The following is a 72,089-nucleotide window of genomic DNA, read 5'->3' as shown; positions in this document are numbered from 1 at the left end:
TGGATAAAAACTAAAATGACAAATTCATTTGATTTGGCGATGGGTGCCAGGGATTCTGCAGAGGCATCAGATCTTGTGGGATTATTCATTCTATATACCCTCACAAGCATATTTGATACTACAGATATCGGCCTATATAGAGATGACGGACTAGTTATAATAAAAGACTCTAACAAAGTCAAGGGAGATAACTTTAAGAAAACCATAGACAAGGAAATGAAAAAATTAGGCCTAAAAGCAGACGTATCAGCTAACATAAAAATAACAAACTTCCTCAACGTCACGTTAAATTTAAATAAAAACACATATGAACCCTACTTAAAAGATAATACTATTCCAATATATGTAAACCCTAAGTCCAATCACCCACAATCAATTATAAAACAGATTCCTAACTCGATCGTAAGTAGATTCAGCAATAACTCAAGCGATGAAAAGGCATTTAACAGGTCAACCAATATCTATGAAATAGCCCTAAAAAATAGGGGATACAAAAATATCGATATCAAATATAAGCAACAAAACACCAATAACTATAATAAAATTAAAAATAGAAGAAAAAGAACTATAATTTGGTATACGGCCCCATACAATCAAATGTTAAAAACAAAACTTGGCAAGAAATTTCTAGATCTTATTGAAAAACACTTTCCCGCAACCAACCCCTTTACACAAAATTTTCAATAAAAATACCTTAAAGTTATCCTACATCTGCTGCGAAAATTTACAAATGATAATTAAAGCACATAATATCAAAATATTAAATAAAAACAATGTAAACAACAATAAAATAAACAATAAAAAGTAGAATCATGACAAAAATAAAACTAATACTAGTTGAAATAATAATAATAATAATAATAATAATAATAATAATAATAATAATAATAATAATAATAATAATAAACCAACCCCGGACAAGAACAACCATACTATAAATAAAAATATCAATAAGGAATAAGATAAATGCAACTGTAGACACTGTACACTTTGCCCACTTCAAAATAAATGACTAACCAAAAGCGTAGTTTACCAGGCCACAATATTTGCGAAAGAAAACCGGAATAACAAGAAATATTATGTAGGTATGACTTCCTTAGATTTCAAAACTCGATATTATGACCACAAAAGTACATTCAACAATAAAAAAACACTGTATCAAAACAATGCTAGCAAATAAATACTGGGAACTCAAGGAAAGCGGACATCCGCCTGTAGTCGAATGGAAAATAATAAGACAAGCTACCACATGTACAGACCTAGACGACCCATGTAGATTATGCGTTCATGGAAAATTTGCTATCCTGTACTTTAAAGAACCCCAACATCTATTAAACTGTAGAAGAGAAATAGTGAACAACTGTGTTCACAAGATAAAATTTACTCTAGGATAGCGATACAAAATAATTTTAAAACTAACAAAAACAATATAAAATAAACAAATAAATAAATTAAATAAACATGAATATACATAAACTATCACACATATATGTATGTATATGTATATATATATATGTATGTACATATATATATATGTATATATATATATATATATATATATATATATATATATAAACTAACATAAAAAAATCTAACCTAGATTTAAAACAGGTCAAGAAACTAGATATCCAGGCGAAATAGAGCACACACAAAGGAACAGGTCAACCAGAGGTCAAATACGCCTTTGTCCGGTAAGTGCATGTTCATTGGCTGATAGGAAGGGCGCGGTGGATACTAGAAAGCTGATTCGCTAACTAAAATCTCAATATAAAAACGACAGACAATCACAAAATTCGCGCATAAGCCTGAAGAGTCCTAGAGTGGATGAAACGCGTAATATTCAGTGTAGCTTAATCACCATATATATATATATATATATATATATATATATATAGAGAGAGAGAGAGAGAGAGAGAGAGAGAAAGAGAGAGAGAGAGAGAGAGACACACACACACACAAAAGTATTGGATACATTACATTTTTCTTCATAACTGTAATTAGGGTTCAAGATTTTACCTAAAATTTGGTCATCGTTTGCACAAATGAAAAATATAGCTGTTTTCGCCATTTTTTTTTTTTTTTTTACTAGTTCTCAAGTGTTTACTATTCTTGCATTTTACAATATATATTCTGCTTACAAGGTTCCTTTAGTATACAGCATAATCACATCGACACACTGATTCTCATTAGATCTGCGAAGTTGATCAACGTTGAGCCTGGTCAGTACTAAAATGGGTGACTATTTGGGTATTCCACATGTTGCATGTTTTCTCTGCTTATCTCGGCATTGTTTTCAGTTGTCTTGAACTTCTACTTGCCACTGAACTCAATCAGTGCCAAGAGAGGTGTAATTGGAGATTGCGCAACACTTGCCTCGCAATTACACATGCAGCTACCCTTACAGAGGGTATCAATTGTCTTTCGAGACTGAACAAAGACATCAAGGCTCCTTTATCTTTTGTTGCCGATCTCTACGTACTGTCCAAATAACGCACGTAATACCTTTTGGGATTTATGTGTTAGTTTAATTTCCCTGGGCATACATTGCCTATGTTCATTTTTTTTTTTTTTACAAAGGAATCATCACTTATCAAGGCCTGGAGGCCACTCGAGGATAAGGATTATTGAGTGTATAGTAGCCAATGGGATAATATCGTAGTAATCGTTAGTAATGGAAATTTGGTAAATTGGATTACTTAAGGGGACGGTTCATCAAGAATTTGTTTACGTTGGACTTGAAGACTACCAAATTGCAGTCAGCTGAAAAACAAGCAAACAGAAGAGAGTTCCACAGGCGGGCCGTTCTAGGAAAGAAGCTTTGTTTATAAAATCTACGTTTAGGTTTAGGCACAGATAAAGAGTGGGGGAAATCATTGACAGTGGTTTCAGCTAGACGAGTGTTTTTCGTGAAAGTTTGGCGAGGGGTGGCCAGAGATTGGAGCTCAGACGAATATGATAGAATATGAATATTCGATATTCTCCCAATGTTATGCTTTATTTGCATCTTTTATAACTATCAAAAACTTTGATGTTCATTTAATAAAAAAAAAACTGCCGAATAGGAATACTACTACTACTACTACTACTACTACTACTACTCACTCAATAATGCCACTGTTTACAAGCGTGTGGAGATTATTACCAAATCGGGTTGTTATTTATTGATATTCCATTGTCCCATTTAGTTTTCATTAAGAAGTTTTCTTTCCCGCTGAGAGGCCACTTGATTCGATTGGGTTGTTTATTTTGTCTCGTTCGTTCAATTAGGTTTCATTTCATTTGGTCAGTCTTAATGACCAGCAGATGGTAGAACCAAATTGCATGCTACATCTGACACAGGATCGGCATCCCCAAATCCAGGGAATTAATTAACACGTCGAACGGATTCGCACCTCATAATTTAATTCGCTATATATATATATATATATATATATATATATATATATATATATATATATATATATATATATATATGTGTGTGTGTGTGTGTATGTATGTATATATATATATATATATATATATATATATATATATATATATATATATATATATATATATATTACACGATGGACGTGGGCCAAGAGCAACTTGAATGACCTAGAAGAAAAAGAATCGTTATTTTTTAAGGGTCTAAAAATCTATACAGCGATTTATTGAACGACCGAAATATCCTGAACAATACATTTACTCCGAACCAATAAGGCGATTTTAAGCGGCTTTTGTGATTCGTGTCATTGATAATAACTATGGCATTGTCACGTTGCAAGAAACGTTACTGTTTAATCCTTGCTTTGTTCTATTCTGTATTATATTATATTCGAGACTAGCGAGGATGAGGCTCCCGGGCTTGCCGGGTCGTAAAATACGCTTAAATATATTTTAATTCATGCAGATTTCGTATTACAGAGACAATTCTCTATTGAATATTATACATATATATGTACACATGTGTGTGTAATATATATATATATATATATATATATATATATATATATATATATATATATATATACTAGCTGGACGCCTGGTATTGCCTGGTCATACAATACGCTCAAACATGATATTTTTATTTATGCAGATTGCGTATGTATTATTATAGAATCAATCCGCTATTGATTATTATATATTACAAGGAATAATTTGCCCAGAGGACTAATTCGCAATATTTTTTTTTTTTTAATTTTTAAAATGGCGTAATGGAAACATATTATAAGTTATTTACAGCTTCTTTTCCAATTTTCGGATTTTAATCATGTGAAAACGCACTTTATTTCCTTTTGACGGATTGAGTGTTGCTATTTCTTCTGATTAGTTAAGGTCGAAATAGATTCACTAGTTGATATAATAATTTAGTGATTGATTTTGCGCTACGAAACAGATACTGTCAAGAGATGTAAATATCAACTGAATTAAATGAATAAATTATAAGATGGTCAACATCATGAACTTGGAATATAGACTTTTGTCATTCATTTACTATATTGCTCTGTAATTACATTGAGCTTCTTAAATAAGGATTAGTATATATTATAAGGAAATAAAATATTTTTCCACATAAGTATGTATGTATGTATGTATATATATATATATATATATAGATAGATAGATAGATAGATAGATAGATAGATAGATAGATAGGTAGATAGGTAGATAGATAGATAGATACAGATATATATATATATGTTACTAAGGATGGGACGATTCCAATACTTTTCCCGATTCTAATGCAATTACTGATTTCATACCAAATTCATGATTCAAATACAATTACTAAGTCCGATTTCGATACTTTATAAATCTCTAAATATTTAACTATACAATTCTTATTTCCCCCCAATTACCGTAAAAACACACTTGTAGGGATGATCTTAAGCTTTTAGCTTCTTTGGTAGTTTAAAATAAATAAATGGTTATTATTTTATAATTACTACCAGCAGTGGAAGATTTTGCTTAAAATAAAACAGAAAATAAAAGGAATCGTTTATGGCATTGGAAAGTAGGCACACAGTTTTCCGATTATAATGCCCCAAAAAGTTCCAACTTGTTCGATTCCCGATTCCGATTTAAATTTCGATTTATCACCCCAACACTAATATATATATATATATATATATATATATATATATATATATATATATATATATATATATATATATATATATATATAGTGAACAACTGTTTTCCCAAGATAAAATTTAGTCTAACATAGCGATACAAAATAATGTTTAAACTAACAAAAACAATAGAAAATAAACAAATAAATAAATTAAATAAACATGAATATACATAAACTATCACACATATATGTATGTATATATATATATGTGTGTGTACATATATATATGTGTACATATATATATATACATATATATATATATATATATATATATAAACTAATATAATTTTTTTTTTTAAAACCCTAACCTAGATTTAAAACAGGTCAAGAAACTAAATATCCAGGCGAAATAGAGCACACACAAAGGAACAGGTCAACCAGAGGTCAAATAGGCTTTTGTCCGGTAAGTGCATGTTCATTGGCTGATAGGAAGGGCGCGGTGGATACTAGAAAGCTGATTGGCTAACTAAAATCTCAATAGAAGGTGCGTGTATAAAAACGACAGACAACCACAAAATTTGCGCATAAGCCTGAAGAGTTCTAGAGTGGATGAAACGCGTAATATTCAGTGTAGCTTAATCGCCATATATATTTCATAATTTACTATATATATATATATATATATATATATATATATATATATATATATATATATTTGTGTGTGTGTGTGTGTGTGTCCCAATTCACAAAAGTTTATGTGTAAGAAACAGCTAATGGAATTAAGAAAATAAATAGTTAGTCTTCAATCTATTTCCATAATGAAACGTTTTCTGTCATTTGTTTCTTTCTTCTTTTTATATCGATTCATGCGTTTTTTTCTTGTTTTTTTTTATGTTAAATTTTCCGAGTGTGAAACGTTTTCTTTCTCTTTTTCTGTATTCTTTTATTATTCAGATGTGATTTTATATGAATATAAATATTAGCGCGTCCACTCCACTGGTGAAGAATAATTTTTGTCATTTATTATGTAGGGTATACATGCTTTTTTCTTCTCCTCCTCCTCCTCCTCCTCCTCCACATCATCATAATCATCATCATTATCATCATCATTATTATCATCCTTCCGTTTAACATTTAACATCCATTTTGCCTAGTGTCATGTGTTAGAATACTTTCAGAAACTGACTTCCAAACTAAATCATCTCTGGCTAGGTTATTATTTAGCCCTCTTTCTCTCAAGGCCATTCTTGTCACTTCTTATCGCGTGTTCCTTGGCCCTCCCGTGTAAACTGAACCTGCTATCTCAACTGTTCTACATGTAACTCACACACTCTTTAAAAAAGGATCACACGATCGAAGTCCCCTGTTATACACACATTTCCTTATACTGACCCGAATTAATCTACTTTTGAGCCTATCAGACGTAAGCCTATCTTTAAAACTCACAATATCTATCATATCATTCTCATATCATGTATCTCTATGCAGCCCTCACTTCCATACATTGTCACATTGCGTCAACATGCCTGATAGACTTTTTCCTTGGTCAACAGTCGTAATGCTTTGCTGGTCAGTAATGGCAGAATTTCTCTGAACTTATTTCATCCGCTCCTCGTAAATATCTAACGTAGATGTAAATGTATAAACTGAATAATCTTATTCTAAAATTTATTCAAACGTAGGTCTGTAACGCTGAAGTTTCAGATGGCATTTTCCTCATTGAAACTGATGATTAAATCGAGCTATTTTAAAAATATGTGCTCTTGTTTTTCTCTAATTGTAAATTAATTTGGCAAATGGGATTTTCGCCAAAACAGAAAAAGAATCAATTAGAAGCAATTTTTTTGATTATTCGTTTATTAAAGTGTGATCACCAAATCTGCAATTGATTAATAATTGATTGATAACGAAGATCGATTCCAAAACAAACAAAGCCGATCTTGCTGTTTATTTCTTTGTCCACTGATTCAGTTTTGTTTCTGAACATTTGAAACAAAAAGAAAGAAAGAAAGAAAGAAAGAAAAAAAACTAGAACGGAATATGTAAAACTACTTGAGATACCGGCTCAAATACGAATTCATAATAGTCAGATGTTAATTAAGTGCAAGCTGTTCAGACTAAAAAATTACAAAAACAAAAAAACAACACTGTTTCTTTTGACAAACGTGTAAAAATAATGCTGAAATTCGAGGCTTGTTTTAAATTTGAGCGGGTAAACCACTATTACAGAATCTTAAAAGGGTCGAAATTAGATCACCTTTTTTTTTTTTTTTTTTTTTTTTAATTACATTTTCACCCCAAACAAGGCAAATTGCCACTTTGGTGTAGGGGGCTACTGTCAGGGGCAACAACTACTGGGGTACTATGTAGGGATTTGGGCAGCAAGGTGTCGGTTCACGTTACACTTGAACTTCTGCACGTCAGTACTGTTGGGGAAGCAGGGACCTGGAATGGAATTCCAGAGTCTAGCGGTTCTGGGGAATAAACTATTGGAGTAAAAAGATCTTTTACATCTAGGGATCTCTACAGTGTGGGGGTGGGATTTAGCAGCCTGTCGGGTTTGTCGAGGGTGCTCACGTCGTGGGGGCACAAGTGATTGCAGTTCGTCAGAGCATTCACCACTAAAATACTTGTAGAAAAGGCAGAGGGATGCAACATTTCGTCTTTATAACGTAAAAGCAGTTCGCTGCAAGGATTATGCCAGCATGTTGCCATGGTTACAAAAACTTTTTTTCTGATTTTTACTTCATTCACATTCAAATCTTACAACCAATTACTTAACGTGTCGGACATTTCAATAATTTCTTTAAATAGATATCATACTTGAAATTAGTGGCACCAGTCGCAGGAGAAGTCTTTTCAAGTATTACCACCTCTAATCGGATGAGGAAATACGTCTATTGTGTGCCACTTAAAATATTCTACTCTATGACAGGTCCGAGCACGATATTTTAGGGCAAGATTAATTTTTATTGGTTTCCTAGATTATAAATTGACTTTTCACGCTTCGGTGTGATCATTGTGTGCACTTGCTTTCATCTTTTTTTATCTTCTATTGCCATCCACACTTAAGGTTACTAGTAAAATACAATAAAATAACGCGTTTTATGAGATTTTCAGTTCAACACAACTGGCAAAGGTAACGGGAGGTCATACTAGCACACATAATCCGTTTCTTTTAAAAAGAGAATGTATTTTTGCCTGTCGTCTGTAGGACTCTCATTTATGAGGTTGATCAAAAATGAGATCTTATGTGAAATTGACTCTTATCTATTCCCTAAACTTTTAATTTAATTCTGTTACGCCCACTGCATGTAAACAATTATCTTTTTCTTTGTTTTCCCTTTTTTTACTTAGGGGTCACCACTTATCAAGGCTCCAATATCACTCAAGGATAAGAGTTAATGAATGTAAGGTGATAATGAAGTAATCGTTAATGATGTAAATTGCGTAGAATTTGATTATTTATGAGGACAACTTAACAGGAACTTGTTTACATTAGATTTGAAGGCTACCATGTTGTATTTAGCTGGGAAGCATGCTAGCGGAACAGTGTTCCAAAGGCGAGTAGTTCTGGGGAAAAAAGCTTTGTTCATGGAATCTGCATTTATATTTAGGCACATGTAGAGAGTGGGGAAAATCATATATAGTGGTTTTAGCTAGTCGAGTGTTCTTTGTGAAAGTTTTGCAAAGGGGACCAGAGATTGGAGCTCAGACGAGCACTTACTATGAAAATAGCGATAGAGTGGAGTAGGCTCACAACGTCTCTTCTGTGTGAAAGAGGTTGCAGGAAAGAAAGAAGGGCATCACCTACTAGGTTTCGAAGCCGATTTTGATTTTCAAGGCAGGATAATGCATGCTGAGCAGCTCCTGCCCAGATATGGCAAAAGTATTCCATTGTAGGGCGCATCTGGTTCTTATACAAATAGAGGATCGCATTGGTAGTGAGATACCTACTGGAGCGGTAGAATGATCCAACCATCTTTCCAGCGATCTTGGCAACCGATTTGATGTGTGTGTTTCATTTCAGATCAGGAGTGAAGGTCAGTCCCAAAAGCTTGTCAATGTTACAAGAAATCATGTTACAAGAAATCATGTCAATGTTACAAGAAATCATGTTACAAGAAATCATGTTACGAAAAATCATGAGAGTACCTCGCCTCATCATCTATCTTGTTTGAATGGACTAGCCATTCAACATTGTGAACATCGAAGTCTTTGCAGGCGTGAATATGGTCATTTTTTCAGAGATACTTTCAATGATAGTAACTCTGCTGTTATGGGCAGCAAATATGAATGCTGTGCTGTGAACAAGTGCTACTCTGAAGCACATATAGGGCAAATTAGGATTTTGTCTGGAGATGTCCCTACCACATGGAAAGTCATCTCTAATATCTAATATAGGCACATATTCAATGCCCATGACGATTTTGAGGGTCAGATTTTGATGTCAAATTTGATTATTCGGTAATTACGAACTCATCTAGGGAAATGGTCAATTCAATGCCAGTTTTGCACAGGAACAATAAGTTTGGTTTGGTCTCTTGTAACTGGATTTCAACCTCCAGAAGGTTGGAACGTAAACCCCTGATATTAGAGAAGTAGTGTGAGTTGGAGTTCTGGGTTTAATCATGTTTTTTTTTTCTTGTGATTTTTCATTTCTGAGGGTTGAGAAGTGTGGAGAAAGTCAACAGTTGTTTGAGCAGAGCAGAAAAAAAAGGATGAAAATGATTTTTGCAACCGTGATAAGATAAAGCCATAATAATACATAATACATAATAATACCTACAAATATGGCATCGAGAGGCTCCACAAGAAGCTACTGCATGGTCCAGAATACATTCACCAAATAGCAATACAGAAGCCCCAGTATTTTGCATAGGACAGCCTCCTTGGAGGTTAACCCAAGTTTTGGGTCCCTGGCTACTAGATGGATAACGTCAGCCCAGGTAAAACGTTTACCTCCAGCACCTTTATTAGTAATATGGCCACAAAGATTGAAGTAGGAAGAGAAAATAAGTATATCTCAAGCGACTGTTCAGAAAAAAAAAACACTGCCAGCCCAGCGTACAGCCATTTTCTCCTCCCTTTGTCAGAAACATCGCTTATTATAAATAAGGACTGAGTGACAAAATAGAAGAAGCAAGAGCTATGGAGCTACTGAAAACGCATCCACAATGCGCTTTCTACTCGCCATTACAAAGAAAACAAAAAACTAAGTATTGTACTTAGTATAAGTTCAAAACAAGCTTTTCTTTTGTATTTAAGGAAGGAATATTGATAACTTCTTTCACTACGGTTTTTTTTAAGGTAAAAAGACACAAGCAAGAAATAAAAGACAAACAAAACAGTGGAAATGCCCCTGGAATTAAGAAACAATTTTCATACAAGAATCTGCAAAAACAGTCACACTAAAACAAAAACAAAAAAAAAAAAAAAAACAATATAAAAAAAACACCATTCTTACAACTGATAACGAGTAACATTCACTTGATTATATTTTGTTTTCAAGACATAATTTTTGGAAAGAACCATTTTTGAGATTAGTCAGACAACTTTGCAGACTATGAAATGGGGTGCACAAACTAGAGAGAAAGGGGTGAGAGAGGGTGAGAAAGAGAAAGACAGGGTAAGCTACTACATTTGAGTTGAGGTCACGTACTGGATAATTTCGCCTACCTTATTTGAGTGGTCTGAACAAAACGCTAGCATTTATATGGGAAAGAATGGTAGTTTTTTTGGTGGGGGAACCAGCATAGGAATATACAGAACATTGGTTAGATTTACAGTGAGAATAAAAACAAGCAAATGGTATTAAAAAAAGGAAAAAGGTTAGTGTTAGGATATTAAAAAACACAGTACTTATGTGTTATTTAGAAGTCATCACTGTTGCTATGCTAATGGGAGCCCATCCTTTCAAGAAAGGGATTATTGCCTATTGTTTGATATGCTCTCATCCGTAAGAAAGTATTGATGGGATCATCAGTATATTTTTGGGTGACTTTTAATAGCCTCTTAGACTATAAAATGAATTTAGAGGTAGGTACATGGATTAAATTTCTGTAGAGAGATGTCGATGTCTTCCTACATACAACATCTGGGATTCCCAAATAGTCACTCATCCGATACTGATCAGGCGCAATGTCACTTTTTCTCAGACACTATATGATCTGGCTGAAATTTTGCATGGGTCTTTGTTATGATAAGGTGCAGCGAACTAAGTATATGTTTGATTCACAGTCAGAGATTAATACGAATATATTCAATGCAAAAATAAACACGGATTTAACCATATTCCACTGTAAATTTGGCATAAAGCATTCATTGTAAGTCAAAGTCGATAACTTTTCTTGTTTTTAACGGCCTAAAACACCTTGGTATATATATATATATATATATATATATATATATATATATATATATAATCAGAGAGAGAGAGGGAGAGAGAGAAAGTTAACTTGAAAATATTTTTTTCAGAGAAAATGCTAACCTATCTGGATAGAAAAAACTCGACCCGATTGAGATATATAAAATCGATGTTATCTATTTTACTTATACTTTTGTATAATGCTAATTTTTGTCTTTCTTCTGATGAGAAACATTTAGCTTTGAAATGCCATGGTCTAAATTGGTTTTCCCATCTCTTCCCTTTAACTTATTGTGATCTTCTTCTGTTGCATAGGGGATTTCATATAGGGGAGACGGCGCTGATGAGGGGGAGATGGAAGAGAGAAGTGACATTTATATCATTTTACAGTCTATGGTTTCTTATTACATATATTGTAGAGAGGAGGGAGGGTGATCAGCTCTTTTAATACAAGAGAGAACAGTCATTACTTAAATGAGTAATTCAAAGTTCATTAAAGATGTGTGGGAACAAAGTTCATATAAGATGATTTCACATTACCTTCAATTTGGTAGAATGATAACACTAAGATGGCAGTTACAAAAATATGAGATGTTCTTTTATTATCGATCAACCGGTCGAAATGATGATGACATCCAGGAATTCAAAGTCGACTACATGATTAAAGGTTTTCCCTTCGCTTCCAAAGGGACCCTCCTCATGTCAGTTCTGTCTCCTATCTCCGTCTACAACTCTGTCTGTCCGTCTCTCGTCCGTCTGTCCAATCTCACTAAAACTAGCAAACTATATTGAGAATTCATTTTCTGCTATGACGTCATGTATGGCTCCAAAACGTGCCACACACACATGTGGAAACTCACGTAGCCTAAACATGCGTGGTTCGCACATGTCCAAACCATTTCTGCTGACAAATAATTCTTACTAACCTATTTTTCGACCTAACTTATTTTTCAATATGTTTTTAATTTGCTATTGTTCGTTCTTCTCGATGACCTTATTTTAATACAGTTTTCATAAAAAAAATTGAACAATTAAAATTCCTTTTACAACAATATATCTAACTACTTTATATTAAACTGAACAATGCGAATTCCTTTTTGAATCTATTTCCGAACCTTGCTCAGTCTACCTAATGTTTTTCTTACTTACAAGAAAAGGGCTCTTCTTCTTGTAACACTTTAACCTTATTGACCTGATAATGTAATAAAGTTCTAATGTAACTTTAATCTTTGTCTCCTTCATATATATATATATATATATATATATATATATGGCATTAACACACCGCTTTTCATCAGATCACCAAAGTTAAGCAACGTTGAGCCTGGCTAGTACCAGATGGGCGACCATTTTGGAATTCTAGGCACTGTATGTGCTCTCCGCTTATCGCAGCATTTGTTTCCAGTTGTCCTGAACATACACTTCACTTGCCACTGGTATTTAACAATGTCGACTCAGGAGAGGTTTGGTTGGAGATTGTGCACCTCCTGCCAAAAGAATTTTATGTGCAGACACCCCTTCGTGGGTATCTGTAGTCTGTCAAAGACTGAGCCTGTGTGTGTGTGTGTGTGTGTGTGTGTGTGTGTGTGTGTGTGTGTGTGTGTGTGTGTGTGTGAGCGCACATGTGCATATGTGTGTTTTGGCAAAATGTTTTTTCAATTATATTTCACTCTTTATGTATACCAATCCTTTTTGCTTAGAAGCTCAAAGTATGTTAAATATAACAACAGAGTATACGTAAAATAATAACAGTATATCACAATAACGGTATAGTTAGATTTCAAAACGATAAACTAAACAACATACTTAAAACAACAAAAATAATAAAAAGCAAACGCCAACCCCAAAACTTAAAAAACATCCTAACCTCCTCTAAACTCGTTCAACACACTATAAAAGGAGTCACAAAATGCAATAAACAGTGATGTGGAGTTTGTGACATAATAACAGAAGGAAACACATACACATTCAAAAATCCAACACAAACATTCACAATAAAAAAGGACCTAAACTGCACATCCAGAAATTTAGTGTATGCACTAAGATGCACAGCATGCGACAAATCTTACATAGGCACCACCAAAAATCTCAGCAATAGAGTGGCCTTACATAAGAGCAACATTAAAATCGCAGATAACAGACACCTCTATGTTTCAAAACACGTGCATACATACAGTGGAAAAAGCTTCATAATAATTCCAATCTTCCAAACAGACAATTACTATTTATTTTCTTACACAGGAAAAAAATTTCATAACAAGATTCCCAAATTGAACAGACAAACAAATGAAATGCAAAGCACACTTGCACGCACGTACATATACATGTACACCCCCACACATGAATCAGAACCGATACACTAAAACACACACACACACACACACACACACACACACACACACACACACAGGCACAACATCCCTATCTCTAGTATAACAACCATAGAGACGTCGAATCTCTACGGTCCCAGATGAGAATTGTATGAAGATAACAGTTTCAATCTTACCCAAAGCCGGCCAGTGGCTTACTTGGCCAAAAACGTGGTGAGACGACAACAACTATGGATGGCAGTGATTGCTGAAAATGCAGTTAGGAGATTCAAAGTTCCTATCCATCGTGGTTACCACCTGACGAAGGCCAGTGAAACAACAACTAAAAAAGATGAGGATAATAGTCTGCAATAAATAAATTAATAAGAAATGATTTGTTGAAATTTTATTATCTTCCTTGCCCGTGTAACATAAACTATTCTTGTTTAAAAATTCTTCGTTTATCTACAAGAGAGAAAAGGTAAGATTTTTTCGATTTTATCAGATGAATTTGTGTATAAAACATATCTATGAACACTGCCAGGCATATAAATTAGCTTAGTGTGAAATTCTCAAAAGATAAGCTCAGCTGTTTCAGAACCTATGAGGAAGGATCTCACACACACACACACACACACACACACACACACACAGTGACTTTTATATAATAGATAGATAGATAGATTGATATTAACTCTCGAATGAATTAATTTTACATAAATTCATTTATATTTTCCAAGAAATCAAGATAAAAATAACCAAGAATCGTTTCAGAGACGACATCATGTTTATTCAGGTATAATCTCCTCATTATCACAATGAAAGTGTGAGTGACACAAAAATAGCAGTTAATAGGCGGTATGGGCGGGAGCATCAAATCTATGGGTAACTTTTTTTTATCCATGTCTCGAAGATATAATTAAACTGTCGAAGAATGAGATGCATGTATTTGCAGACTACAGCTGGAGGACGATCGGAACTGAAATTGATGAGTTAAAATCGTTTGTAATAGTGGCCAACGCCTAAGAAGAGGAGACAACTGATCCAAACCTCGGCATAAAAAATGTTGTGGAACTGCTAAAAAAAAAAAAGCAGGCGTTTCTCGCGTCCTCCTTGGACTGTCTGACTCATTAATTGACACTTTGTGAAAATTAATTAAGATTTTTTTTAGTAGAAAACTGACAACCAGGATTGATTCTAGTTGCTTTGCGCACCACCTGGCTCTCCAATTAACTGACTTTCTTTGGTTTGTTATAGTGCAAAGGATTAGGTTGGTGCAAAAATAATATCTTTTTTTATATAAGTTGACCGCCAAAAAACAACATTATTTTTGCACCAACATAATAGTCTGAGATGAAGAATTTAAAAACAGTTTTGGTAAGTTAAAAATATACAGATCAGTAGAAAATTAACTATTTTGCCTTTTGTTTTTAGTTGTATTTTTTGTTCAAATTTCGATTTTGAAAAAAAAAAAAAGGTAGATACGTCCACAATAATTTAAACTTGCATAATCAGCCTTGTAACGCTACCGCTTTAAATCATTTAAAACGAATAAAACTACTTGATCAATTTACGTAATTTTTGGAATATGACGCATGGGTACATCTTAAAGATTGTTCTGTGTTTTTTTTTAATTAGGTGGAATTCTAAAGAAGAACCATATATGTTTAATAGGGTGATAATTTTAAGACCTTAAAATTACCAATCACCAACTTGATCTATCGCCCTTTTTTGCCTTGTTTATAAAGCTGGCTTAGTGTTTCATGTTATTTTTCATTAAAACATGTTCTAATACGTTTAATTCATGTTTTAGTAGATAAAATAAAATATAATAAAAAATAAAATAAAATGGCTAAAGATTGCTCAATTAAAAGAATAAATTCTAATTTAAGTTATCAAAAACAAAAAGTCTAACATAGGGGAAGGTGGGGTAAGTTGAGCAGAGGGGTAAGTTGAAGCACCCCCTATCAACCACAATTAACTAAGCCAATCCAAGTTTGTATGCAATATATAAACAACTGATCACGTGACTTTAACCTCCACCATTTTGTTTTGCTGAACCAAAATCAGAGGTTGATGCAGTAAAAGAAAATCAGATTTCGTGCCAAAAAGTAACATAAAGCGTTTCAGAGGTGAGTGCATGTTTCTTGTGTGTAGTAATAGTTTGATTAGATATAATATGTGGTAGTTGTTTGTTCAATTACTTGCCTTCATACTTGTAAAAGCTTTTTACATTCACCACACATGGGATGCATGCATTTGAACAGATAAGTCAATGAGGTCAGACTGGGGTAAGTTGAGCCAATGCTATTGGGGTAAGTTGTGCCACTGGCTCAACTTGCCCCATCTGTCTTTTTACACGTTTTCAAGAAGCAGATGAATGTGCAACCACATCAGTAGGCCTGTTATAGAGTGAATTCAAAATGTATGTTGTGTAAGTTACATGCTCTACTTGTATGAGAATTAGATCTATGGGTTACCTGGTAAATGTTTAAGATTTGTAAGATGTGTTTGGCTAAGAATTTGCATGCTGTACAGGCGCTTTGTTATTCTAATAATAATTATTATTACTATTACTACTATTATTATTATTTTTAACATTATTATTATTATTATTATATTTGATAATTAAAATGAGAATTACCGGATTTATTGTGTTAACTTCATTTTTCTTTTTTGTGTGTTTCACAAAAAAAAAAAGCCCACCAGACATGCACAACTACATGCGAAAGACAAATCATGGACAAACTCGTACAGACGTTATGGTACGGGCTGCTGCCGCTGTTACTGGAGGACAGAGTGTGAGGAGTGCTGCAAAGGACTTTAACATTGATCGAATGACACTCAAGCGGTACATGGACAAACAAGGCAGTCAACCAGCAGGGACTGGTTACACACCTGTTTCCTTACAGCAATTAGTTTTTAGTCCTGAAATAGAAAGGGATTTGGCTGACCACGTGAAACAATTGTCAAACATGGTTTGTCATTGAGAAGATGTCGCACACTGGCATATGATTTTGTTACAAAAAACTGTCTCAATGTGTCATCAAGTTGGGATCGTGTAAAAAAAGCAGGACATGATTGGTGGTTAGGCTTCAAGAAGCGCCAGAACCTCGCAATTAGAGTGACAGAAGCAACATCTTTTGGGCATGCCACAGCATTCAACCACCCAGTTGTTGATAAATTTTTCAACAACTTGAGTCAGATAATGGACAAGTGCAAGTTCTCACCAAGTGACATTTACAACGCTGATAAGACTGGATGCACCACCGTTCAAAACCCTGGAGCCGTTGTCACAGAAAAAGGAAAGAAAGAAGTTGGTTCAATTACCTCCGCTGAACATGGGAAATTGGTAACGGTGGTGTACACTGTGAGTGCAATTGGATTAGTCGTGTCTCCTCTGTTCATATTTCCCAGAGTCCACTACAGAGATCACTTCATTAGAGGTGGACTGACACAGTTCATAGGGAGGACAACACGAAGTGGCTGGATGAATGAAGAGGTGTTTGTGGAATATTTAAATCACATCATCAAGCACACCAGATGCTCACCAGGAAAGAAAATACTCTTAATCCTCGACAACCATGACACACACATTTCTTTGAATATTGTGAACTCAGCAAGATCTCATGGCGTTGTCTTACTGGCCATTCCACCACACACTTCCCATCGTCTCCAGCCGCTCGACCGGTCAGTGTATGGACCCTTCAAAACAGCATACAACAGAGCCATAGATGGATGGCTACGATCCAATCCAGGGAAAACAGTAACTATATATGAAATCCCAGCTCTGGTGAACCAAGCCCAGATGATTGCCATGACACCATTGAACATTGCTGCTGGATTCCAAGCCTCGTACATTCATCCATTTAACTGGGACATTTTTAGTGAAATTAACTTTTCCCCTTCTCTTCCAACTGACCGTGAGCAAAATGTGGCTGCCGAAAGCCTTGAGGCAAATTCTACTGTGGAAGATGCAGGACCATCAGGTGAGGTTCCTAGAGCAGTGTGCCCAGTGACGATGTCCAGCCACAAAAACAGCAAGCAGATGATCTTATGCAACCATCCACATCTGGGTCTTGTGTTTCATCTAGCTCACATGATGTCATGCATCGTCCATACATTTCACCATCTGCAATTCAGCCATTTCCGAAAGCAGTACCAAGAAAGGCAAGAAGAGGTGGTCGCAAAAAGGGCAGCTCAAAGATTTTGACTGACACCCCTGAACGACAGGAGCTGATAGCCCTCTCTGAAAATAGAAAGAGGAGCCTATTAACCAAAACAAAGCAGTGTTTGTTCAATGCTGGTGGGAAAAGTCATGTCCCCTGAGATCTAAAACTCCATGTTCAAGTGACACTGATGATTCAGATTTTGAATTTGATGATGTGTCATCAGATAGTGATGGTGATATTGATCTGGATATCCCAATAATCGAAGGTGACTTTGTGGTTGTCAAATGTGCTGGCAAATCACGAACTGTGAACTACATTGCTCTAATTGACACTCTCAAGGGGAGGACTGAGTTCGAAGGTGTTTTCCTCCAAAAAGTTGCTGGGAAGGTAGGAACGGAGAAGCCTGCATTTGTTCCAAACCCAAAGGACGAAGTGGGTTTCAATGCAGAAGATGTTGTTTACAAGCTGCCACAGCCAAATAGTGTTGGCAGTTCTGTCCGTTGTTTTGGCCAGCTTGTGGTCAGCTGTGACTTGTCACAGTGGCAACTTCATTAACTTACTTTCAGCTACATGTTTCAAATTTTGTGCTGGTTCATTTGCTGTAATTAACATTTCTACTTCATGATTATAAATTGTTTTATAACCACAGCAACAATTTTGGGCTTGTTCTTTCGTCATTTGCAACACATTTTTGCGTGGCACAACTTACTCCTGTGTGGCACAACTTACTCCAGAGGTTGGATCAACTTGCCCCATGGTCGGGGCAACTTGAGCCATTTGATATGCATTTTTGTAAAACTCATGGTCGGTTTAGGTCTACTAGCAGAAGACTGCAACTTGTTTCACAATGTTCCCAAATAAAAGAATTGAAAATAACAAACTCATCTTTGCAAAATAATTAGTCGTTTGGGTTCTGAACAGCCAAAATGGAAAATTGGCTCAATTTACCCCGCCTTCCCCTACGGTTATTTTTTTGCTATTTTTTCTTTTTTTTTTTTTTCCAAATCAACAAATAGCCAGGTCGATTCACAGCAATCGTCGTATTACATTTCAACATGACATTTAATAATCTACTTCGTTGTGAGATTATATTTCTGTCAAATATACTGTCTGATTTTGATCTCTATATATACGTGTTTTAATTAGTGTATGAGAATTATGTCAGGATGTTTTATGATTTTTTTTTCATTATAAACTCTGTACAAGGAACCGTGTTTCCTGTCACCTTGAAAACATACAATAATGTGTATGCTTTTTTTCTTCTTTCTGTAACGTTACTCAACACGTTGTTGTCTCAGTCGAAAAGTAGACTTTGCGAAATTGGGAAAGAACTTTTTCCCATTGTCACAACGACACCCATTTCTTCATTCCCCCACCACATGTGACTTCTCGTTATGGTTGTGACGTTTCTCACGTGATCGTTCTCTCTAACGTGCTCACTCTCCGTTTTAAAGTATTTTCCTTACGATGACGTCATATCCCATTTTGTATGCAACTGCATCCGCGCGTCTGCAGTCTGTTACATTTCTAAACTGTAGATATCGTTTTATTTTTGGTAATGTGGCAAATTTCCACCATTTTTTTTTCATTTGTCATTCTGGTAAAATTTGGTTTAGCTCTTATCAGTATTTCTAACTTAACGGTTATTATTACATGACCATATTTGGGCATCGGTATCCTGGATCTATTTAGAAATCATTAGCGAGAGTTTAAATGTTCTTTATCCCCGCCTCACTACTTAATTTCTATTTATTATATAAAATAGAAACAGCCAAATCACCATTTCTTTGATCTTATTATTCTTTAAATATAAGGTAGATATTTAATTTTGTTTCGTTAGTTCAATAAAGGAAATTTTTGTGTGCTCTTCTGTCGGAAACTTATCCTCTTTCAGATAAATTCAACGCGAAACTACTAGTCTGCAGAAAAAAAATAAAAGGATGAAATAAAAAGGGGGATTAAAAAATAAAATAGAAAGCTCTTGTTTTAAAAACGAAGAAGAGATTTTATTTACAATAAATTGCAAATTTTTACGTTTGCTGGCATTAAATAAAAAAACAAAGAACGCCAGGTAACAAAATACAATATAAAAAAAAAATCGCTAGTTCTTATATTGAAAATGTTGTATCAATCTTACGAATACAGTATTAAAAAATTCAAATAGGAGTACTTCCTAATCATTTTCAATAAATACAATAAATTTGAAGGAACGTACTCACAAAGTTGATGGCAGACAGCACATGTGCATTTTTTCTCAATATAAAGTCTTTGAAATTACTCTTCTTCAAAATATGCGTATACCGTTGCCGCGTAAAGAAAGTTTGCAGAAGATCGCTTCGTTGTGACCGGGTATTCTTTTGCCGGGTTATAATTCTTTGAAGGAAAGGCTCGGGGAAATCCTCGTCTATGACAGGCAATGAAACACGTCCAATTTCCTTGCCACTGAAATCCAAAAGAGTCAATTTTCGTGCTGGAACCAATGACGTCATTATCAGGGAGCTAGCATTGCCCTTTTATTCAAATTAAAGGGAGTTTCGTACAAACCCAAGTTCAATAGCAGATACGAAATACAGAACATCAAATATAAGAACCAGAATAAAAATGTAATAAATATGTACAGGGGGATGCACATTTGTTGGTACAAAAAAAATTCCAACACTTCCGGTATCTGATTTACTAAATGGTTTCTAATCAAATATGCAATTTATTGAGTTGTTTAAATTCTAATAAGTGATCTATCCATCAACCATAACTAACTACCCCTAACTAAGAGTTGGGGTTAGTTAGGTTTAGGGTTAATGAGTAGATCACATACCTAAGGTTAGTGTTACAGTTAGGCTTAATACTTAATTAGGGTTAGGATTAATACTCACATACTGAAATGTAAACAATTCGGTAGGTCACATATTAGAAGAATACAAATTTTTTATTTGAGTAAATAAACAAATTATATTTTCGATCGATTTTAATATTTAATCCTGATTATACTTCCTACTACCACTTTTTTTTTTTGCTCAACACACACCTCCAAACACCCAGGCTACGCCGAGCACTTATTCTAGTATATATATATATATATATATATATATATATATATATATATATATATATATATATATATATATTACATGAACATTTAGGTATTGCTACAGTCATGAATGTTTGCTTTTACATAAGCCAAATCCTTAGCCATTAAGGATTTGGATTTTATAAAAGCGATATCGCTTGATAGAGTCTTCAGTTATTTACAACTAGTTGACTGAAACATATTTACAATTGTGTAGCAATACCTAAATGTTTATGTAAAAAATAAATAAAAGATTTATCTTGCTCAACTTTGGTATTAAGCACTTTTCTATAAACCATGTTTAATCATTGGATGTTTCACCTTTGAAAATATTAACTTTGAATATATATATATATATATATATATATATATATATCCATAAAAGTGAACGTGTCTGTGTGTCTGTCTGTGTGTCTGTCTGCGTGTGTGTGTGTGTACATTTCCCTACGCAATAACTCTGTCAATTTTCAGTCTACAGACTCGAAATTTGATATACAGGGTACTGATATTCGGAAAAATCTATGTGATCGGTTTTTGACCAGAAATTCGGCTGTTAAGGGATCAAAGTTCAACGATTTGACCTTTGAGAACTCTACCAAACTTCTCCGACAATTTTGGGTCTAAATACTTGAAATTTTAGATATAGGTGCCTTGGAGATGGATCTAACTTAATAACTTGATTTGAGCCCAAAACAATAAATGTTAAGGGGTCATAATAGGGGTCGAAGTTAAAAAAGTACCTTTTTTTTTTTTTGCTCAGCATACACCTCCAAACACCCGGGAAACGTCGGGCACCCATGTTAGCATATATATATATATATATATATATATATATATATATATATATATATATATATATATATATAAAGAGAGAGAGAGAGAGAGAGAGAGAGAGAGAGATATTAAAAGGCTATCACAATGCAAGAAATGGTAAGTTGTAGTGATTGAAAAGAGAAGACATGTTTACATATATATTTTATTTTTAATATTATTCAATTATTTTAACAATAGTAAATCTTATTTGAAAAGTCAAATCTTCTATACAATGACGTAATGTGTGTGACCATGTTCAATAATATTTTTCGGCAAAAATCCTTTTTGTCAATGGTAAGTTTTTCGTCCTGGAAATTGTGTTTTGGGGTCATATTACAGTGAATAAATATCTCTGCATCGAATGGAATGAAAAATATTTTATTTATCTAATTTATTTATGTTTTTGTAGAGGTGGTTATGAATTTAAATGCTAAGTGTGTTATATATATATATATATATATATATATATATATATATATATATATTTGGTAAAACTGGTAATTAGTAAAAACCTGAAAAGAGTGCTCAATACTATTGCAGAGCAAATATGTGTTTTATTTTTTATTACCGTTTTATCTGTTTGGTTACATATGTTTCGGATGTTGGACCATGTTTACGATCCAACAGCCTCGTCAGACCTAAGGTCTAACGAGGTTGTTGGATCGTAAACATGGTCCAACATCCAATATATATATATATATATATATATATATATATATATATATATATATAAATATATATATATTCAGGCAAACATTAGTAAAAACAACAGAGATACCTAGCTTAATGATTCTTTTTTTCATTTTTTCGATCTTTCGTAAGATTTTTTTAACTTAAAAATGGAAGGTATTTACAAATGTTCCATGGTTCACATGAGCGCTTTCGATTCTTTCTTGAGTCATATAAATAAAATATTAAAAATAGAAGTGAAATATATAGTTACGAATGATAAAAAGAGTCAATGAAAAGTCGATTAAAATATACATTTACGAGTGATAAAAAAACTCAATTAAAAATTAGGATGATAAAAGGCAATGTTAGTAAAACCAGTCGTATTGGTTATGCTAAATATTAATTTTAAGTGGGGGGAATGACGGATGATTGTAGATGTTGTTTATAATTATATCTATGGTTTTCGCTACAGGGACATTTGTAAAAAGACTTTCTACATCAAGGGAAGCGATATTTCTATTTCTTAACTTAAATTCACTTAAAATTAATAAAAATATATTTAAAAAAATATTATTAATCTGCACCACGGAAATACCTTTTTATGATCCTAATGGCAACATATATAATCAAATAGATGGCGTCGCAATGGGATCAGTCCTCGGACCTACCCTGAGTGAATTTTATATGGCAGACTTAGAAAATAAAACATTTAAAAATAATATAAAGCCCCCTATGTATGTACGTTATGTTGACGACATACTCCTCTTAGCTGATAATGACGAACAGATATATAAACTTCAAGATCTTTTTCAAAAAAACTCTGTCCTTAAGTTTACAATAGAATTAAATGATAACAAACATTCACTTTCTGGACCTCCTTATAGACTCATCTAACAATACTTTCGACACAGCTGTATACAAAAAACCAACTATTACAAAATCCAGCCTCTTGAACTTTAAGAGTGAGTGCCCTCAGCGTTATAAAATTGCCATAATCAAAAATTTTTAAACCGTGCTAAGATGATTTCTTCTACGAAAAAAGCACTACTAATAGAAATTAAAATCATCAAACAGGTTCTTATAAATAATTACTTTCCGAATTATATTGTTGATCAACAAATTAAACTATTGTTACAGCCCCCTAAAAACCTTAACAGCAATACTAGTCAATCTTATAACACTAACCCTATAGATATATTTTATAAAAAAACAAATGACACCAAATTTTAGAGTGAAAGAAAAAATAATTAAAAGCATCATACATAGATATACAGCACCTCTAGAGAACAATTCTAAGATTAGATTTATTATATACTATAAGAAGTATCGAACCCAGAACCTCATCGTTAAAAATAACTCCTCAGCGGCGACAAAAATGTTGGAGCAAACCAATATTGTGTACAAATTTCAATGCTCCTTAGGAGAGTGTAACTCCGAAAATAAAAACGCATAGATGGGACATACAAAAACATTATTGTCCTGCCGATTAACGATGCATTTGAACAGTACTAGCTCAATATACCAGCATTTAACAAATTAACATAGCTGTCCCCCGTCTAATCTTAGAAAGCTCCTCGTGGACAACACCAGGATTTTGCAACGAGAAAGTAATTGTAAAAAATTAAAAATACCTGAAGCACTATATATAAAAACCCAGCACCCATCTATAAATAGCATTAATTTTGAAAGTAGCAATAATGTGCTGAAATGTTTAGCATAACCAGTATACGACTGGTTTTACTAACATTGCCTTTTATCATCCTAATTTTTAATTGAGTTTTTTTATCACTCGTAAATGTATATTTTAATCGACTTTTAATTGACTCTTTTTATCATTCGTAACTATATATTTCACTTCTATTTTTAATATTTTATCTCCACGTGATGATGATTCAAGAAAGAATCGAAAGCGCTCATGTGAACCATGGAACATTTGTAAATACCTTCCATCTTGAAGTTAAAAAAATCTTATGAAAGATCAAAAATGAAAAAAAGAATCATTAAGCTAGGTATCTCTGTTGTTTTTAATAATGTTTGCCTGAATGAAGGAATGCTGCCTAAATACACTAATATATATATATATATATATATATATATATATATATATATATATATATATATATATATATATATATATATTCTTTAAAGATATCACATGAATAGAGATAGATACACAAGAATTTATTCATTTTCAAAAAGTTTTTCTCTTATTGGTCACAGCATTGTACAATTGTTTCAACCGCCCCCTCCCGTGTAAACATAAAATAATATAACCATTCATCAAATTTTAATTTGCACAACATTGGGCCTCATCAACGCCTAGAAAAAAAAACAATGTTACAAAAGTTTCAAAGACCACGAATATGCCCTTTCCAGTTAATACAGTGGGTATTCATTTTTATCAACAACGTATATATAAGGGTTCAAAGGAATTCATCTGCAGTTTTTGATTGAACAATGCAATAATCATTCAAATTTCGTAGTAGTTAGTAGCCAGAAACTTATATTTTGATGAATAAAACATTAAGTGAAACTTCAAGTAAGGGCCATCTATTTTTTGATGTTATGAAATCGTTTGAAATGAAAGTGTCCAGTTGAGATTAACATCCATTATCAAATGCTTTTTCTTTTCTTTGTTCGATAAGAGAAGAAAGCTGACGGCATGCTTAGACTTGCATCGTGTAAAAAGCATTATCAAGCATGAAGCTGGTCTATTGCACGCCACTTTGTCAGCGAAAGCATTCATCTACTTTATTTTTTCTAACTGCATAAAAATCTGACCAATGAGAACCCTGGACTCTAGTTCTTCCAGAGAATTATTAAAGATTTATTTTGCCAGGATAATTAGCATTCACATCCGCCATTTTGAGGCCTCTTTGTGTTTTTCTACTTAGTAGTTTCGAAACCTACAAATATTTATAGGTAATGTTGCTAAATAGGGTTTGTGGGTAATGTGAGAAAATTAAGGTATTCAAAATGTTTCTTATCTTAAACATTATTAAATGAGGAGTCATTTTGTGTAAAAAGTTATTTCACCCATCGAAACTCGAGAAATGCACAATTAAAACGTGTAAACATTGAATGAATAAAAATTCAACATGGCTGCCACTTTCAATTTCGTAGACCAAGTAGCAGCCTTGACCTTGTGATCAAAAACCAAGATTGAGTGAAACGGAACAAACGGAAGAGACTTTGGAGAATCTGTTTAGTTCTTATCTTTATGAGTTTATGTGTAGAGAGCGAGTGGATCAAATAAATTCAGTGAAATCCTTTGCTGCATTGCTTGCATTTATTCTGCATAAATTATTTTTCATTTTAAATTGAAACTAAATTTTATTTAGAAATAAAAGTGGCTTAAATGTTGCTTAAATTATTTGTCATTCTAAAGTATAGAAAAAATTAATTTAAAATAAAAGATTCTTTAAAAGTTGTTTAACCGTGTTTTTCGTGTGACATAAGTAAAAATAAAAGTTGCTTAAATTGTCATGTGCTGACTAGTCAGCTTTGCCTCAGTTCGTTCCGTTTCACTCAATCTTGGTTTTTTATCACAAGGTCAAGGCTGCTACTTGGTCTACGAAATTGCAAGTGGATATTTAGCATACAGACAGTGTCGAACATCTTTTAGAAAGGGAGATAAAGAATAAACCCGGATAGTAAGATGCTTTATTTCACACTGTGTGGATCTTCTATCTCCTCTTTTCGACTTGTTATGTAACAAGAAAAAGAAAAACGAACAGATTTCACAACCTAGTGTGGTATTAGCTTTGATCAAACTATGCTGGCTTCCTCCAGAGGAGAAAGTTTACAGGGAATATAAAATTCACAAACGGTCTCCAACTGTATGTATATCCCGGAAATATATCATACAACACTTAGCATTCCTAAATAGTCATCCATCTCGTACTGACCAAGCCCTACATAGCTTAACTTTGGTGATCTCAGAGAAACCGGTGTTTCAATTCAGTTATGCAGAAAACTTGTAATGAAGTGAAAAAAAAAACTTTCAAAAACATCCTTACTTGCACATCCTGTGTTCAGTACTCAGTTTTCACTGGTCATTGATGCATCAGGCGCAGCTGTAGATTCAATGTTATAACAGTAGCACATACAAAAACAGCCATAAACTCCATTCACTTGAGGCTCGTTAATTTACCAATTTAAATTCATTAACGCACTGCATTCTAAGCTGGATAAAAATTCTCCTTGTGAAACTTGGTCTATAACAAATCTCACTCAATTACTGCATATTATTCTCTTAAAAAAGTGCAATTGTGTACGCATTTCACTGTACATTAAAATTTCAGTCACGTACACAATTTCCATTATGCCTACGCACGCTCTGCAAAAAATAAAAACAAAACTGCGTTCTCCATGTGGACGTAGTAGGCCACGTGATCAGAAAACGTGACTTACTGACCAATCAGAGACACAATAAATGAAATATTTTTTTGATCCGATTCAAGCCAAAGACCGATTATAAAAGGAACCCCTCCTTTGACTATAAGGCAGTCTTACCGCCCTTGGGGATCATCTCGGTGTCACCGACACCAGTTTACTGCGAATATCTCAGTCATCGCCGTCACCAACTTACTGCAAATACATCGCCATCATCTCCGACACCAACTTACTGTGAATATCTCACCGTCGTCTCTGAAACCAACTTATTGCGAATATCTCGTCATCGTCGCCGTCGCCTCATTAACTTATCACGAGTAACTCGCCGACATCAACCAGACTTCTTGCTACTGACGACGACGCCTCTACCGCTATAAATCTATTGATTTGGTGAGAATAAAATATATATATTTAATTTTATTCAGTTGTCTGTATTTTTCTTGCAACCATACGCTTGTCTATTACACTGAATATATCTCTAACGAACAGAATACAGCAGCACACCCCCTTGTCTCACTTTCTTATCAATTCTCTGTCATCATCTTCATATATCAAATTATAACAAATGGCTTAAAACTAGCCAGTGTCAATAGTAGGACCACAAATTTTTCCCTATAAGAATGGAAACTCCTGCTGCAGTCATGATTTTAAAAACCTTGTGAGAGTCAGGAAGGAAATATTCAAGAGTGCAGAGGAACAAAAGAAAGATCGCAGAACCAAATGTCAACCCAACACCAAAGGACAAACAAGTGACCCCCAGCAGACAATCACACCTGAACTTCTGATACCCACCACTACTCTAATCCCAGTTGAACTCTCAATGCTCACCTCCACTTCAATTCCCACTGATCTCATAACACCAACTCCAATGCCTACCACATCCCTCTATGCCTTGCTTTGTTCTCAGTCTGTACAGAGAGTTGATGAAATGGAAATGGAGAGGACAGGAAGTCAATCTGTATTCCTCCAAACCCATATGAACTGTGTGAAGCAGAAAACTCCCAAAACTTTGCAGATGCTCCAATAGTGATGTTCTTTCTGATGCTCAAGCAGTGTGAAAAAAAACAAAGTGCCTGTGGCAGATGATAAACAAAGCAATCAATGCTATTCCTGGCATCAAGCTGATAGTTAAAAGGACATCCATTTTATTTTGCTGTCAACTGATGTTCTCTTTGAACATTGAAGGTGGTCAGGTTAAGACCGAACTGCTGACAAGCAACCTGAGGCAGATATGCTGCTCCATCTCTGTTGTTGGTGATAAACACTGAATACTGCTCACGTTAACAAAATTAAACTTGACAAGTCTGAATACTAGAGGCATGAGCTCCCATAGCAATGCGTTTTCAGCATTCAGCAGCCGTTTCTTTGTTAGTGAGTTGTACCCTGTGCACAATATTAAACATTGTATGCACAGATGTAGATGGTAGGCTGGTGTTCTGTTAGCAAAAACAAGTTCCAGATTGTCGCAGTTTATGAGCCCAACACATCGGGTGAGAGTGTTTCCATTTATCAGTGGTTGAAGGTGTTCCTCAAGGGTTCAGAGAGGCTAATTTTAATGGGTGATTGAAATGTCATCCTTCATTCTAAGATAGATAAGGTAGGTGAGACGAGAAGGTCGGAGAAAGAGTAGTCTTTCTAACTTTTTATAGGCTTATGTGATCTTGTTGACAAATTCTGTTTCAATTGCCAAGGACGAAAGTTATGAACTCGGCATACTAATGCCTCTTTCTGCTAAGCACCTACTTGGACAGGATGTTAATTAGAAGAGTTGATGTAGATTTTCTATCTTGTCCCAAGTTCTATTTAACAGGACACTTTGACGTCAAATTAGTTGTAGCCATTTTGATTCTAGAAAAGAGACCTAAAGCAGCTGGGTACTGAAAGTTAAATACCTCCTTGGTGGAGGAGATATGTGACTTTCAACAAAAGCTAACTGTTTTTATCAAGCAAAATTTAGTGTGGCTAGTTACAGGGAAATTAACTTTAAATATAAGGGTAGGAGCATTTGTGTTCAGTATAGCCCGAGCCTTGCCTCAAATAAGATTAAAGAAGAAAAGCATTTAGAAAATGAGTTGGCTGGGGGGGGGATTTCCTAAACATAGCATAAGTCGAGGAACTGAAACATTTGGCCAAAGAGCAATATGAGGGTGAGATAGTCAATGCTAGATTATAGTGTCTAATGAACATGATGTTGACATGAATGAGCATACTGGTTTAGTATATCATGGATCAGATAATTATGTTTAGGAAGTCAAAACCCTGGAAGGTCAATCCATCAATATTGACACAGGAGATCTGTGAGGGTTTTTAGAAGCATTTTGCAGGCCGCTTCACCAAACCACCACCATCAAGAGAGTAGACCGGTAAACATGACAGTGTAACGTCACTTACTGATCAACTTGTAGGTATAGAAAGTTTCTGGTATTCAACCACGTGGTCATTCTAACAGGCATGAAAAATATGGCTAACGATTGTGTTACCAATTGTCCATGTATGTGTTAAAAAAAAAAGAACAATTCTCCATTTGGATAATAATTATTATAATTGCACATTGAGATAATTTTAATCAAAATTTCGTAAGTGAACACATTTTTTAACTTTTATTTCTATCGGAGAAAGTCGAATATTTCATTTTATTTTTTTTACTGCAAAACAAACAATTTTTATATAATATTTTTCAGTCTGTTCTTTTAATAATAAATAAAACTTTTCACTGAGTATTTCCAAATATTTTAAAGTTAGCATTTTTCACGGCAGTTTAAAAAAAATTTTTTTTTTTACCATCAGTGAATTTTCAATATTTTAGCACCGGGCGTAATTTAGTTTTAAAACTTCAAGGTTTTGTTTTTTATAACATTTTAACTGTAAATAATTTACATGATGGGTTTGTTTTACTATACACATAGATTCGAAAAATGTTCAAAAAACAAATATATAACAAATAAATGTTATCAAAGGCAAGATAGTTTATTTTTCTACCAAACTGGATAAATTTTTAGTGTTTTTATTTAATGAAAAGTGTTTATTTAGCTCAAAAAAACATACATTGTTTACCGATGTATTTGAAAAATGCAAATGGCTGTATACTTGCTGTTGCACACCGTAAGTTTGGGAAAACGAGTTTAAGCAAAAAAAATTATACAAAATACTGTTAGAAACTCACTCAATATATGTTACCGTGACATAGGCGGACATATATTCGGTGGGTTTCTAACAGTATTTTGTGTAATTTGTTTGTTTGAACTCATTTTCCCAAACTTACTGAGTTCAATAGTGAGCATGCCGACATTTTTCTTTTAAAAATATGTTGATAAACATTGTATGATTTTCGAAGTGATTACATGTTTTAAAGCGAGTAAAACCACTGAAAACTTTTCCAGATAAGTAGAAGAGTAACGTATCTTGCCTTTGATAACATTTATTTGGTATATATTTGATTTTTGACCACTTTTTCGAATCTATGTGTATAATAATACAAATCTCTAAAAACATATCCAGTTAGGTAGAAAAGTAACTTATCTTGCCCTTGATAACATTTATTTGTTATGTATTTGTTTTTTGTGTACTTTTTGGAATCTATGTGTACGGTAATATAAAACCAAAATTTAATTTAACTTGAAAATAATATTTAAAATACACATGCATACACTGCACAAGCACCCTTATTATTATCATAATAATAGTAATAATAATAAAAACACTGGTGTAGATGACATCGACTGGTGCCACACCACACCAACTAGTTGTGAAGGGTCAGGGAGGTTGGAAAGACTGAGGTGGGAGAGTACTAATGAAATCTCCACTGGAAGTGTGCAGTTCAAATCTGGTACCTTGGGGAGATATTTTGTCACCCAAACTCCAGGAAACACCAATAGCCGATGCCAATGAGAAATCAGTGACAACAGCTGCTGCGATAACATGCAATCATTTGCACAAGTGGTCAAGAGGTGGAGAACACTGGAAATCTGGGGAGACTTGTTGTCACTTGGTCTCCATGGAACACTATAGGTTACTGCCAGTGAGCAATCACTGATGATGGCCTGTGAGACAAATAATACGCTACACATTTTGATGAAAAACATGGAGAAAAATAGACATAAAAGAACAGAAAACCAAAACTTTAAATATAATTTCTGTATTTAAAGTAATAGTTATTTAAATATTTCAACATATAATCTTGTGGTCAAAATCTAGCTTCCCAATAAGGGGCACTCTGGATAGGAACAAAAATAATCTCAATCATGAAAGATTTCTCCTCCACCGACCGAGGACAGAAAAGGTAAAGTTTAGCATAAAAACAGATACTACACTGTGATCTTGTTCCGAAAGCCAAAAAATATGTGTGTTAAATGTTTCTTTAATTGTTTGTTCCCTAAATTCATAATTCAGTTTTATCAGTATTAAATTGTATATTGCTTTAAAATTACTTAATTTTACATAGATAATATTTATATTTTATATTGAATAAAGTTCAGTTTAAGTAGAAAGTGAGTTGTGTTCCTTTTTCTTTTGAAAAATGTTTTATTGCTCTTTTTCAAATGGCCCTCATATAGTACTGACAGTTTTGACAAATCTTACCTACATTGCCTGCAGACATTTTTCAGTTAACAGGCCTTCTTCTTACTCTCGGTGGCCGTGACCAAACTGTCCACATTTTGATTCCAGGAATTTGACGGCTATTTGACCCACCTGAAGAAGACACAAGCGACTGGCTATGATGATCAGGCTATGGAGTGCAAGATCTTGACTGTGTTGAAGTGGGCCAGCTTGAGCAAATTGCTTCAACTTGATGGTTTATGCTACAAATTGTTTTTGAAGCTGTCACACATATTCATTCCTCTTATGAGGTATGTGTTCACCGACTGCTTTGAACAAGGACCTATCCTTTTAAAGTAACAAAGGGAGTGATCATATTATTGAAGAAAAAGAAAGGGCAGAGATGGGAGAGTAGATGATTTTAGGCTCATAACTCTTGCGCGAGCCTTTTCTAGTCTCACACAAAAACACGAGTTCACATCTCAAGCTATATTACTTGTCATATACATACGCACACACAAACATACGCATTCACGTCCACACACGTACATATATTCACGTTCGTGTATATACACTCACATTCACGTGTATACACACACACGCTAACGTACACACATGTACTCACATATACGCGCACACTTATGCACACATGGGCGACATCACTTCCCCTTTCAAAGGAAATCCACACATGTGCAAAAGACCACCGGAAACAATTATAAAAGCAAGAGCAATAAGCAGCATCTTTCTTTTCCAACCCGCCTTCTAAGGTGAGTCGTCGGTGGACCAGCCACTGCTGTTTTGGCAGGCGCGCGCGTACCTCACACCACTTGCTACTATGTGGGAAAAAAGGGCTGACAGACCGTGCATACACTTTATACGCTTTCTCTCTCCATGAACTGGATTGACATTCTCACTCTTTCTCTCTCAATATATACACCTTGTCCCAGAGAACACCACCACGTAGCTGACTTCTAACATGGCACACAGTTAAACTGATGTCAACCCTCTATCCTTTTCTTTGTCTACACGATGGACTGCCATTTCTCGCTCCACTACATTACTCACTTCTTTTCCCACATGCGAACAAACGATAGTGACCCGAACGTGAGATGAACACACATTTCCTTTTTTTTCTACACCACCAGTCCCGCAACAAACGATGGTTACACCCGAACGCGGACATGAACACGTGTTATATCTAAAACATTCATTCTTTCAACAGTAAATAAACGACACGTTTATCTTATCAATCAATTGAGTTTTTATTTCCTTCAATTCCATTCGTTTCATTATTTTCTTTTGTAACGGGATTAGGATTTATATATCCTAGTCCTCTACACTCTGCTAAGCATAGAGTTAAAGATTTTAGTAAAGTTTTTGCAAAACATTTATAGGTTGTTATTGCTGACTTAGTCAAACCTGATCACAACTATGCTAACTATTGTAATCCGTTTCTGATTCACAAAATCAGAGAGGGATTAAAAGACAACACTGAAGCTGTGCTGATCAATTTAAATCAGTCCAAATTTTCGTCAGGATCCACCATAGTTTCTTGGAATCTGTTCTAGAGGCTGCTGGATTTAATATGGACTTTTTCAAAAAGATTTTCATTCTATATCACCAACTGAGGATGTTTAACAGAGCATGGATGTGCATATGGCAGCAGCAGCAATAGCTAACGTATGCAAATGACCAAGCCATGTGTGAGATTATGTCATAGCAAGGAAGAAAGAAGGAAAAATATGATTAAAAAAAAGGAAAATGTGGCTGTGTAGTGACTGTGGTAAATAAAAGTGTTACACACATGGCCCAATAGCGACAGGGAAAGATGTGTCCTCAACGCATCCGGACAAAGACAGAGTACCATGTGTCTGACACAGCAGAGTCTTGTTATGCACATTGGAGTATGAGAAGACTTTTCAACAAGAAACAAGGCATTATTCTGGAAGTACATGTAAATAAATGTTGTTTCAACTGAAAAAAAATGATAGACTTCTTTCCTTGTTTTTGCTTTCTTGCAATTGACTAATGTCACCCCTACTTTATGTTTTTGTGTTGGAGCCTTTCCCTTCTTTTTTATAACAAGAATAACCCGTTTCTTGACTGGGTTGTGACCTGCGATGAAAAGTGGGCTCTTTACAACAACTGTCAATGTGGTTAGACACCGACGAAGCTCCACAACGCTTGCTGAAGCCAGAGTTGCACCAAAAGAAGGTCATGTTAACTGTTTGTTGGTCTGCGACCGGTCTCAGCCATTATAGTTTTTTGAAGCATTACAGTTTTTTGAAGCATTACAGTTTTTTGAAGCATTACAGTTTTTTGAAGCATTATAGCTGACAAGTACTGTCAAGAAATGGATGAAATGCATCAGAAACTTTGACAACAACATGCAGCATTAGTCAACAGAAAAGGGCCGATTCTCCTTCACAACAATGTCTGACTGCACATTGCTACACCGACCCTAAAGAAGTTGAATGAATTGGGCTACGAAACTTATCCTCATCTGCCATACTCTCTAGACATCTCACCTACCAACTACTACTTTTTCAAGCATCTCGACAACTTTCTGTGTGAGTAATGCTTCAAAAACCTAATCGATGTCAAAGCAACTTAATCGCCACCAGAACGCAAAATTTTTGCGTTACTGGCATAAATGCGTTGGCAAAAGTATGTTGATTCTGACGGTGCTTATTTCGATCAATAAATTTTTGTTAGAGCCGAGATATGTTCATTTGAATTTAAAAGTTAAAAACCACAAGAACTTTCTTGTCAACCTGATAGAAAGCCATTCTTAACATGGGGAGGGGAGGATGTTTTGTAACTATTCTGTACTTTAAGCAAACAATTTAATGAAAAAAGATATCGTAAAACTTTAATTTAATTTGAAAATACTATTAAAAAATACAATAAGTTCATAAGCATCCCCTTTTGTAACTACTGCTTTCATTATCCTTTTTTTTTGTGTGTATTTTCGTAAAACATTTACTCCCTCTGCCTCTCTCTCTCACACACACGCAATCTTCCAAAGAACGTTATACCAATGCAAAATAAAGTCCAGTCAGAGTTATCTCCCCATTAGTTAGATCATCGAACGAAGTCTTTCAATCCATTTAGGCGTATTATGTAAGTAAAATATTTTATTTTTCTGTATCAAACACTTAATTTCTTGCGTTATGTGTGTTGTATTCTTTTTAATAGTTAATTGTTTTTAGATTTGAAAGAACCAGCTTTTAATATTTTCAGTTTCTTTTATGATTTAACGCACGCGTTTACTGTTTTTCCTTGTTCAACGGATATAACTTTGTTATTGTTGTTTTGTTTTCTTATGCACTTATTGACCCGCGCTATTTTAAAATAGTATTTTCAAGTTTTACGATATCTTGTTTTAGTAAATTGTTAGGTGAAAGTACAGAATAGTTACAAAACACCCTCCTCTCCCCCTTTCTAAATAATAACGTTATTATTGCAGCACAGTTCAATAAGTGCGTAAGTACCAAATAATTTAAACATTTCGATACGAGAGCACTTATTTATTCGTGCTGAAATAATAACGTTATTATTTAGAAAACCATTCCTCATATGGTGAGGGGAAGGTGTTTTGCAACTACTCTGTACTTTAACCTTAAAATTTAATAAAAACAGATATCATAAAACATTAAAATACTATTTTAAAATATAGCGCGTATCAATAAGTGCACCACTGTGCACCACTGCACCAGCACCCAATATACATAATTTGTTCCGAATATTGTTTTCATTACATAACAAGCATTTTTTATATTTTCATTAGAAATATTAACAAATATTTATTTATTTGGTAAATCGATGCTTGTGCGGATTAACAACGCATTTCGGTACTTGTACAGTTTAGTCAAGACATTAAAAAATTAAAATATCGAAAAAAGGTTATATTGTACGTATCCGTTTTGGACTGAAGATCTCCGAAAAAAAAATAACAGGGTTTGTTTTACTGTACACATAGATTCAAAAAAGTTATCACAAAACAAATATAGAACAAATAAATGTTATCAAAGGCAAGATAAGTTACTTTTCTACCCAACTGAATATGTTTTTAGTGTTTATATCTAATGTAACATGTTTATTCGGCTCGAAAAACATAGTGTTTACCGATGTATTCGAAAAATTCAAAATGGCAGCAGACTCTCTCTCTGAGACGGTAAGTTTGGGAAAAGGATTTATAAATAAAAAAATAGTCAAAATACCGTTAAAACCCCGCCGAATATATGCCAGCCTATGTCACGGTAACATATATTGAGCGAGTTTCTAACAGTATTTTGTCTGTTTTTTTTTTATTTATAACTCATTTTCCCAAACTTAACGCCTCAAAGAGAGAGTCGGCTGCCATTTTAAATTTTCCAATACATCGGTAAAACACTGTATGTTTTTCGAGCTGAATAAACATGTTACATTAAATATTCACACTAAAAACATATCCAGTTGGGTAGAAAAGTAACTTATCCTGCCTTTGATAACATTTATTTGTTATATATTTGTTTTGTGACAACTTTTTCGAATCTGTGTACAGTACCCCCCCCCCCTCAAAAAAAAACATGGCAGACGACCTACGCATACACTGAAAGTAATTAACGCTCCCTCTAACACGTGACCGGAAGTTAGGGGGGGATGTTTTGATTTCACATACATGAATGAACAACGAATTGTTACGTGGTGCGGAAAGAAAAACCAAAACATTTTTATTTTATATATCTACTTACGTTAATAAAAAGAAACTTTGGTCCTTTCTTAAATTTGACAAATGAATTAGGACAAAAACATAATGTTTTGGTACTTGTGTAGTTTTGCCACGAGTGTACGACGACGACGAACCATTCTTTCACCCGAACAATTTAATGAAATATATATATATATATATAAGTTTAAAGTAAATTTCTCGCGTTGGCGAAACTGCACTAGTACCAAATGTCTTTTTGGTTAAGAATAAAAGTATGGTGAAAAAATGTAAACAAATAAATTCCAGTCACGTGTCAGAGGGAGCGTTAATTACTTTCAGTGTCATGTGTAGGTCGTTCGCCATATTTTTTCTTTTTAGCGATTTTTGAAAAGTGGCAAGATTGTTAACCTCCGCCGTTCTTTTTTTTTCTTTTTTTTACAGCGGAAAAAACATGTTCTTATGAGAGCGCGTTGAAGTCAGCCATTATGAAAATTGTTGAACACGACACGGGGAGATAACTCCATGTAAAGCGCCGATACTCCCTCCCCATCTTTAATTCTAGCTTTTCTTCCTAAAAATCGAACCTTTTGCTCGGTATCATAACAAATTGTTTTTCGTTGTAAAAAAAAAAAAAAAAAAAAACTACTTGATGAAATTAAGTGAATTTTTTTTTTCGGAGAACTTTGTTCCATAACACGTGTAATAATATAACCTTTTTTCAATATTTTCATTTTTTTAAATTTTAATTTTAATTTTTTTCAATATTTTCATTTTTTAAAATGTTTTTACTAAACTGTACATTTAAACTGTACATGTGGATTTCAGGTGAAAACATTATTACGTACTCCCGTGTTATGTCGAAATTAGTATGAATTCCAAAAATTACGAAAAATGATCTAGTAGAAAAATAAGTACTAATTCAAATTAGCACCACTGACGGCACTTGAAAATAAAGAAAATACAGAAAAACCTGTATTGATAGACGTACTCGTTACAGAACAAATATGTCATATTCCGTTTCCGTTCTGCTAGATCTACAGCAGATGTGCTTACAGTTATATCTCATAGGATTAGCAAATCTCTCGACGGAGGCAACCTTTCTAGGGCAATTGCTCTTGACATATCTAAGGCCTTTGATAGGGTATGGCATAAAGGTTTACTTCATAAGATCTCTAGCTATGGTATAGCTGGAAATGTCTTCTCAATTATTAAATCATTTCTTTCTGATAGGTTCATAAGAGTAGTAGTTGAGGGGCAAAAATCAGAAGCCCACAGTATTAATGCCGGTGTCCCTCAGGGGTCCATCCTGGGCCCAACTCTTTTCCTGATCTACATTAATGATCTTCCAAATCACATCCTTACATCATTTGTAGACATTTATGCTGACGACACTACCATTTATGGTAGCACATCTAAGACAGTAAACGACCAAGTTCTCTCCAATTCTCTCTCCTCTGATCTTGAGCATGTAGTACAATGGGGAAAGGAGTGGCTGGTTACTTTTAATGCATCTAAAACCAAGCTTCTCTCTTTACATCATCAACATTCTGATCCCCATCTGGCATCAATTGAAATGAATGGCTCTCGTCTTCAGGAGGCCTCAAGTTTTGACAAGCTTCTGGGCTTGACCATTACTCCTGATCTTAAATGGAACACGTATATCAAATCTGTTGCCAAGGCCGCTGGAAAAATGGTGGGATCTTTCTATCGATCCAGTAGATATCTCACTGCTGATGCAATTCTCTATTTATATAAGAGCCAGGTACATCCAAGGATGGAATACTGTTGCCACATCTGGGCAGGAGCTGCTAGAAAGGACTTGTCCTGCCTTGATAGAGTTCAAAATAGACTTCGTAGCCTCGTAGGAGATGTCCTTTTCTCTTCCTTGCAACCTCTATCTCACAGAAGAGATGTTGCGAGTTTGTCTCTGATGTATCGTTATTTTCATAGAAAGTGTTCGACTGAGCTTCAATCTATGGTCCCCCCTCGCAAAACTTTCACAAGAAACACTCGTCTAGCTGTAAACACTATCAATAATTCCCCCCACTCTTTATCTGTGCCTAAACCTAAACGTAGATTCCATGAACAAAGCTTTTTTATTAGAACTGCACGCCTGTGGAATTGTCTTCCGTTTTCCTGCTTTCCGGCTGACTACAATATGGTTGTCTTCAAGTCTAACGTAAATAAGTTCTTGATGAGCCGTTCCATATAAGTTATCAAATTTAACAAATTTTCATTACTAATGATTATTATATTGTCCAATTTCTACTGTACACTCTTTAACCCTTATCCTTGAGTGGCCTATTGGCCTTGATAATGTGGTGATACCTATGAAAAAAAAAAAAGAAAAAGTCCAATGTGAACAAGTTCTAATTGAATCGTCCCCCTAAGTAATCCAAGTTACAAAATTCCCACTGTTTACTATGCTAAAATCACAATGACTAATGTATACCTATTTACCCTTATCCTTGAGTGGCCTCTGGGCCTTGATAAGTGGTGATACCCATGTAAAAAAAAAAAAAAAAAAAATTCAAAAAATTACGTAAATCGATAAAGTTTTTTTTTAATAAGAAAAGCAAAATTTTGGATTTTTAGCGATTTTACTATTAAACTGTATTGAACATAAGGCTGATTTTTCATCACAAAAAAGTTTTGAATTGAGTTGTCTTCCCTTATTTATTCTATCGGATTAAATCATTCCCAACAAAAAACATTACATTTTCTGGAGTAAAAGAAAAATACTTGATCAAATTACGTAACTTTTAAGGTATTGTACAGTTTAATCAAGACATTAAAAAATGAAAATATCGAAAAAAAAAAAAAATTATATTGTACATAGCTGTTTTGGACTGAAGATGTCCAAAAAAAATTTCACTTAATTTGATTGAGTAGATTTTTTTTTTTTTTTTTTAACTAAGAACCCATTTTTTGATATTACTAACTTAAATCAGAAACTTAAAAAATGGTATGTTTATTTTAAATTTGTCTTTTAACGTCATAAATTCTATCATTTTATACTTATTTTTTTTGTGAAACATAGTTATCTCCCCTGTATTCACCTAACCCTAATCCCCTAACCCTAATCCCCTTTAATACAAGCACATTAAGCAAACATTAAAACACAAATTTTAGTGCAAGACAGCGTTCAACTAATTAAAAAAAAAAGACAAAAATATAGAAAAATCTTTATGATCTGCATACCCTAAAACAAAAATCTCAAATTCTAAAACTCACGTAAATTGATCAAGTATTTGTTTATAATTAGAAATTGTTTTTTTTTACGATTTTTAGTAATTTTTATAGTAAATCATAGCCATAAAAATGTGCATCAGTAATTAACCTAAATCAGTACCAAACAGATTTGCATATAGTTTTGTGGACAGAAAGCTACACCGATCACTGAAATAGTGAAAATTTTACTGTATATCTCCACATAAAATATTTTGATTGCAGAAATTCCCCTCAGGACCAAAATACTGTAGGTTTGCAACAACAGATTCCACATACAAATTCAATACATCCACCTGATAGCCACTATCTTATGTAGGTTACGACCACCATTTCTGCCACATTCACTTGTGATAACAAAATGCTACATTACATCCGATGAGCAACACCATCACAATCGTCACATCTACAGAGAAAGAAGTTCCTACTTTCCTCTCAATATTTAGTGCTCCCACCTCTACCAGTTGAAATCGGATCAAATTTTCCTATGATATTGTCCTTGCACCGCCATAAACTAATTTTTAAATACATACATATAACATACTCTTTCCATTTTTTGATTCACAAATAATAAAGTCTCCCCTCCCTTATTCCATCCATTGTGATTGGCTGAGCTCTTTCCATTCTTATATTCGGGATTAACGTATCCACATCATAAGCAAACACTAACCTACAATTTAAATATATATATTTATTTGAGTAGGTGGATCTAATGTAAAAAAAATACCTTAAAACAAAAAAAAATATTAAAAAAGCAGTAGGAAAAAACTTATGAAAAGAAATGTAAATAATCAAAAAGTTATGGATTTATTGTTTTTTTGGTCGTTTTTGTAATGAAATCCGTTCACTTGGTATAGGCCGACAGTTTTCATCGAAAAAAAATAGTAAAAGTTATGAATTAATTAGGGTTTCATGGTTGTTTTTATATACGGCACAATCATGTTGACACACCGGTTCTCGCCAGATCACCGAAGTTAAGCAACATTGAGCCTGGCCAGTACCAGATGAGTAACTATTTGGAAAGGAATGTACTGCAAGATAAAATAGCAGGTTGAGAAACTGGCACGGTTTATCCTTCTCTCGAAGGTAGATGGGATTCTCTTAAGCCGTGATAGGCACCCCATCTAGTGATGGCGTCGCAATAAAAAATACCCTTGATAACCCTGGCGAAGCATCAAGTATTCAGCTACTGACAAGATTTGAATTACACTACAAACTCCTGTAGTAAGTTTAATTTCGGCTGCAGCCATGCTGAATGGATAGATGGATGGATGGATTTGGTTAATGATTTTCATATGCTTGGTATAATCCGACAACTTTCATTGTTCACCAGGCGTCGCCGAGTGAAACTCACGGAGAACTGAGATGTAAACTGCAGAAGATATATTCTTCACAACTCTCTCTCTCTCTCTCTCTCTCTTCCTAAGGATATTTTTTATAATGAAAAAAAAAAAACAGTTTGCCACAATAATTCCTTCTTATAAAAAGTTAAAAAATTTTTTTTCTTTTTTTTTTTTGGTGGAGGTGTCCATTTTAACAAACAGAGCCACAGCAATGTGAAAACAACATTGGTATCGTTGGTTACAAGTCCGAACAAAGATGAGACACCGTTTCTGGAAAAATGGGTATAAACAGAGGCTTAAGAAAGTCTGACCTAGAAGGTTTATCGCCCAAAATATCATTTGAACATAAAACACATTATCGGATTACTATTTCCACTCTTTCTCAAATCCTCCGCATTTCCTTCATGTTTCCACCAACCAACCCTCCTACCTCAACTGTCCTACATCTATTAAACCAAAACTTCTCATCCATTCTTTTAATATGGCCATACCAACAAAGTCTCCTGTTCTGCACACATCTCTTTAGTCCAGTTTAATCTTGCTCTAAAATCATCAGATCTAAGCATGCCTTTAAACTCATATTACTCGTTCATTATATTACTTTTATATCATTTCTCCTTCACCATGCAACACATACCTTCAACCTTTGGTGGGCAGGATTCACTTCCATACATTTTCACACTAGGAACAAATGCCTAACAGACTTCTCCTCTCACCGGCAGTTGCATATTCTCTTTGGTTAGTAATGATAGTGTAGCAACAAGAGCAGATATACTCGCAGCTTAAAATTTTGAATATGTTTACTTTATAATATTATTGCTGATTGCCTGTAGCAATCAACTTCCTTTCTGGCTTGTCCAATCAAAGATCATCTCTCAGGCGAGTTGGCCATGTGACTGAGATTATAAAAGGTTAAACACACTGCAATTCTCTCTCTTTCATCCCTGCTCTTGCCTGATAATTCACTCCTCTGTTGGGGAGCAACTTCACTCAGGTTCTTTGGCCCTGGGTTGATGAGAAGACAAACAAGCCAATATGGCTACCTCCGCACACGGACTTCCATGTGGGACACACATGAACTCTCCTTCTCCCACAGGACTCTGTAAGCTTTTATCCTCATCCATACATGGACGCACGCTCCGACTACTAATTTCAACATGTATTCATGAACTCTCTCTCTTTTTCAACAGGTCTGTCTAATCTTTAATCAACCTCTCTACACAGAAACTCTTTCCAATACTAACTCTTTTCATACAAGTCATACCAATGAAGATAATCAATAAAGTTATTAAATGTTAAAATGAGGCTCTTTTCTTTCTATTATAGAATAAAAACTTCCCAAGTTTACTCTATCCAGTACCAACTATTACAATCACACAAGCACCAGCTACTCCCTGTACGCCAATTGTATCATCAAAAAATGAAACTTTTTTTTTACTCCTGGTTCATCACCTATCAAGGTCTGGGGATTCACTCGAAGATAAAGAAATCGTCAGTTGGACAAGGATTGCCACCAAAAAAGGATTGGAAGAGTGCTTAAGAAGAATTGGCTATACAGCAAAAATACAACAAAAGGGCAGCTCAACAAATATTTGTTCACATTAGACTTGCAGACGACCATGTTGTAGTTCTTGGGGAAGCAGATTTTTATCCTGCTCTACAAATGGGATGTCCCCATAAGTATTCAAACTCTATAATGTTTAACCATGCTTTTGAAGTTTTTCGTTTTTGTTTCCCCAAATATGATATACATACATAATAGAGAATTAGAAAGGTCACTTAAATATGATATACATACATAATAGAGAATTAGAAAGGTCATTTAAATATGATATACATACATGATAGAGAATTAGAAAGGTCACTTAAATATGATATACATACATAATAGAGAATTAGAAAGGTCACTTAAATATGATATGCATACATAATAGAGAATTAGAAAGGTCACTTAAATATGATATACATACATAATAGAGAATTAGAAAGGTCACTTAAATATGATATACATACATAATAGAGAATTAGAAAGGTCACTTAAATATGATATACATACATAATAGAGAATTAGAAAGGTCACTTAAATATGATATACATACATAATAGAGAATTAGAAAGGTCACTTAAATATGATATACATACATAATAGAGAATTAGAAGGTCACTTAAATATGATATACATACATAATAGAGAATTAGAAGGTCACTTAAATATGATATACATACATGATAGAGAATTAGAAAGGTCACTTAAATATGATATGCATACATAATAGAGAATTAGAAGGTCACTTAAATATGATATACATACATGATAGAGAATTAGAAAGGTCACTTAAATATGATATGCATACATAATAGAGAATTAGAAGGTCACTTAAATATGATATACATACATGATAGAGAATTAGAAAGGTCACTTAAATATGATATACATACATAATAGAGAATTAGAAGGTCACTTAAATATGATATACATACATAATAGAGAATTAGAAGGTCACTTAAATATGATATACATACATAATAGAGAATTAGAAGGTCACTTAAAAGGAATTCGTTTTCCAAGAGAGCAGTTCAACAAGTATTTGTTTACATTAGACTTGAAAGCAAACTCGTATCTTATTCCGCAAACGGGATGTTTGAGGAAAAAAACTTTGATAATGGAAGTTCTTTTTAGTTGAGGTATAGAGAGAAAGGAAAGTTTTTTTTTGTTGTAGTTGTAGCTAGATGAGTTCTTTTTGTGAATGTTTTACAGGAAAGGGGGTGGAACCAGTTCAGTCGAGCACCTACCATAAACATATTGCAATAAAAACAGGCTAACAGAATCTCTTGTGTGTGAAAGAGGCTGTAGAGAAGTGATCATCCTCCACTAGCTTGCAAAGTTTATTTTGTACTTTGTCTGTGGGGATCTATGAATAAAATATTAAAACTTTCAATCAGATGTTGACTTGTCGGCTGTTGCATACAAAGTGTACAAACGCGTCTCTGCGCTTTGGCTCCACACACCTTTCTGGTGAGAAAAAGAAAAATAGTAAAAATTAATCTGATCAATGTGAAGCAAGGGTGCCTAAGATGAAGTATGAGCAGCTGGCATGTTGCTGGAATCGGTTAAGAGAGATAAATAGTCGACATCTTGTGAAGAAAGAGATAGAAGAAAGAAAATGGACTAAGAGCAAACAAGAGAGAGAGACACAGCGTCAAGTGAGAAAAAGTTCCGCTTTCAAAGTTAAAACCGACAACGCTTTTTTGCTAAGAATTACTACAAAATCACAAAAAATTGAAGAAAAGCTATTCCCCCGGCAAAACGAACAAGTAATCTTAAAAACATTTGTCTTTCAATTCCTTCCTTTCTCTTTCCTTCCAAGTATAAAACCAAACTTTTTAACACTCAAATTTAGACCAAACTTTTATTGTGCATAAAAGTTTTCCAAAAGTTAAATGTTCCTTGTCGATCTTGTCTTTGTATGGAGTTGTTATTGCATGTTTTAATACATAACAAATCCCATAATTGATGACCCTAATGTAATGCAAAAAAAGTGCTCAGAGCAGCACCTTTCCAGATATGGTGGCAATGCTCTGATATAAGACCTATCTGGCTCTTATACAGGTAGAGAATAGTGTTAGGGGTGAGATGCTTTCTGATCTGACTATTTTTCTAGCAACCTCAGCAACAGAAAGTCAGTACTTGAAACTTATCAAAGAAGGGTCCTTCCTCAAGGAAAGAGCTATTCGTTTCGATGGGGGAAAATTGACTGGGGAGAGTATTAGTGATGAAAAGAAAAAAAAAGTTTCTGAACAACTTCAATAGCTACACCATTAAACTATACTTCCTCTTTATCTGTCTCTATCATTGCCTTAAACTTCTGGCACACAAGCTGGCCATCATCTCTTAACTACCTGCAATTAGACTACATCTCATTTGCACCTAATGCCCACACAAAACCCTAAATTGGTTGGTTTTGTTTGAATTAATTCTTATTTTCTTCATATAGTTTTTAATATATTTCTTGCAAAAACCTGTAGCTTGATGAAGTGTCAAGATGCTTACCTAATTGTGTTCATTTCCTTTATCTAGGTATTATCCTCGGAGCTGCCTCCTTTCCTTAATTTTCTTCCAACAGCAATTTTGTCGGGTTTCCTTATCTTTTTGGACGAGTCGAGGAGAATCATTAGTGTCTAAAGAAGACGCTTTACCAGGTAATATTTCTTTTGTGTACTAATGAGTCGCCACTTACTAAACCACATAGGCCACTTGAGAATAAAAGTTAAAGAGGTTATCAGGGGAATAGTGAGACAAGACTGTGAGACTCGATAATGACAGTGGAGACTGAGAAAATGATTCATCAAGAATTCATTTACATTAAATGTGAAAATATGTGTTGTAGTCGGCTGGGAAGTAGCTCCATGGTATTGTGTTCCACAAGTGGGTAGAACTTGGAAAGAAACTTTTCTCATGGAAGTTCTGTTGATTTGTAGGCAGAGAGGAAGAAAAAAAAATTATTTGCAGTGGTTGTGGCTGGATGAGTTTTTATGTTTTTCATCCTTGGTTAAATAATATTTTAATCTACATATATATGCTAGCTGAAGTACTTATCAACACTGGGTTTCTTAAACTTTTCCTTTCTGCATGCTAGTTCAAATGAAAAAAAAAAAATTTGGATTGCAATAAAATAATTTTAAAAAAATGTCATGTATGTTTATCATGATAATTGATATCACCTAGGATATATATCATAGGAAATGACTGGAAGGTTATAGATTAAAAAAAAAAAGAAGAAAACGATTATCTAGTGTGAGATTCGAACCCTGAATGATGGCATAAAATATTGGAACTGAAGGCAAAAATTTATTCACGCTGTCACTAATCAAATGAGATAATTCACAGAAAATAGCTTCTGAGTAAAAACTGTAACAGAAATAAACAAAGTGGCAAGTGAATGCAGACCTATTTATCATCATCATATCCATTTTCATCAGTATCATTTTCATCATCATATTATCATCATCATCATCATCAGTTTAATCATCATCATTCTTTCAATCATAACCATCATCATTATCATCATCACTTGCATCACTTAAAGGGGTCAACTAAATCAGTCGGACTGTATCGTAATTCAGTAGCAACCTATTTTGATTACAGATGCCATTTCTTGAACTAAATGAAAAATAGTCAACTCAGAAATTCCTGCATTTAGTTGTCTTAAAATTGCTTTCTCATCTGTAATTTTTGTATTTGTAATTTGATTGGCTCAACTCTTTCTTCTCTGCAACCTCCTACCCATGGACGTAATGTTGCTAGTCTCAGTCTTTTCTGTAAGTACTATTATAGCGTGTGTTCTTTTGAACTGTCTGATATATACCCGGCTTTCTTTGTTCCAGCTCGTTTGACTTGGTGGTCTAGTGGTTTTCATCTATTCACTGTTTAATTACCTCGTTATTATACATCTTCCTAATTTAGTAACTTTTTTCCAAGAGCTACAAATTGTTTTGGCCACATTGAAAGAATGGACGAGAGTCTTTGGGTTAATGGATGTATAACAGGTGAGGTGGCAGAGTTAGCATGACACAGCCAAGGAGAAAGTGTGAGAAAGTGATAAGGATTGATTTAAGCGAAAGAGGGATAAATAAGGATGTGGCAGATATGTGGTTGACAAGAAGGTTTTTGCAGTTTTTAACTTTTAAATTCAACAAACAAAATTGATTGAAATAAGTGCCATTAGAATCAACAAATTTTGCCAACGCAAAACAAGTCTATTTATGCCAGTAATGCAAAAATTTTGCATTCTGGTCGCAATGAAGTTGCTGAAGGCGTTTTTGATATCATTTAGGTTTTTGATATCATTTAGGTTTTTGATATCATTTAGGTTTTTGATATCATTTAGGTTTTTGATGCATTTTTCATGCAGAAAGTTGTCGATGTTTGAAAAAGTAGTACTCAATAGGTGAGAGGTCTGAAGAGTATGGCAGATGAGTTTTGTAGCTCAACTTCTGCAGGGTCGGTTTAGCAATGTTGACTAATGTTGGGTGTTGTTATCGAAGTTTCTGATACATTTTATCCATTTGTTGACAGTACTTCACCGCCGTAATGGTTTCACTAAATAGCAAACAACCAAACAATTAGCATGACCTTTTTTTGGTGCAACTCCGGTTTCGGCAAGTGTCACAGAGCTTTGTCAGTGTCTAACCACTGAGCTGAGTGTCATCAGTTGTTGTAAAGAATCAACTTTCCATTGCAAGTCACAACTCAGTCGAGAAAGGAGTCATTCTTGTTGTGTAAAAGAAGGGAAGATAACTGTGTTTCTTTTGGTTGTCATTCAATTGGTAAGGCACCCATTTATCAAGTTTTTTGTCTTTCCAATCTTTTTGAAATGGTTCGAAATCATATATATTACGTCTAATTCAGAAGCAAGTTCTCTGACAGTTGTGCGTGGATTGGTTTCAACTAAGGCTCTTGATTGATTGTTGTGAACATTCAATGGCTGACCACTACGCTCATCATCTTCAAAACTCTCGTCACTGCCACAAAATTTCTTAAACCACCATTGTACTGTGTGTACAGTACTGATTCCTGGGCCAAATGCTTCATTGATATATAACCTAGCTTGAATTGAAATAAAATTCTGCAAATTTGCTTACTTTCTATCTTGTATTCTGAAAATAAGGCATCATTGCTTTAAAACGATTGTAATTTAAGCGATTAGATAGAGAAAAAAATGCTCTTTAAAATTATATATAAAGTAAAGGTATTATAATGAAAACTTATTTGGAAATACATAATTTGAAATCAAAATTTAAACTTCCGCAAAAACTTTCAATTCAACCTAATGGGTCAGTTTAAAAGTCAATTTCTAAAACTCATTCAACATTTGCCAGCTGGTAAAACAGATGTTAAACCTGAATATGATGATGATGATTGTTAATATGATGATGATGGTTGTTAATATGATGATGGTGGTGATTATTAATATGATGATGATGATGATTATTATGATTATTATGATGATGAAAATGGTCTGATTTGATCAGATTTTAAAACATTTTTAATCTGCAAATGATATTTTTAAATATTTAAATGCATATTTTTACATATTAGTATTTATAACCAAATAATTTTATTCAATTTTAGTCTAACCATTTTCTTCTTTTGATTTATTCTCTCCTAAAAAAATAATAGTTATTTATTTCACATTAAAATGTGTCATTTTAACCTTGCAAATGTAGGTTAAATGGATGAAATTCACATTACAGTTTTGAGGTTGTTGGTCCCTCTGGCTCTATGTATGAAACTGCTAAATAAAATGCCTCTTCGATTCAATGAAGAAAGACTAGAGGATGATATTGTTGTTTCAATAAAAGATACCTTTTTATTTTGACAGAACTGGAAAGGAATCAAAACCATCCAAACTAGGTCCCTCTACATTTATCCGTCCATTTTTGCCCGTACCTAACAAATATGTATCATAAATCACCCCATACCATTGGTTAGTTTTTATGTATCAGTTGACAATCTTTCCATCTTATTAACCTTTATCCTTCAGTGGCTTTTGACCTTTTATGTGATGATAGTAAAAAAGAAAATAACTAATTAATAGCCGTCAAAATCAAAATATCGAAGAGATTCTGCAGGTAAACAATAATAAAAAAAAATAATAATTTGGTCAAGGTAGGTAACTCTGATTCAAGGGAAGTAACTTTACTGACTGAAGCTTTTCTATTTATAAATATTTTAAATGGATAAATGCGAAAGTTAGCCTCAATTTTCTCATTAACGATTGATCCAAATTTAAACAATAGTAACATCTTACTTTTTTTATATATATTTATACTGCTTATGGATATATGATCTCAATCGTAAAGTTAACTAATTTGCATATTGTTGTATAACAATATATTTTATTTAACTGTCAAAAAGTGTGTGAACTCCTCAATTCGTACAAACTTCTCTCAACTCAATCTACACCTCCAACTCAGCTGTCAAAAATTCGACCCACTTTCCCTCTCCAATTTGGTCTTTTTATAATCTTTTTTCTCATACATATGCAAACTAATGCCACATCTATATCATGAATTCATTCCCTTTTCTTTTTCCTTCTTTTGTTGTTTGAAACAGACGTATTGCCGCTTGTGAGTAATTTATTCTTTTTACAGCTTAGCTCACAGTAACTACACATTTTTCTTTTTTTTATTCAATAATTGTTTGGATTTTAATATTTCTTCTATTATATAAAAGTCACTGTGTGTGTGAGAGAGGGAGAGTTCCTTCCTGTTAGGTTCTGAAACGGCTGAGCCTATCTTTTGCAAATTTCACACAAAGATAATTTGTATGCTGGGCAGCGTTCTCAGATATGTTTTGTACATAGAAATTCATCCAATAAGTGTCGAAAATCGAAAAACTTCAGCTTCTCCCAAAGGAGGAAGTTTCACGAGAATATAAAATTCACAGGCTATTTTTCTTATATATTTTACTCACACAATATACATGCTAAAATATGCCTGTTTTGGGATTAAGTTATGTTTGAAAACACTCTAAATTATCATCTTATACTATTTTAACCTGTAGTCGGAGAAAGAAACAGAAATATAGCAAGCAGAAAAAAGGCTATTTTGTATTTTTACTTTTTATTTTTATGTTAAACTAGTTTTGCAAACTCTTTTTTTTTCTGATTCAAACAATTTAACTCTAGCTTAATGGGTAACCCAATGGGTCACATTTTTTTTATAGTTTTATAACAACTAGAAAAAAAAATGTGACTCATTAGGTCAGCCATTAAGTTAAATTGCTAGAATGAGGAAAAAGTGAGTTTATAGTGGCGCATTCCATGCAAGATGCAAAACGCATAGCATCATGATGCAATTTTAGTATTTAATATGTTGAGTTTTATGGGTTCTTGCTCTCCAAGTGGTTCGATCCAAACGGTTGATACAAGTTGTGCTGCAAGCAAGCAAGATGGCAGTGAATTACAATGTGGACTGAAAAGTCAACATCCTGTTAAAGTCCTTTTCAACTGCATTGCACCAATTTCACCATAAATTTGAATAAACTCCACGTGATCTCTCCTGTGAGGGGTGATTCTAAGAAAGAATTCGGAAAACAGTACCACCAACAAAATTAAGCTGTCAAAAGTCGTAATGAATTATGATTTTAGAATGATTGCAAGAATTGGGAACAAATGATACAAGTTCAGGGAACCTGCTATTTACTAACTAGCAGAGCATCACCACTGTCAACTAAGGGAAGAGTCTATAAGTCATGTATACACAGTGTGATGATGTGTGGAAATTAAACCTGTTGAGGACATGCGTTACATGGATACAAATGATATGAGGATGATAAAATGGATGTATGATGTGAGTCTTAAAGACCAGCTTAGTTCTGATGATTTGGAGGAAGATTAAATCTAGACAGTGACGGAAGATGTATGCAAGACAGGAGACTTAAATGGTATGGTCATGTTGAAAGAATCAATGAATTTGGTAAGTAGATGTAGAACAGTTGAGGTAGTAGATTCTTCTACGGGCGGGGGGGGGGGCATTGGACGAAATGATAAAAATGAATTTGAAAGAAAGGAATAAATAAAACTGGACAGATATAGGTTAAGTTGGAAGTCATTTCTTTTGTTTTGTTTTTTTTATTTTTTTTAAATTGTTCAATGCCTGCCAGCATGAAAAACTGAATATCATTATATTCAGTTTTTTATGCTGGCAGGCATTGAACAATTGCGTGCTGGTAGGCATTAAAGCAAACGAAACAGACCCTGCCTATCAATCTATAATGCCACTAAGGACAGATAACTGGCATTGTCCACTGGTAATTTCAGAATTGTTTTCTTATATTCTGTAATGTTTTTATTCATTATTTTTACCTTTTAGTAAATGAAATGCAATTTTTATCAAAAGTCTATTTATATTCATATATATATATATATATATATATATATATATTATTCCGTAATTGGAATTTATTTTTGAGATGAGCATTATATATTAATTTATGTTTATTTCGGACTATTAGTCTCATCTTTATTAGTTGTTGTTTTTTGATATAAACAAACCAATAAAAATATCAAAAAACAACAACTAATAAAGATGAGACTAATAATCTGAAATAAACATAAATTAATCTATTTATATTCGTTCGCATGATTTTCAAGAGAAGACAGTTATCTTAAACATTTTATCAGTGGTTGCACCAAAATGATCATTGACATTCTTCGAATGTGTTTGACATTTCTACCTTGAGCATATAAGGTCAGACAGTTCAGGGTTAGTCTTCATGCAGTATTTCACCAAAACATTTGATAGCTGAACATAAAATAGCATCGACATTGGATATCTACTTGCATGATGCCCAATTAAGTTTAGTTTATATTTAATATTTAATTTGCATTATCTTTGTACATGTGACCATCTTTTATCTTTTAAAGCAGCCAAATGTGTAATAAAAAGTTACTGTTGTTTGGTTCAAAATAGACTTCAAGGTAAGAAGCAAGATTTTTTTAAAGATTATGTAGATAAATTAGGGTTTAAAGTTTTGTAAAAAAAAAATAAAAAATAAAAACAAACGCAAACTACGTTAAAAAAAAATGTTGCTAGTAAAAAACCGAACAACTTTATCTATGTTTGTTTTTCAAAATGCCATATGCAAACGTGAAGGTCAAACTGGTGTAGATCAAAAGCTGTTCCTCTTGTTCCCTCATCTGCTGGGGTCTTTAAACTCTAATTGATCCAATTATGCCAATCTTTATCATTGCATACTAGCAGGACCTGTGGAAATTCTACAGTGGACTCTTTCATGTGTAATATATTGATATTGGCATTTCATAGATGTTCAACGTAAATGGAAACGCCCTGATATTATTGTAGCTCTTTGCTTAAAACTGCAAAAGTATTTATCTAAGCTAGTAGGGATGCCTGGTGTAGCCTGGTTATAAGATATGCTTAAATATGATTTTTTAATTTATGCAGATTTCGTATATATTATTATAGAGTCAATTTTCTATCGATTCTGATCTCCTGTTATTATACAGTTTAATTAATAATCTGAACAGTATAGAGAGATGTGTGTAGAACAGTTAAGATAGCAGCATCAGTTCGTAGAGGAAAACTAAAGAAAACCTATTCAATATAACTTTACAAAACTGTTGTTTTTGGTAGACTGGAAGATTTTTCCTGAACACTAGACCAGTCTAAAAATACAAAAACATCAGTGATTTTCACTTGCCTCATATATATATATATATATATATATATATATATATATATATACACACGCACACACACATTTTTTTGTGACTGAATTCTTCTTGACATCCATATTTTTTTCAATTCATTCCTTTTGATTTTTTTTTCATATAAAGTCTGTTTTAGCATCATATATATATATATATATATATATATATATATATATATATATATATATATAATTTGCTGTGTTTTGAATGGCCTTCTTTTGAGCTAATTTTAGCTAATCTATTTGAAGTTCAAGGATTGAATACTGGAGGTTGGGTATCTTTCAGATTTGTTTTGTCATGAAAGGATTCTACCTTCCTCTCTCTCTCTTTTTATTATAATGTTTAGCACGTTACATTCATAACAGACTTCATGCCTTCATTAAAAAACAAAAGCAGTCATTACTTATCAAGGCCAAAAGACATCAAAGGATAAGAGTTAACGAACTGGATGCAGTATCACTTATTTAAATCTATATTTTATGAATATATTCGTATTGTAACTGCATTGGATTAGGCTATTACTTTTAGTTAACTAGGCCTAGGAACCTGAGAATGAACAAGTTTAGAAGAAATGAAGAAAAATTGATAGGTTATTTGGGTCGTCTGTAACTACAAAAGTTTGCTTTTCATAAATTTTTGTCTGCTTGTTTTTTAATTGCTTTAATCGATTGTCATGGTGAAATGATATAAAATGCCATAGAAATTTAAAATGGAATTAAGAAATCTTTTTTTTTTCTATTAATAAACCACGATTTATCAAAGCCAAAGGCTACTTAAGGGTAAGGATTAATATGATGGACTGTCAGTCGAATGATGAAGAATATTATGAGAGTATTGAAAATGATGAATGGATAGAACAAAATTGAATTACTTATGAGGATCTTTTATGACAAATATTTGTTTTGCTTTCTTTCTTTTCACGTCCCATTGTTAATAGTTTTTGATACTTGTTGATTTATCTGTTCTCAGAATCTCTTCATTAGTATTTCACAAAATGTTACATGATTTTATATGACCAATGAATGCAGAAAGCTTATTCATTCAATTTTTTTTTTTTTTTTGTGATGGAACGAGTGGGAGGGGTCTGGTTTGTTTCTGATAAGGTTAAAATAGTACAAAGTGAACAAAATGACACTTTTTTATGTAAATATCCCAAATAAGTTTCATTAGGTTTTGTTCCAAATCAAATGGTTATTTACATGTTACAAGTACTTGTGACCCCTAAGAAAACTTGTTTAAAAATATCCCCCTATCCCTCAATTAGCATTTTTTTTTTTAATATTAAAAAAAAAAAAAACCCATAAAAAACAAACATTTGCTCTCCAAAATCCAGCCAAAATTTTCATTAATGGTTGCTCACATTAAATAGTAGTAGGGTATATAACTAATATATCACTTGTCAAAATTTTATATCTAAGTTTGGGATCTTTATTTTCTGGTCATTACAATTTTCTGGCGCGACAATAAGTCTTAAAAATACATATATAATGGAATATCGGTATGCTAATATGTTATTTTTATTTTTTTGTTTGCATGTTGTATTTAACCAAGGTTGCCTAACAGCCGTTTTACTGTAATTTATATTTAACTTTTTCCTTTTTTTTTTCTTTCACTTTTTTTTTTTTTTTTTTTACCAAATTAATATTCTTTTGCAATAGGATTGTGAGTTAAATTTAATTTCTTGTTTAGTGATTAAATCACTAATTAAACCCAATTGTTATGGAATAATAACTAATTTTGTTATGGTAATATTATTGTAATTTCCATATATTTTTTTAACTATTGGATGCAAAGACTTTCTAAAACTTTCAATCCTGCTACGAATATTAAAACTGAAAATTACTTTCTATGTGACAGTTTAAACGCTTTCAAATTCCTTAAAGATTTTAAAAATTCACAAAGTAATCGATTATATTTTTTAATTTTTCAACTATTAACAAGAGATTAAAATAACTGACTTGTTTACAAATAAACCAAAATGCATTTTGGTTGAGTTAATTACATAAACATTTTTTTAATAGGATTGTTAAAATTTTGTTATTGCAATTTTGATTTTAATAAATATCTAATTAATAATTAAAAAAATAATAATCTTAGGTGCAATTATCAAAGTAACGTCCATTCAAGAAATACTCACACACACACGTGTGAAAATGTCTCATAATTCTATTAATATAGAGATTCTTTTCAGATCGAACTGCCAAAATGCAAGTCTCTCCAATTCATGCAGTCAATAAGAATCCAACAGTTGAACCTTTTCCTGACCATTTGAAATTTGCTATGTTCGGTAAGTATGCCAACCATGTGAAAATATTTCAATATCTATATTGATAGAAGAGATGTGTATCCATTTATCTGTCTGGTTATTTGTCTAATAACTAATTCCATGCTATTTATTCTAAGGACATGATTTGCAAAAAAACATCCAGTAGTGAGGTCCCATTTGGGGGTTGTGGGGAATGTGGCGTTGCCCCTTAGTTACTATTGCTCCCAGGTCCACTTTGGCCCAGACTGGTAATACTTGTTAGGGCATCTGGTGCTACGATATCAGGCTGTCAGAAAAAGATACTAGTTTCCTGACCAAAAATGTACCAAACATTTCATGCGACTGGGAACTGCCTTAATATTCCCTTGATACTTTCTCTCTTGGAGGAAGTCAGTTCATACCACCTAGGGTAAATGCTGTACAACAACACTGCTTGTCCTAAGGACATGATATAATGTTTCAGTACTTATTCAGATTCTGACATAAGTTCTGGCAACCTAGCATCAACATCTTTCGACATGGTTATGGAAGCAGCTAGAATATGCCAACATGATTAGCCAATCAGCAATCAGCAAATTACAAAAAAAAAACTTTAGTGAAAAAAAAGACAAAGTTGTTCAACCATTTAACTTTCTTTGCAAAAAAAAGTATAATTTTGTTTACAGTTATTAGCATGTATTTCTCATAAAAATGAAATTATTTATTTGCAACTTTCATTGAAAAATGAAACACTTTTTTAAAACTGAAAATAACTGTTTTCTTTCACAGTTGTTTCTGTTTTCATTGTGAATTTGAACCATGGATTTGAGGGTGGGTCCATAGATCATAAAGAAAGTTCAATCTTCAGGGGTCACTAAGATATTTTTAAAAGCTTTCCTATGACTCAATTTTTCGGGATATCTACCCTCACGGTTTGAATTCTTGCAATGCAGAGCTAAACCCTCTTTTCCTCAGTAAAGAAAAGGAAACCTGTATTCAACACCTGAAGAAGGTTGCGGGGTGCAGCGACCGAAACGTTGTGCTAATAACACTCAAGATAAGAATAATTGTCCACTTAATCCAAATAAATACAAACATTCACATCTCATCTTCAAAATTCAGAATTGCAAAATAATTATTGTTGGATAGTGGCAAAATTGTTGGTTTCCTACTGTTCATCATACTGTTGTAGATTTTTTAGAAATCGTGAGTTCCTAATTTCTATGACAATGCTTTGTCATCTTTATATAATTTCTCTTAGCTGCAGCTATTACAGTCTTAGAAAGGTTTATCAATGCTATGCATTTCTGTCTATTCCTAATTTACTTATGGTGATTCAATTGGTGGAATGTTTGCTGTGTCTGAGCAATAGCAGTTGTATAGTTAAGTGAGAACCATTAGGGAGAGTGAGGCTTACTATAGAATTTTACACATGAAGGTATGTACTTCAATGTCTATTCAGTTAAGTTATTTGCACCACACTAATCAACAGGGAGAGAGAAAAATATTTACTCCACGGAGCGTTTCTAATGTGATCTCTGATGAATTCTCAATTCACCTGTTTGAAATATCTTGCTATTTTGAGTAATGGCTGATCAGCTTGGAGGATAGACTTTAGATTGATGCCAACCATTATCATAATGTGATCAGTTCACAAGTGAGCTCTGGGCACCTGTCATACTCATCTTAATCAGTATTGTCAAGAAGTGAGGCTTGTTGATCTTCATGATTTGGGAAGCAGGTAGGAAAAACAGACAGTCTCTGAAAAGGTGTGTGCAATGGAAAAACTATAAGTGCTGTTACCAGCATGATTTTTTTAGGCCACTGGTTATGAGGAAAGTTCTTAATAGTGGGTGATTGATAGTCCATCATGTATGTGGTATTATAAACAGAAGTTATTTGCAATTATACAAGATATGATTCTCTTATTATTTAGGTCCGTATTAGTTCTCAGAAGTTTCTCTCAAATGGATTGATACGTCATTCTTCTGGCATTAGGTAAGAAAGACATAAGCGTGTTACAATAAAGTAAAAATGAACAATCGTGCAAGTTTTTGGTTAATGGAGATTATATTGAAAAATATGTCAAAATGTGCAGCGTATTTATCAAAATAATGTAAAAAAAAAAAAAAAATGAAAGGGGGGGAAAAATATTATAAGGACAGTAACGATTATGAAATTGTCAACAGTTGGATTTCAAAGAGACTACTGACAGGGTTTGTTTTTAATTATTTTTTTCTGTTTCTCTTTAGTTTTTTTTTTTTTTTTTACATGGTTTTGTTTGCTTCCTGTGCAATTAGAGCCCTGCTGTGTCATAGCAATTACTTGGCCTAGGGGCTGAATCTTACGAAACCAGCTACACTAATGAAATACCGAGGTTCCATTCAAGTTAAAGCATCATATAGCTGCATCTGTATAGTTCGAGAATCTAAGCCAGTCACAAATACATGTATTTAGATGCTTGGCTCTAATAAGAGTGTTGCATCTATGCTATCTGAGACAGATGAGCAAGGTAGCATGTAGCAACCATATGGTCAGACGCGTGTATGGTGGCTATATGCAATTACCGAGGTGTGTGCAAAATGATGTCATGGTAAGAAAAAAGAAAAAAGGCTATAAAAAGGGGAAAGAGCATGTTAAAGAAGACTATTATGTTAGAGATGTGGGTGACGTCACAGCAGTAACGAGAAGTCACGCATGGTGGGAGAATGAGGAAATGTCATTGTTACAAAGAGTCGAGTTATTACTGGTCCTATGTTCCTTGCAACATACTCTGCTTCAACATGTTAGGTCTACACATGTAAACGTAATGTTATACAGTCCTGTGTCGACGGATAACAGCAGATAAAATAGCAGTAACTATGGTTGTGTAGTAGGTTTATAGTATTAATCCATGGAGTTAGTTAGATCTTTTCCATATGGGCTAATTCAAACATTTTAACTAAATAATCACAGCAATATCTTTTATATTCTTCTGATCTATTTAAAAATATTACAGCCTTTCTAAGTAAATACCTTGCCAATGTTGGTTACAACTAACAGTATACATTAACATTGCTTCTTATAAAATTTTATTGATTTAGGTAAGAGTAATGTTTTTTTCACATGATGACAACATTGTTTATGAGGTCTCATTCGATTTTGTGATCAGTTGTTATCTATCTGGTCGGGCTACTTGCCCGAACCAATGTGACTCTCACTCTCTCTCTCTCTCTCTCTCTCTCTCTCTCTCTCTCTCTCTAGACTTCTCTGTCTTCCATGAGCTGCCTCAGATCTTCAGGATCACAGTTGGCATCATGTGTAATTTGCTGGATGTATGTGGGTGGATCTAGGTCTTCCTATGCTCATGCACCTGTTCCAGTGAGTTCACAGCAATACATTTATCACCAGTTCTTGCTGACTCCTTTGGCAGTGACCGGCAAATTGTAGACGTCACTCCCTAATTGTAGTAGATATGGCAGGTAGGTTGCCAAAAAGTTGCTGCTTCGTGGGATGATCTTGCCAAGATATATTTAACACTTTTTTTTTTTAAAATTTGATGTATACATGAAACAAAATCGTATATGAAACAAATCTTTTTCAGGTATGGGATGTTTCTGGGGTGCAGAACGAAAGTTCTGGCAAACAAAAGGTGTCTTTTCGACTCAGGTAATATGATATTTTTGCTTTCCTTTTTATATTGACATTATTCATATATACTTAAATATGATATTTTAATTCATGCAGATTTTGTATTCATTATTGTAGAGCAAATTCTCTATTTAATATCATTATTTTATTCTTAAAAATTAAGTTGAACTGTATCCAAGGTTTGTTTACCTTGCCTAACCAAGCCATTGCACTGAAAACTGCACATGCATGCATATACGCATATATTACATATTAGAATAACATCCTTACCATTGATTACAAATCAACAAATGATCACATCTTGTTGACTTTTTTTGTTTTTTCTGGATTTTCTTTGGAAAATGATGAATTGGTGATCACGTGTTGATTTTAAACAAATCTTAATAACTTTTTCATGATCTTTTGTAATACATATATAAATAAATATCGCACTTTTATCTTTGATTTTTTTCTTGATAATCAAGCACTCTGCTGAGACGTCTCCATGCTAATATTATTTATATAACTAGCAGTCCACCTATCGATGCCTGATCATAAAATATGCTTAAATATGATATTTTTTATTCATGCAGATTTCGTATTTAATATTATAGAGTTAATTCTCTATTGATTATTATATTGTATCTAATATATAATAATGATTATTATATTGTATCTAATATATAATAATGATTTCAATATATATATATATATATATATATATATATATATATATATATATATATTTGTTACCTTGGTGATATAATTAGAGTATAGGAAGGAGTTGGTTCTAATATATTAGAACCACAACCATTATTTGTTTCATTTTTATTACATTTGAAAATTTGTAAACTGTAATGTATCACTGTAGAAATTCTTGTTGCAGAAGTAAAAATAATAATCTCTTTACTTTTATATTATTCACTAGCGGGGGTACCCGGCGTTGCCCGAGTGTTTGTTTCCGGGACGGGGGGGGGGGAGTTTTAAAAAATGTTATGGTAGGTAAGTAGGAAGGATCAAACCCGGAGTCATGAGTAAAAGTAGGAAAATAAAGTGTGAAAAAAAAAAAAAAAAAAAAAAAACCATCTGCAACGTTAACAGTTTGGCCACCAAGAAAAGTCCATTCCAGTTGTTTAGGAAAAAAAAACAAAAAAAAAACGACTACGGTAGGTCGGCGCGAACGTGAAAATATAATGTGAATTGTCCAGCACGCTAACAACTACGCCACAGAGCACTGCAGCTTAGTTTAGTGATTTTAAATAACTTCACATGAAAGAACTACAAAGCCAAACCGGTGTTCTCTTCTCAACTGTTCCTTGTGAACGATCCCCAAACGGTGTTAAGTGGTGGCAGGGGGAGGAGGAATTTATTAGAGAGAAAATATTTTACCACTTCCATTGATCTTAACCGATTTTGGCCGTGACTTCTCAGCAGAAAAAGTATAGAAATCTAAGATTATCGAGGAATTTGAGAAATAATAAGCCTATAACACACCTCAGATATTGTTCTGCCGTTTGTGCATATTATATTTGCATGAAATATCTTGATTTTTAATCCTATTAAGGTCAAAATCAAACGGGAAAAAATGAGTTCATTTTATTTATATAGAGATAATGATGAGACAGGAGTAAAGTGGCCTTTTGTTTTTCTATCTAATTTGCATACATTTTTACAGTGTGTATGAACACACTACGTAAATTTATCGAAAAAAGAAGTCAACCTTTCTCTAAATGCTAACAGAAACATTAAAATCTATTGTTATTGGCATCCGTATGTCTCAGGAAATAATGAAGTTCTGCCCCTCAGATTTATCTATTGCCAAATTGCAGTGTCTACTGTGACTGTGCAAGCCTATCCTGGATCAACAGTCATACAGGGTGACCCAAAAAAAAAACAAGACATTCAATTGTTTTTCTGAGCATTTTACAGTCAATGGAGAAAAAATGGCCAAAGACCCTAGTGTTTTGATGTGATGTTTTGAATATAATAAACTAGTTATGGCCAAAGTTTCATTTCATTCGAACAAAACACTAAGAAACAGGGCCTAATTAGAGTTGGGGCCTGTTTTTTTTTGGGTCGCCCTGTATATGTAGGTGGTGTCTTGTTGTGAGAGCTCTGTTGCAGCCTTCTGTGCCGTCTGTGCTCTCTTCTCTCCTTCCACTGCCCGTCTCTTGTCTTCTCGCTCTTTTTGGAGCATGCCTTCACAACTCTACTCCAGTGGTTATAGTCTTCAACCAGGAACTCCTAGCCAGTTAGGTTCATGCCACCTACCCTCATGTCTCGCTTGCAAACATCCTTGTAATGTACTACAGGTCTTTCTGCTGTATCAGAGAATGATGAAATCAGCACATAGAGTGAAAAAGTGCAAGAGAAATATGTAGATAGCTGTGTGAAATATGTGTGACTTGTTCAATTAAAATTTACAGCTAATTAAAAAGATGAAAATGGAAATTTTTTCAAACATAATTGTATCCCAGAATTAAGAAATATTTTAGCAAATATTTCCTTTGATTGAAATATATGGGGGGGGGGAGTTTTAAGGAAACAAACGTTGGCAAACTCAACTTTAGTATAATCTGATATTTTTTATTTATATAAGGTCTTTGCTAGTTATATCTCTATATAAATAAAATGAACTCATTTTTTCCCGTTTGATTTTGAAATTAATAGGATTAAAAATCAAGATATTTCATGCAAATATAATATGCACAAATGGCAGAACAATATCTGAGGTGTGTTATAGGCTTATTATTTCTCAAATTCCTCGATAATCTTAGATTTCTATACTTTTTCTGCTGAGAAGTCACGGCCAAAATCGGTTAAGATCAATGGAAGTGGTAAAATATTTTCTCTCTAATAAATTCCTCCTCCCCTGCCACCACTTAACACCGTTTGGGGATCGTTCACAAGGAACAGTTGAGAAGAGAACACCGGTTTGGCTTCGTAGTTCTTTCATGTGAAGTTATTTAAAATCACTGAACTAAGCTGCAGTGCTCTGTGGCGTAGTGGTTAGCGTGCTGGACAATTCACATTATATTTTCACGTTCGCGCCGACCTACCGTAGTCGTTTTTTTTTTGTTTTTTTTTCCTAAACAACTGGAATGGACTTTTCTTGGTGGCCAAACTGTTAACGTTGCAGATGGTTTTTTTTTTTTTTTTTTTTTTTTTTTTGTTTTTTTTTCACACTTTATTTTCCTACTTTTACTCATGACTCCGGGTTTGATCCTTCCTACTTACCTACCATAACATTTTTTTAACTCCCCCCCCGTCCCGGAAACAAACACTCGGGCAACGCCGGGTACCCCCGCTAGTAAATAATATTAGTATGGAGACGTCTCAGCAGAGTGCTTGATTATCAAGAAAAAAATCAAAGATAAAAGTGCAATATTTATTTATATATGTATGGCAAAAGATCATGAAAAAGTTAAGATTTTTTATTTTTTTAATTTAAAAAATTTTTTATTTATTTATTACATTTTCACCCCATACAAGGCACATTGCCACTTTGGTGTAGGGGGCTACTAACAGGGGCAACAACTACTGGGGTACTATGTAGGGATTTGGGCAGCAAGATGTTGGTTCATGTTGCACTTGAACTTCTGCACGTCAGTACAGTTGGGGAAGCAAGGACCTGGAATGGAATTCCAAAGTCTAGCGGTTCTGGGGAAGAAACTACTGAAGTAGAAAGATCTTTTACATCTAGAGATCTCTACAGTGTGGGGGTGGGATTTTGCAGCCTGTCGGGTCTGTCGAGGGTGTTCATGTTGTGGGAGCACAAGTGCTTGCAGTTCGTCAGAGCATTCACCATTATAATACTTGTAAAATAGGCAGAGGGATGCAACATTTCGTCGATGGGACAGAGGCTGAAGCTTAGATGCCAGTTCAGGGCCTCTCAGATTTGCGACTCTCTTTTTAACCTTGTCAAGGAGCGTGAGACTAGTAGCCGATGCACCAGCCCAAATATGACAGCAATACTCCATACATGGGCGAATGGTTGCCTTATAGAGGTACAGGATACTTTCGGGTGTTGGTAGTTTTCTAGCACGGTAGAGAGAGCCCACCTTCCTTGCAGCGGCCCTGGCAATGCCCTTGTTTAAAATCAACACGTGATCACCAATTCATCATTTTCCAAAGAAAATCCAGAAAAAACAAAAAAAGTCAACAAGATGTGATCATTTGTTGATTTGTAATCAATGGTAAGGATGTTATTCTAATTGAGCTTCTTCAGAAGTTTTGTTACCTTGGTGATATAATTAGAGTATAGGAAGGAACTGGTTCTAATATGATTGCAAGCGTGAGAAGTGGATGGAATAAGTTCAGGAAACTTTTACCATTAATAAGAAGAGTGTTACAACTATCAACTAAACGAAGGGTCTATCAGGCATAGGTATGTATGTAACAGAGCACAGACACAAATGCAAATGACTGTGTCACAGTGGGGTGTCACAGTGAGGAAGAAGGTTTACTGATCCAATTCATATGTATGTTCATAAACGTATGTACATTTGTTTTTGTTTTTTTATTTTTGTTTATTTTATTTATTATTTAAAATAAAAACCTGTCATGCACATCCGAAAGTAGAACACATGCCTGATGAAGGGAAGACATCCCGAAATATAATATCACAAACACACTACTTGACTACCTGACACAAGTAAGAACATCTTACATGTAAAATATTGAATAAAAAAAACATATATATATATATATATATATGTATGGTTATGCGTATACACATGAATTCGATCAATAAAAGTGAAACTGCATAGCTGATTCCATTATATTTTAAGTTGTGTCAGTTTGAGTCTATCCATCACGCCTTTATATTGTTTGACTTTCTATAAACTTAAATTTCTTCTTATATATATTTTTTCTTATGTTTGGATTCATTTTTGTTTTGTAATCTGTGTTTGGCAGTTTTAAGTTCTGTTATCATCAGTTTCATTAAGCCTTTTGCCAGAATCTCAGTTTTTTGTTGCTTTTTTGACAAGGCACTCATGCTAAAGTCACTGTTTTGCCAGAGACTTCCTGGCTATCATATGTTTTTAGTATTTCCTGAACATATGGGTGACATTGATTTCTTTCTTGGATTACTACTAGGCTAGATAAAGTTTGGTGCAAAATGTTTTGCCGGTTTGAGCAAGAGTAAACCATCATAATTTGTTTTCATGAATATTGTTATTACTTAAACATATCACCATAATTAATGTTTAACTTTTTCTTTCAGATTATTAAAGCATCATTTATTATTTTTTTTGCAATATACTTACACATGTCGAGTCAACAAAAAGTGAGTCATCTTCCATCATGATAATGCTTGTCCTCACACAGCACTACTGACCAAAGATCTAGGAGTATTCGATTGAGAAACCTTGCTCCATCCTGCATATTCTCCTGATTGAGTTCCCTTTGATTATCACATATTATGAGGATTTCAAAACCATTTAGATGGCTGTAGATTGACATCACAGGAAGAGATTTAAGATGATTTAGGTTCATATTTCAAATGAAAACCTAAAGAATTTTACAAGCAAGACAAATTTGTTGACAGATGGCATCAAGCTATAAAGAGCAAGAGTCATTCTTGTTATGAATAAAGATTTTCAAAACCTCAGATGAAAATTTAAATTGACAAAGATTTTTGTACTTACCCGATAGTAATATTATTTAACACCTAGCTGTAGAGCCTCTTTTAATTATTTATTATTTTTATAAAGCATTATCATATCTATTATAAAATATTTTTTCTGAAAATAAACATTTATTAAAACATTTTTTTCTAAATATTTATTTAAAAAATTTTCTCCAAATTATTATTAAAAATATTTCTATAAATATACTTATTTTTAAAAAAACAATATGTAAATGAACATTTATTTTTAAAGTTTCTTTAAATAAACATTTATATTTTAAAAATTCTGTAAATAAACATATTTATTAGGAAAAATATCGGTAAATAAACATATTTATTAAAAAAAATTTTATGAATATTTGTTTAAAAATATTTCAATAAACAGCCATTTATTTTTTAAAAATTCTCTAAATAAACATATTTATTAAAACTATTTTCTATAGATAAACATTTATTTAAAACTTTTCTGTAAATAAACATATTTCTTAGAAAAACTTTTCTGTAAATAAGCATATTTCAATGAATATAATCAGCTTTTTCATTGGGGTCTTTAAATTAAGTAACGTCATTTACTTTCAACAAGTTTCAAAACTGGATTGGTATATATGCAAGATCACCTTTGCTTTTGCCATTGGTCATTTAGATCCCTTATTAATGATTTTTTTTTTTTTAATTATGTAATTTAGGTTGGCTATGCTGGTGGTGTCACTAAAAACCCTACGTACAAAGATGCCTGCTCTGGCAAAACAAATCACTGTGAAGTTGTTCGGCTGCAGTTTGATCCATCCATTATAAGATATACAGATTTACTCAAGGTAAACCTATAAAATAGTTTTGATTGTAAACTCTATTCAGCTTCCCAGTTTGCACACTCAGTAGAATTATCATTAAATGATGTCACTTTCTTTCTATTTTGATTTCTAACAAGTTTTTTTTTTACTTTGAACATAAAACATTTAAATGTTTCACAAAATGTGAATGGACTTAATAAACCATTTATTACTTATTTTATTTATCAAACACAAAATTCTTTTTATAACAATTTAAACTGCATTTTACATTAAGTCTTGGCTGAATTGATTGAAAATAATTGGATATGTTGATGAACATAAGCACTTTGACAAAAGAATTTTACTATATGTGATGAAAAAGATGAAAAAATGGAATAGTGCTAATTGGTTCATTTAACAAAAAATATACACCTGCACACATGCTCACTCATGTATATATATATATATATATATATATATATATATATATATATATATATATATATAATATGATGATAATTATGAAATAATAATCCAACAAAAAGGAAAACTGAAAATTGTTAAAATATTCATCAACGTTTATGGTGTCAACATCAATAAAAGTTAAGAACAAAAATCTTTTGTGATCCAACCTGAGAATGATGACCAAATCTTAGACTTTCTGCTGACTTGCAAATACCAAGTAAGTGCAGATTTTCAGGTTTGAGGATGTAACATCTTAGAGAGTTGCAAGTGAACTCCTTAAAAAAGATAATGGTCTACATTATAAATGAAGTACATGATTGAGATCAATCTCCCAATTAGATTTAGTGTTTAATTCATTCATTAAATAAAAATTAGATTCTTGTTTTTTTTTTTTTTGCATTTTTTTTTTAAATATATGAAAACAATGTTTCTCAACATATAACCAGCTTCTGTGCGAGCCTTTTCTAGTCTCACACAAAAACACGCGTTCACATCTCAAGCCATTTTTTTTGTCATACACATACGTTCACGTACACTCACATTCACTTGCATACACACACACACACACACACACATGCACGCTAACGTACACTAATGTACGCACACATACGTGCACACATGGGCAATGGCACTTCCCCTTTGAAGGAAATCCACACATGCGCAAAAGACCGTTGGAAACAACTATAAAAGCAAGAGACCTGAGCTGTTCCTCCCTTTTCAATTCGGCTTCCGACCTGAGAGGTCGACGGACCAACAGGCCCCTTTTGGGGCGGGCGCGCGCGCCTAACGTCACCTGCTACTATGTGTGGGGGCAAGAGTCAACAGATAGTACGTACACTTTACACGCTTTCTATCTCCATGGCCTGGGTTGATTTTCTCTCTCTCTCTTTCTCTACAACAATTGACTTTTCTTCTCACCAGCTAACAGTGAGAGACGCACACCAAACTGGATTGACTTTCTCACTCTCTCTCTACAACAATAGGCTTTCCTTCTCACCAGTAAACAGCGAGAGACGTACGCCAAACTAAACATGTGCTGTACCCTTTTCTTTCATTTGTTTCTTCACGAAATAAATTCTAGTTTTAATTTAAATAAGCGCGTTGTTCGTTCCTTCCTCAAAACAATTCATTTTTCCTATTTTTGCACTACACTTCCTTTATCCTAAGTAAATATATTTTAGTTAATTTTTATACTTTGCAACCATATCTACCAATATTTATGATTGATATTATTGTTGGACAAAACAGTTAAATAGTCTATGCACATCAAAGATTTATGTAAATAAAATCACACATTGTCTCTTGAATCATGGTTTTTAAATTAATCGAGTTGATTGCATCTTTTGCCTTTTGTATTGTATTTGCAGATTTTCTGGGAAAATCATAATCCAACCCAAGGTATGCGTCAAGGTAACGACTGTGGGCCTCAGTATCGCTCAGCAATCTATTGTTATGGTGAAGAGCAATTGGCCGCTGCTCAGGCATCCAAAAAGGCTTATCAAGAGGAATTAAGGAAGAAAGGACATTCTGAAATAACAACGGAAATTTTACCCGTCCCCACTTTTTATTATGCTGAAGATTATCACCAGCAGTACCTTCACAAAAATCCAAATGGTTATTGTGGTTTGCGTGGAACTGGGGTCTCATGCCCTAAAATGGAACTTTAACAAATTTTTTATGGCACATTTTGTAGGGATCATGTATTCTAGTATTGGAAATTTATGTTGACATACACTAATTTTTATTTTAATTGGATAATTATCCTGGTCTCTGGTTCTCTATTTTTGTATATTGGCTGAGCCCCCCCCCCCCCCCCCCCCGAATAATATGTCACCCATGGAATTGTTAAAAAAATTCACAATTCTTTCTTCAATTTCACCATATTTGGCACAAATAAACTTTTGCCTGTGGTTGACTTGTCCACTAAGTTTCAGTCCTGAATATCCAGCCGTTTTCTTTTAATTTTTTTGTTTGTTTTTATTGCCATTCAATAAGTACACCCAAATACGGCATACAAAATTGTCAGTAATTCTGACACATTCCTCTCTTGAGATTGCCCTCATTTTTGGTGGTTATGTCCACCTTCAGTTCAGAAATATTGGGAATTATTTTAATAAACATTATTTTTAAGATAACCTCACAGATAAAAATGTGAAAAGGAACATATGGTTTGGTGAATATGAGGCCCATTCAGGATCATACCTCCTACTTATTTGACAATCACCAAAGTGCCCCAGCTGTCAAGCCAATGAGTCATTTGAAATTTGAGGAGTTCCCGCATTCTATTAAAATCATTGTTTACTCTTGAAACATCACTTTGACTTCCCAAAACTTAACAGCCATTAGGTAGTGCTCAGTATTTGTCAATGCCAATGTGCATATTTAGAGCATATTGAATGGTGATAGAACAAAAACTGTTGAACATTTGTGTCTGAAACATGGTGGATAAGTTAGGTATAGATTGAAATTACTTATACCAAATATAGTTTGATTGCAGAAAATATGTTTAATAAGTTTTCAGCCATGTGCATATTTATTTTCTGATGTTGAATTATTTCCATCAATAAGAAAGTGATATTTTTCATCTTGTTTTTGTTTTTGACATAACTATTGATCTGATCTTTATTGTCTTCGCACAAAAGCGCAGAACACAAAATGTTTTCTAATTCTTCTGTATGTCTAATCTAACAGGCACTTTTGCTTGCGAGGAGATAATTGTTTGTCTCTTAAATTTCTCTTGGTTTTGGATGTTATAATTTTTATATCAATTTTTCTCGTTATCTACTGAACATTTTTTAATGAAACCTATAAAAATCTGTTTATTATTTCATTCTAAACACTTGTTTTTAAAAGATTTGAAAATATTACATTTGAAGAAAGTTATTTGAAAGTTTTTTGCTTTGAAATTTTAAGATTATTTATTTTTAAAATGAGATGGCTGCATAGTAGCTGTATGAGGAGAATTGCAGATGAAGAGAAAGGAATAGAGTAAGAGACACATATATACTAATAAAGAAAGAAAAAACTATTTATACTGATACTAAATATATATTATTATTAATATTGTGCCTGTCATGTTATTTAAAAACATATTCAATTAATACTAATAAAACAGATGGGGAGGATTAGAAAGTTATTTTATTATTGCTCTGAAGGTCTCTTTTTCGGGTGAAAACATACATACTTACATGTCAGATCAGTATAAATATAAATATAAATGTTAGTATAAATTCCAAAAATTATGGACAGTGAATCTATCAAAAAATAATTATTAGAAAAAATAGGGTGCTTGTTACAACCTGATATATAAAAAAAGATGCTGCCTGATACATAAAAAAAGGAACATAAACGATAAGTAGAGCTTGACCTCACTGTAATAACTTTTCCTGCTCCATCTCAACTTTGAAATAATCCATTGAAACCTTCAACATATTTCTAACATTATTTTCAATATGATGGATAAAAGATGAACCCGCCGCTCCTTGTCTGTTGTCCAAAAGAATGTGTTGGTCAAGGAGCTTTCTCCATTCTGTAAAACCTTGATACTAAGCATGTCTCGAGTTGGGTTTAAATTTTAAAATGGTTGATAAAATTCTGGTTACAAATATTTTTTTTTTGTACATTCATGCTTAATCAAGAAAAGCTTCAGAAAAGTTTCAGTGAAAAAAAACAAACAAACAAATGTGTTATCTTCAAACACTTTGGATTTTGAAAAGACTTTAATTATAAATTATTTTATTGCTACCAAAATGTGGGACTTGCACTGTGCGATGCAACAAAGATATTGATCAATTTGATCCGAGATTGTTATAGGTCATCTGCAACTGAACTAGTAAAATGACCAGCATGTGACCTGTTATTTAATAAATTAATTTCTCAAAGTTTGCTATAGCTTTTATTTTTATTAAATAAATTTGAGATTACAAATATTTCTGCTTCAATTTTTTTTAACTGCTAATATATAATCCAATTTAGCCAAGACAATTCCTATAACAGGCTGAGAGATTTAACATTTGAAGCTTTTTACTGGGGACAAGGTTTCCAATCAATTAGCTGTTAACACTTCACACTCATCGTTCTGAGATAATTTCATTCTGAAAGAAGATTTTTACCTATTAAATTTATTTCAAGTGAGATTCTGTATCATATAAATTACATTTAAATTCTCCAATCTATGGTTCCCTCTTGCAAAGCTTTTACAAAAAAACGCTCAACTAGCTACAACCGCTATCAATAATTTCCCTCACTTTATAAACGTGGATTCCATGAACACAGCTCCTCTTCTAGAACTACCCATCTGTTGAACACTGTTCCATTGGCCTGCTTCCCTGCCAACTACAGTATGGTGGCCTTAAAGTAAACAAGTTCTTGTTGAACCGTCCCCTTAAATAATCAAGTTGTGCCCAACTTACACCAGTAACGATTACTACACTATCACCTTACATTCATTAACCCTTATCCTCGAGTGGTCTTTGGGCTTTAATAAGTGGTAACTCTCTTTAAAAAAAAACAACGTTTGTGAGTTTACTGTGAAAGTTTCAAATTGAATTCTAGTGAGAACTTTTATTAATTAATAAAAATTAGTTTTAATTTCTAAAACAAAATTTGCTGGTTGTTTTAATATATTTTGTAAAAGTTTCATGTTGTTATCTTAAAGTTTTCTTTTCATATTAATAGCCTTGTTTATTTAAGAAATACCATTTTTCCCTACAAAAAAAAATGTGTTGTTTACAAAAAAACAATGTGTTGTTGAAAACTCAATTTGCGACAGAAAAATGGTTCCATTTCACTTGTTTAAAATCTGAACATCATTTCTGCTTTCTATATTCTGAGAAAGTATCTTATTAATATTTTTTATAAGTTTTCTTTTTTTTTCTCCAACAAATGTAGTTAGATCTCTCTGCCTGTTATAGGATTAGCCTAACCCTAGCATATAAGCATAGATCATATGTCTATATCTTGCTTCCATTCAGCATATGCCTTTTCATTTACCAAAATACGTGTTGTTTTGTAAAGGAAGTCATTCTTCTTTTAAATGTGTTTCAGTATTTGCTGAACAAGATAGTTTGTTATCACATAAAAGCTTTTGCTATCAATGTTTACTTTTCACATAACTCCAATACGGCTGTTTATCTTAGTTTCCATCTTTTTCTCAGACAAGAATGAACAAGAAGCAAGGGAGATCACTCTAAGAACTTGATGCAAAGAACAGCACTCTTTTATCTTAATACTAAGGGAGATAACTTAACATTTGTGAACCTAGTATATTGTGTAAACCTCAAATTTGATCCCTAAATGAAGATATCATCATATATTCTGTATATTATGCAAGTTCCATCTTTACCAAACAAGGCGAGGCTTATATATTATAAAAATAGTGCAAAATTGTTCTGCTTTGGGAATTCATTTTACTCATCCTAAAACGGATATTTTTATTTATTTGTACATTTAAAACTTACAGAACATTACTATTAATTATAGATAATGAAAAAGAAATTAGTAAAAATGAGTATGTGATGTTCAGACTCAGTAACATTATTTTTTTTTTGGGGGGGGGGGTTCTTACAATTTCCTAGGCAGTGCCAGTGTACAGCTCTCGCTGATTCTTCATCATTTTATTATCATCATCATCGTTATCAGTTCAATGTCCATTTTTACATGCTGGTATGCATTAAATGACTTTAACAAATTGACTTCCTACCTCTGGCCAGGTCTTTTTGTCCCTTTTTCTGTCAAGTCCATTTTTCTCACTTCCTCCCATGTTTACTTAAGCCTTCCTCTGTGAACTGGACCTGCTACTTTAACTGTTCTACATCTAGTAACCAAAGAACTCTCATCCATTCTTTCAATGTGGCCATACCATCTGTTCTGCACACATCTCTCTATTCTGTTCAGATTTAATCTCTTAGATCATCAGAACTAAACTTGCCTTTAAGATTCACTTTACACAGTTATAAAATGTTTATATCATTTCTATTCATGCAACGCATGTCCTCAACTCTTACTGACCAGATTTCACTTATCATCACACTGCATACATATGCCTGATAGACTCTTTTCTTACTCGATTGTGGTAATGCACTGCTAGTTATTGAACTTACTTCATTTGCAATCATACCAGCACCTGCTCAACCCTGTGCTTCAATAGGATCACAAATGTAACAATACTTCTCAACCACGGTCAATAGCTTGTAACAAACTAAAGTGTATATTTTATGTTTTAACGTGAAGTTTTGAAGAAAACACACAATGATCTGTTGCTGTCAAAATACTAGAATTCATCACTGAAGATAACATCACTCCACAATAAAAGTTCAGTTGGGATAAACTTGATGAACCCAACGTTGAGATTATTAGACTGTGAGAATTAATAGAAATGTATGCGATGTCATACGGCTTGAAGAGAGTAAGAGACAGAAGAGTTAGTCCCTTGAAAGCATGTGAACATGAGAAATTCAGATGGTGCTGACAAAATATGATTAAATTTCTTCCTTCATCTCAGCGATAAGTGAATTGAAATAGAGATCAAGTTAAATAAGTCTTCTCTGTTTTCCATCGGATTTATTGAAAGGTTCTGGAATACGAACATACGTATATACAATGAAAATTTTTTGTATAATTGTTAGATATTAGGCTTGTAACCCTACTAGGATATAAAATGATTAGTTGAAAATAAAGGAATGAAAGTTGCTGAACTAGACGTGGAATTAATAGAAACAGATATGGCATCACATGGCTCAAAGAGAAGAGTTAGTTCCTTAGAAGTATGCAACATGTATATGAGAAGTAGAGATGGTCTGATGAAATATGATTGTAACCCTTCCCCATCCTATTGGTCAATGATTTCAACTGAAGATCAAGTTGAATAAACCTCTTCTATGTTCCATTATTGGGTTGAGCTTTGATTTCAGTTTGAACGATAAGCCCTCAGCCTGGAAGGATCACACAATGTATATAAGAACAATCAGCTAGCAAGGTGTGATTGTAACAGAGCATGGACGCACGTATGACAGCAGCTGTATGCAAATGACCGAGCTGTGTGTGAGATGGTGTCACAGCAAGGAAGAAGGAAAGAAAAAGATGAAGAGATAGACAGGTTACATATGTGACCCGAGAGCAACAGGAAAAGATGCATCCTAAATACGACCATAGACGGAATACCACATGTTCTACACAGCAGTCTTCTCAAGTACATTGGAGTATGAGAAGTCTTGTGAACAAAATACAAGACTTTATTCTGGAAAGTACCTGTAAATAAATATCTGTTGTTTCACTAAAAAAAAGAAGGAGTCGAATTCTTTCTTTGTCTTTGTTTCCTTGCAACTGTCTGCATACAATGTGTGGGCTCCAAGTGTTGACATGTAACGACTATGTTACATAATAATTGTGAACTTTCATATGTGTTTGTAATATTGACATCACTTGCTTTTCTGCATGTCTGACACAAGGTTGAAACACAACATTATAATCAGTGAGTGAT

The 72,089-nt window shown here is 33.5% G+C and overlaps 1 protein-coding gene across 4 annotated transcripts; it reads left to right on the top strand.

Moving 5' to 3' along the window:
* Window positions 1-34,382: 34,382 nt before the first annotated feature.
* Window positions 34,383-68,258, top strand: LOC145284567 (peptide methionine sulfoxide reductase MsrA 1-like). 4 transcript variants are annotated; one of them, XM_080133481.1, is made up of 7 exons: window positions 34,426-34,510; window positions 41,978-42,331; window positions 44,730-44,851; window positions 54,080-54,175; window positions 57,717-57,781; window positions 64,061-64,189; window positions 65,977-68,258. In XM_080133481.1, the coding sequence occupies exons 2-7, from the start codon at window positions 42,315-42,317 to the stop codon at window positions 66,274-66,276; spliced, it is 729 nt and encodes a 242-aa protein (XP_079989607.1). In that variant the 5' UTR covers window positions 34,426-34,510; window positions 41,978-42,314; the 3' UTR covers window positions 66,277-68,258. The 4 variants fall into 4 exon arrangements, with proteins under 4 accessions (XP_079989608.1, XP_079989607.1, XP_079989609.1 ...); XM_080133482.1 differs by lacking the exon at window positions 41,978-42,331 and having other exon boundaries at window positions 34,383-34,510; XM_080133483.1 differs by lacking the exons at window positions 34,426-34,510; window positions 41,978-42,331 and adding an exon at window positions 36,582-36,604.
* The last annotated feature ends 3,831 nt before the right edge of the window (window positions 68,259-72,089 follow it).

Source organism: Euprymna scolopes, chromosome 9, assembly GCF_053919585.1.
Source record: "Euprymna scolopes isolate OS-2025 chromosome 9, ASM5391958v1, whole genome shotgun sequence".
NCBI lineage: Eukaryota > Metazoa > Mollusca > Cephalopoda > Sepiida > Sepiolidae > Euprymna > Euprymna scolopes.
This window is presented reverse-complemented; position numbering and strand designations above follow the sequence as displayed.

Excerpts from the sequence above, each read along its gene's own strand:
- LOC145284567 (XM_080133480.1), top strand. The coding sequence starts at position 40,908 with ATGAGACACCGTTTCTGGAAAAATGG. Across the intron at positions 44,852-54,079 it reads TAAAGAAGACGCTTTACCAG|ATCGAACTGCCAAAATGCAA; the intron begins GTAATATTTCTT and ends GATTCTTTTCAG. Across the intron at positions 64,190-65,976 it reads GATATACAGATTTACTCAAG|ATTTTCTGGGAAAATCATAA; the intron begins GTAAACCTATAA and ends TTGTATTTGCAG.